General features: G+C 34.7%; 7 protein-coding genes, 1 long non-coding RNA gene and 1 pseudogene across 13 annotated transcripts in view; 3 read left to right on the plus strand and 6 right to left on the minus strand.

Annotated features, from left to right (window-relative positions):
* Window positions 1-6,551: 6,551 nt before the first annotated feature.
* On the minus strand, window positions 6,552-9,024 carry LOC110730086. Its single transcript, XR_002512997.1, has 2 exons — window positions 8,794-9,024; window positions 6,552-7,238 (listed from the first exon to the last, which is right to left on the minus strand). It is a non-coding gene; the product is annotated as an uncharacterized LOC110730086 (long non-coding RNA).
* A 437-nt stretch (window positions 9,025-9,461) lies between these two features.
* Window positions 9,462-13,259, minus strand: LOC110730087. 2 transcript variants are annotated; one of them, XM_021909856.1, is made up of 4 exons: window positions 12,929-13,259; window positions 12,428-12,531; window positions 12,242-12,326; window positions 9,462-9,818 (listed from the first exon to the last, which is right to left on the minus strand). In XM_021909856.1, exons 1-4 carry the CDS (start codon window positions 13,139-13,141, stop codon window positions 9,723-9,725), a joined length of 498 nt encoding a protein of 165 aa, XP_021765548.1. In that variant the 5' UTR covers window positions 13,142-13,259; the 3' UTR covers window positions 9,462-9,722. The 2 variants fall into 2 exon arrangements, with proteins under 2 accessions (XP_021765548.1, XP_021765547.1); XM_021909855.1 differs by having other exon boundaries at window positions 12,902-13,258.
* Window positions 13,260-15,871: 2,612 nt separating this feature from the next.
* Window positions 15,872-19,167, plus strand: LOC110730093 (annotated as a pseudogene).
* A 175-nt stretch (window positions 19,168-19,342) lies between these two features.
* Window positions 19,343-27,436, minus strand: LOC110730094 (tryptophan--tRNA ligase, chloroplastic/mitochondrial-like). Of its 2 annotated transcripts, none has more exons than XM_021909864.1 (15): window positions 27,013-27,436; window positions 26,808-26,918; window positions 24,717-24,807; window positions 24,509-24,550; window positions 23,680-23,769; window positions 23,466-23,588; window positions 23,011-23,082; window positions 22,393-22,505; window positions 22,260-22,281; window positions 22,103-22,168; window positions 21,337-21,393; window positions 20,944-20,990; window positions 20,739-20,820; window positions 19,784-19,873; window positions 19,343-19,656 (listed from the first exon to the last, which is right to left on the minus strand). In XM_021909864.1, exons 1-15 carry the CDS (start codon window positions 27,078-27,080, stop codon window positions 19,522-19,524), a joined length of 1,209 nt encoding a protein of 402 aa, XP_021765556.1. In that variant the 5' UTR covers window positions 27,081-27,436; the 3' UTR covers window positions 19,343-19,521. The 2 variants fall into 2 exon arrangements, with proteins under 2 accessions (XP_021765556.1, XP_021765557.1); XM_021909865.1 differs by having other exon boundaries at window positions 24,717-24,804; window positions 27,013-27,430.
* An 8,270-nt stretch (window positions 27,437-35,706) lies between these two features.
* Window positions 35,707-47,683, plus strand: LOC110730088 (DNA (cytosine-5)-methyltransferase CMT3-like). Its single transcript, XM_021909857.1, has 21 exons — window positions 35,707-37,796; window positions 39,695-39,729; window positions 39,874-39,976; window positions 40,934-41,038; window positions 41,132-41,251; window positions 41,995-42,088; window positions 42,790-42,995; window positions 43,144-43,209; window positions 43,298-43,546; window positions 43,908-43,966; window positions 44,052-44,118; window positions 44,213-44,542; window positions 44,706-44,774; window positions 44,851-44,940; window positions 45,053-45,140; window positions 45,417-45,526; window positions 45,615-45,719; window positions 46,074-46,117; window positions 46,224-46,293; window positions 46,362-46,465; window positions 47,232-47,683. The coding sequence occupies exons 1-21, from the start codon at window positions 36,633-36,635 to the stop codon at window positions 47,371-47,373; spliced, it is 3,420 nt and encodes a 1,139-aa protein (XP_021765549.1). The 5' UTR covers window positions 35,707-36,632; the 3' UTR covers window positions 47,374-47,683.
* Window positions 47,684-47,901: 218 nt separating this feature from the next.
* On the minus strand, window positions 47,902-56,930 carry LOC110730090 (extra-large guanine nucleotide-binding protein 3-like). 3 transcript variants are annotated; one of them, XM_021909858.1, is made up of 9 exons: window positions 56,570-56,930; window positions 54,687-56,104; window positions 54,451-54,588; window positions 52,941-53,045; window positions 52,674-52,853; window positions 51,485-51,662; window positions 50,369-50,622; window positions 49,520-49,689; window positions 48,113-48,710 (listed from the first exon to the last, which is right to left on the minus strand). In XM_021909858.1, the coding sequence occupies exons 2-9, from the start codon at window positions 55,674-55,676 to the stop codon at window positions 48,113-48,115; spliced, it is 2,613 nt and encodes an 870-aa protein (XP_021765550.1). In that variant the 5' UTR covers window positions 55,677-56,104; window positions 56,570-56,930. The 3 variants fall into 3 exon arrangements, with proteins under 3 accessions (XP_021765552.1, XP_021765550.1, XP_021765551.1); XM_021909859.1 differs by lacking the exon at window positions 56,570-56,930 and adding an exon at window positions 56,207-56,472; XM_021909860.1 differs by lacking the exon at window positions 56,570-56,930 and having other exon boundaries at window positions 47,902-48,710; window positions 54,687-55,676.
* Window positions 56,931-58,000: 1,070 nt separating this feature from the next.
* LOC110730091 (pentatricopeptide repeat-containing protein At1g31920-like) lies at window positions 58,001-60,452 on the plus strand. The gene has a single exon (XM_021909861.1). The coding sequence runs from the start codon at window positions 58,365-58,367 to the stop codon at window positions 60,180-60,182; it is 1,818 nt and encodes a 605-aa protein (XP_021765553.1). The 5' UTR covers window positions 58,001-58,364; the 3' UTR covers window positions 60,183-60,452.
* Window positions 60,453-60,540: 88 nt separating this feature from the next.
* Window positions 60,541-64,707, minus strand: LOC110730092. Its single transcript, XM_021909863.1, has 3 exons — window positions 64,390-64,707; window positions 61,487-62,779; window positions 60,541-61,113 (listed from the first exon to the last, which is right to left on the minus strand). The coding sequence occupies exons 1-3, from the start codon at window positions 64,570-64,572 to the stop codon at window positions 60,886-60,888; spliced, it is 1,704 nt and encodes a 567-aa protein (XP_021765555.1). The 5' UTR covers window positions 64,573-64,707; the 3' UTR covers window positions 60,541-60,885.
* Window positions 64,708-65,619: 912 nt separating this feature from the next.
* The window catches only part of LOC110730095 (phosphomevalonate kinase, peroxisomal-like), a 10,194-nt gene continuing 5,121 nt past the window's right edge, over window positions 65,620-70,692 (minus strand). For both annotated transcript variants that reach the window (XM_021909866.1, XM_021909867.1), the window contains exons 7-11: window positions 70,372-70,692; window positions 69,588-69,692; window positions 66,934-67,161; window positions 66,454-66,576; window positions 65,620-66,097 (exon numbers count right to left, since the gene is read on the minus strand). The exon at window positions 70,372-70,692 is cut by the window's right edge and continues 39 nt beyond it. In XM_021909866.1, the coding sequence (XP_021765558.1) occupies window positions 65,831-66,097; window positions 66,454-66,576; window positions 66,934-67,161; window positions 69,588-69,692; window positions 70,372-70,692 (1,044 nt within the window). In that variant the 3' untranslated portion in view covers window positions 65,620-65,830. The remainder of the gene's footprint in view (window positions 66,098-66,453; window positions 66,577-66,933; window positions 67,162-69,587; window positions 69,693-70,371) is intronic.

Here is a 70,692-nt window from a genome sequence, read left to right on the forward strand (position 1 = left end):
AGACACACCAGCAATGACACGTGTCATCTCCTAGTGTGCCCTTAATTATTATTTTTTTTAAATTTAATTGTAGTATAAAATCTTATACCACCTCCGATTTTTTTTAGTTGTAACTTTGGAATATTTTATATCTCTCTAATAATATCCCAAAGTTGCAACTAAAAAAAAAATCAGAGGTAGTACAAAATAATTTCGTATATAAGTTAATAACAAAGATAATTACTATAAATAAAAAAGATTTAATATATGTAATCCCCCGTATTTTTAAATATTTTATAAATGAAATTTTATTTTATTTATAATATTTATTTGTACTTTTCCGGAATTTAATTACAAAAGTTTCAAATTATTATTATTGGTCAAAAATTATTTTAGCACAAACTATTTTATGAACCTATGTTCTACAATTCATGATCATACAAACAAAGCCTAGTCCATTTCATTTACCTGATTGGCCCAATAATTTTATGAGGCCCAATATTCTTACTTACCCTACAACATTCTCTCCTATAAATACCCCATTAATCCCCAAAAATTTCCCACACAAAAAGGTTAGTCTATTTTCTCTCTCCTTTGTTTTATTAATTTGTATAATTATAACTATTGATTTATGGATTTTGATTTTATTGTTTGAAAGTAATTTAATTAGTATCAAGTTTTATTTTGACGACTAAACTTTATAATTTCAGATTTTATAAGTATCATAATTTTCAGATTTTGTAAATTTTATAACCTAGGGTTTTTAATTATTGAAAATCATGATTTTAGGGTTTTTATGAACAATTGATTTAGGGCTTTTATAGTAATGATGTTTTGAAATTTTGGTGATTATAACTAATGATTAGTTTAACTTAATTCCATATTATTTTGAACATGTAAATTCGTGTTTTAGTTTTTAGATTTTCGTTCGTTAATATTAATCCCGTTTTAATCCCGATCAGATTCTGAACTCATCCGATTTTGATGAAAAAGTAGTGTTTTCCATGTGGAAACAACGTTTTAAGAAAGACTCACTACCTTGAGTTTCTAAATATGATTTTCGGGCAGTTTTTGATTTTAACGATTTTTTTTTTTTACTTAAAATATTATCCTTGAGTTTGATTAATATAATTAATTATGTTTAAAGTTAATTAAACATAAATATATGTTTTTATTGAAATTTTAAGTGTTGGAAATAGTTTCTAAGTACTACTTTTAATGTTTTATAAAGAGGGTTTAATCACCCATTAAAAAGGGAGATTTTTAGGGGTTTTTATATAATTTTCAGATTTTTATTAGACTTTGAACTTGCTGTAATTTCATGTATAAGAGTGTATTTTAAGGTTTTTATGAAGAAAATTTAAAGAACTATATATAAGCCTTTAATTTTAACTAAAGGGAAGATTTTAAAGTGTTGTTTGATTTGGATTTTGAAGGTTTTAAAGTAAGTTAGTATTGCTGTAAATTTGATTGATTGTGTATTGATTGAGATGTTATTATTTGGCTTAGGAGAGGAGTTTATTGAAGGTGATTTCTAGTTAGTAAAGTGGCATACCAATTCGTTTTCTCAAGGTACGTACAAGTTACGAAACCTTTCTTTTAGGTGCATGTTTAAGGACGACGGATCGAGAACTTAGTATCATGTATAGGGATGACTGAGTTAAATTGTTTGGTTATACATTGTGAATTTCGTATGACGTGCACTATTTTATATTGCAAGTATTATTTGTGCTCTAATTATGCAAGGTGCGCTTAGAGGCAAAGGTATATGATTGGTGTAATGATTAATTTATTACTCATTCATGATTATGCAAGCAGGAAGAGTAAAGGAAGAATTTAAGTCTTCTAAGACGAGGTTAAGGTTTTGGGGTGCCTTATGCACTCAAGGTGTTTATACACCGAGGTAGTAAAGGAATAAATAATAAATGTTGCTTGCCACTAATAAATCAAGAATTGAAATTGAAAAGTTGTTTTACTTGATTGAATTGATATTGGATTGATTGTATTGTTATGCATATGAGTCATCACCAAGTCTAAACCTATAAATCACGTAAAGTGCAAGATGGATGAGCAATAAAACTCTGGATTGGTGCACTTCTGGAGTAATGACAATCAGGGGTTGGGGTACATGGGGTATTAGCCGTGTACTTTTCTCGAGGTCGTTGATCAGCGAGTCTCTTATTTCAAATATTTTTCAAAACTAGGAGTTAGGTGAGATCTCATACTAACTACGGTCACGGAGTCGCGCCCGTGGTCGTTGGATGTTTATTGATGTTTCCGAAAGGAGACATGGGGTTTTTCTTTATTGATGTTCCAAATGGGACATGGGTTGGACAACCTTGTGTATTGCTAAATCCAATGAAATAAATAAATGAGTCAGTTAACATTAATTAGTGAGGTCTTTATAAATTTGATAATCGAGTCGTGAATTGAGTTTGTATTTAATGATGCTTGTGCTTGAATATTAGTAGCATGTTAGGTATTTTCTTAATTTGTTTTCGCAGCTTGTATGTACTTAGCTTTGCTGACTGCGTGCTTTTGTGTGTGTCTTTCTTTGGACATGGCCTTCGCCTTTCAATGACCCTGTGACGATCCAATTTTTACACTTGTAATATTGGGGAGCAGAATTACCACAGGTTCTTACACATGCAGCATTCATCAGGGTTGTGGGATCTTGAGTATAGTGTTGGTTGTTTGCATTTTATTTCTTTTGCAAGTTTGAATTTATTTTAATTCGATTTTATTTGACACTAATTCTTTTGGGTTTGAATTTATTCGAACACTGGATTTAATCACTTACTACTTTTTATTGGGTTTTGAATAAGGGCCTTAATGGTTCCAAGTTGTATGACTTAATTTGGTTTTGAAACTTATTTATAACTGATTTAGTTTTTCCGCTGCTATTTTCTGATAAAGCCTTAACGTTTGAACACGTGGCGGTAACACGCCAGTAATTCTCTTGGGTTTTGTTCAGGGTATTTACAAGTTTTAAGAGAGAATTACTGGGGTGTTACAATATACCTCTCCACACAAACATTTATGATTATAGTAGAAAATATTAACATAATTTTCCTAAAAAAAATATTAATATAATTTGCAACATATTTTAATTTACTTCGACGGAATATTTATATTTTTTCCCTAATAAAAATAATTGTTCATTTATTGATTATAATTCACATCAAAATAGTGTGTATATTTATTAATTTTGTTAGATTTTTTTAAAAAAAATGTAAAATAACCAATTATAATTCAAAGTAGTCTCATGGATGCAAGTGTTGTTGTTTAAAGCATTACCATAACTTGCTTAGATAACAAAAATTACATGCATGACACTATGATGAAGGTGGAAGGAAGCGAAATGAAGCAGGCGAGTATATATGTCAGTATTTAGGGTCAAGACTGTTTTATTGATTTACAGCTGTTAAAAATCTATACTTAGTATTTAAAAACTCTAACAAAAAAAGACACATGTCTCTATCATATTACACTTCTTTATCTTCTTCTCCCTTCAACCCAAATGCCACATGTCTTCTTATGTATAACTAGCTTTTTGGCCCGTTCAATGCACGAGTTGTTACTTGGGTTAATTATTTTCATATGTAGGAAGATTGTTTCATTTCTAAAACTTAAAAGAAAAAAAAAAGTGAGGGTAGAACCATGAAAGAAGATAAAGGAATTTAGTTATTAGATATATGCACATGAAGATTGTAAGATATAAAATGACATTTATTTTAAATTATATTTAAAGTCTAGGTGTTGAAAAGACAATTTTTATTATAATTTATATGTTTATGTAACATGTATTAATTAAAACATTATTTTATTATGGTGGAAATGAAACACTTCATTTTCTTACTTGAATTTGCAAGTTGTATAATGCATCTTAAACATAAATATTAAGGGAAATGATATGTGGCATATGAGGTGATGAGTGACTTGTGAATTGTGATGCCATGTGTCATACGAAAAATTTGTGGTTTGTGTTTTTAAATACTAAGTATAGATATAGATTATTTTTTTATTACACTATTTTTCTTTAATTTTTTCATTAAATTTAAACTTCATCTTCCATGCACACTTCATCTTCCATGCACACTTTATCTTCATCTCCCCTCTTCAATTTACCCTTTTCCGTTTCTCTCTTTAATTTTAGCCCTCCACCTTCTTTATTTAACCCTCATTTTCAATCAAAGTTCCAAAAATTAAATTTCTTCAATCATGTTTTCGATTACACATTATAACTATAATGACTTATTGATATTTCCTCGTTCATCGTTCAATGCAATTTTTTTATGAATAACCCGTGCATTGCATGGGCCAGAAGGCTAGTAAAAATTAAAATGAAAATGAAAAACCTTGTTAATCAATATTAACTAGCATTTTGGCCCGTTCGATGCACGGGTTCATATTTAGGTTATTTCATATGTAGGTATGTTTTTCAGTAGTTGAAACTTGTGATATGAAATACGAACTAATTGTTTCATTGCTAAAACTTAAAAGGAAAAAAAGAATGAGGGTAGAACTGGGGAAAAAGATAAAAGAATTTAGTTACATATATATACATGAAGACTATAGGATATGAAATGACATATTGGTTTAAGTTATATTTTAAGTCTATTAGTTAAAAAGACAATTTTTATATAATTCAATTCATATGTTTATGTGATGTATATTAATTGGTTTAACTTTATTTTATTATGATGTAAATGAAACACTTCATTTTCTTAATTGAATTTGCAAGTTACAAAATGTATAAAGACTTAAACTAAAAGATTAAAAGGGGTGACATGTGTCATGTGTGGTAGTGAGTGACTTGTGATGACATGTGTCATATGAAAAATTATGGTTTGTGTTTTTAAATACTAAGTATAGATATAGATATCAACAAGACAATATCTATAATTTAAAATTTATAATATTATTAAAACAATTTAGGACGATATACTAATGCCACTACGCCAAGTGTCACACACGATTTGATTTGGCACCACATCATTACTATGTATCACCCTTACATGTCATTATTATAAAACTTTTCGTATGTGTAACCTTCTTACTTAAATTTTCCCTACAAAATGTAGCGCCCCCATACTTAATTAGTTAATTTTACTCTAAAATAATGTTACCTCTAAATAATTGCAAAATAAACTACAATTTAATTTGTTATAAATTAATTACATATTGATACTACAAAAAAAAAAAAAAAAAAAATAAAAAAATTGGGGAAAAAAATAGAATCCAAGGAAATGATTTTTATTTCCTTTCCTTTTTAGAACCTAGAGCTCTTGATACCATGTACAAGTGTTTGGGAAAATATGGCTTCCCCTCAATAAAGAGCCTTGACGATGTATATATAGATTTTTAATTATTACCGAGTATATCTGGATTCAGATACGACCCAAATCCACTTGGTCTAAATCAATCCCAGATAGATCTAGATATACTGGGTATATCGAGTCTCATATCTACCTAAAACGGGTCCAACTGGGGTTAATAGTATAACTAATTAACTATCCTACTACTTGTGTGACTATACATATCAATATACTATGTATTAAACAATCTTGCTCCATAGTTGCATATCAAAATAAACTTACATTAAAAAAAATATAATCCCTTACTCCTCACTTCCTCAGTTTGAGAATTCAATTCTCTCATGACTTTAGTAGTTTAGTGCACCGTCTTCAAAACCCAAGGAGAGTATCAATCCATACAAAGAGAGGGGAGATAAGCCAAAGAAGATAAATCAATTTGAAAAACAAAAAGCTCAAGACAGCAAACAAATTTCTCGGGTTTTCTGAGTTTTCTCTTGGAACTTTTTCGACTGCATTATGCAAGGTAATCTTTTAACTATGCTTAATATTCAGATCAACTACTATGAATGTTGTGCAACAGCCCAAAAACGGCAGAATAGGAATGAATTAGTAGTAAGAGAAAATAGGGCCCAAAGTGCATATGAGAAAGGATTTTACTTTTCAGATTCTCAATTTATTAACTGGAATATCATTCAGGAAAATCTAATTATTTAACAAGGCGATTGTTTTGGAACTGGTATGAATATATAGCATTACACAACTCAAGATTGCTCAGCAGGGAAGATGATGAACTCTTTGAACACAATGTATTGTTGCTAGAAAACTATATACTCGAGACTTGAAAGATAGCAATGACGTGCACGAACGAGCAAAAAAACTTGGTGTCCCCAATGTGAAGTTCACAATGTATTATAGGAGGAAGCACATAGATGTGATTCCGAGGTCTAATCAATCAGGTTACGAGAAAAGAAAGATCTAGGGTAAAAGGACATACGAGTTCAGAACTTCCCCACCCATTTGTTACTGAGCAACCAAACAATTGTTTACAATTGCTATGAAACATAGCTAGATAACTCCTACAAAATCTGTTCAGAAGCAGACTGCAGCATTTGGGAAACTATCAAGTACCAACCACTCGTTGTACACTAAGAACTACAAAGAACTCAATAACAGTTTGATTGATATATTTTGAATTCCTGCAAGATGCAGAACACAACCTCCAACTTCAAACTAAGATATCATGAACTGAAATCAAGCAATCGAGAAATTTCAAGCTAATAATGATGGTCCGGTCAAGCGTCAATATTACACTCATGACCCAATTACATACACAGTATCTGCTTTTGCAAGCTTGTAAGGTCTAACAGGCTGCATAATCAAACACCCACTCGTCGACTGACCAGCTACACAAGTACACAGTAATAGGAGTGAATTTATACATGAACTACATCCGAGACAATAGAGTAGCAACATTACTAGGGGGGAGGGGATTAATAACCAACATTGACATGAGCTGGCCATACTAAAGCTTAAGCTGATGGTTGAGGCTTAGGAATATGTTATATACTCTATCACTCCCCCTCACATGAAAGGCCCTTTGGGCTTGAAATGTGGATGCAGCACAGACCCTCTCATACCCGGCGCAAATTAATTCCACTTTAAAGGAGGGGTGGATGAGATTCGAACCCGTGACCTCTATGTCACGTTGGCTCTAATACCATGTTAGAGGACCAACTCAACCAAAAGCTTAAGCTGATGGTTGAGGCCCAGGGATATGTTATATACTCTATCATATTCTTTCCTTTGTAATGTAAGCATCTCTTTGGGATAGTTCTCGAGTATCCTTAGTAGAGCCAATTATCGTAAACTGCTGGCTATCAACTTTCAAGTGTCCCAACAAGAGCTTTCCGGTGGAAGTGACAGTGAAAATAATCTTCTTGCCTTCATCATGAAAATAAATCAATTTCTCCGAAGAACTCCAATCATCATGTTTACTCAACGTCCAAACATCAAGCATTTGACCAGAATAACAAAGCAATGACTTTCATTACAAAAAAAATTTGCAACATCATACTGATTCAACCAATCCATCAATGGAACTACTTTCAATTGCTCATTAGCTAAATCAAAACCAATAATGCGATCAGGTATCCCCGCATAGCAATATTTTTGAAAAGACCAATACAAAACATCATCAATAACCATTGTCGCGTTAACCAATCTACCATACACACGATAGGGATTCTCACCAAGACCATCAATAATTTTCCACTTCCCAATCCTCAAAGAAAACACATAATAACATTGACGATAGTCATAAAACCGATCATTGCAACTGTAAAAATTAAACGAAGCGACAATCCTGTAGTCGTCTATAGACGGTATGTAGCCAAACCAACATCAAAAACTTTTGCATGCCCCCGGTTTACAATAATTTACAATAATTTTATTGTACATCGAACATTTTCGCGAAACGTGACCCTTTTTCTTTACAAAAGTGACCCTTTTTCTTTACAATAGTGACCCATATTTTCACAAAAGTGACCCCTTTGTTTTTTAACAAAAGTGACCATATTTTCACAAAAGTGACCCCTTTTTTTCATAAAAGTGACTTTTTTTCATAAAAATTACCTTTTTTTTTTTCACAAAATGTTTTTTTTTTTTTTTTTTTTTCACAAAAACAGAGTATTAAATAAACACAAAATTAACAATAGTCATTGAAAAACAGTACAATCACTCAAACAAATCAAAATAATAAAGATCAACATCAGAAATCAACAAAAATGAATTGCATGTGCATGTTACTATGCTTGATAATGTTAATGTTGAAGAACCTGATGCATAAAAGCAAAATATTATGTTTAAGCTTTGATTCTTAAGCTCCGCCATTGATGACGGGAAGGTTAATTCATTACTCCTATTGTAGTAGAGTTGTGTGGGAGTTTGAGGTGGTGGTGGCAGTGGTGTGGCTGATTCGGCGGTGGTACGACTGATTTCGGTAGTGACTCCATTGCTTAGAGTTGAAGTAAGAGAGAGAAAATTAAAGTTGCCCAACCCGATTTACACTAATTCGGATGTTATTAAATATTTGTGAACCAACATTGACGCGAAAAGCCTTGTTGACAATCAGGATTATTAATCTCGCAATACTCTTTTGTAGCAGGATTACACACTGAAAATGAAGAACAGGCCTTTTCGTGTTCCTCGAGCATAACAAATTAACAAGGCCATTAGAACTACCCACAATATCAAAATCCCGCAAATTTCGACTAAAACATAGAGAAGAACCTAAATCTAAAGGGCTTTTCAGATTATTGAACTCATCGTAAGGCAATAACAATAATTTGAATGATTCACGATTAATTCTAATTAATAATATGAATTGACCGTAGGAAGATGATGAAGAAAAATTGAGATGAGATTCAGCAAATTGACGATTAGAAATTGTAGAAAGCCATAATTTGGAAACTGATTTGAAGCGAATTAGGGTTTTTACCGGAAGTCTTGGGAGAATATGATCAATTACGAGATGGTCTGGAAGAGTCACGGTGTTGGATGAATCAGATGCACTTTCAATCTTCTGCAATATTGACATAGCTAGTTTACTTGCTTGAGTTCAATTTTGGGGAAATTTTTCAAGGAATTTTGGAGGTAATTGGTATAATTTGGCATTAATAGTTTAGGGTTAATCTGAAATTAGGTCAAGTGATGTACGGAATCTACTTATGTAGGCCTACCTTTAACTTAGAGCTCACCAGAAGTTCGAGCTTGAGCTGTATTGTAAGTATTTCGTGTCCAAATCCACAAAAAAAGTAGTGGGCTTTCGGGCCCGTATTTAGGTTTATAGTGTTTTTAGCTATGCTGAAACCCGTCCTATTTTTAAGCCGAATTGGAGTTGATCACCTCTACTTTATCTTTGTAAGCTTGTACACTTGCAGAAGTTGCAAGAGTGGATAGTATCATATTGATACCTTTGAACACTTGCAATAACGGAAGATGATAGAAGTCATAATCGTACCCATTGCGCATACGGGTCATTTTCGAGCCAATTTATTATTTGATTCATGATATTTTCAGTCAGAGGATTAAGATGAGAGGGGAACCAAAGATATAAAACAATTTGAAAAAAGGAAAAAAAAAAAAAAAATCAAGACAACAAACAAATGTCTCGGAAAAAAGTGTTCTTATTAGGTAGGAATTGTAATTTGCAACAAGACATAAATACATTCCAAGATTCTATGTAGGTTTATAGTTCATGCATAAATCAATAGCAGCAAAGGTAAATGGTGTCTAACGGGACAAGAGCAACTAGGATCTTTGATATGGAAGAAATGCGTAAAATCCAATATTGAAGCCTGAAGGGGAACTTCATCACCAAAAAAGAAGGCAGTGGTTAACAAAAACTCTTTTTTTCGCTTGATTGATTCAGAAATTTGAACAAAAGTTCAGCTTCTTCATGACTTTTGCATAAGCTGCAGGCACAATCTCGGGTTTTCTGAGTCTTCTCTTGGACTTCTTTGACTGCATTAAGCAAGAAACTCATTTAAGTATGTTTTGTATTCAGATTATATAACTACTACATGCAACAGCTCAAAATTGCAGAATAGGTAATAGTGAATGACTACAAAGTGGATCATAAAATACAAACTATTTCAGAATTAGCATATTTTTTCTTACTCTTTAGCCTATCCATCCTAATAAATCTTGTTAGCTTTAAATACTAGGAAAAATGAAAGTGAACGGCAAGAGAAAAATTATTAGGACTTGTTAAAATTGTACTGCAAAAACAGTTGATGTGATTAAGAATGAAAATGTAGTAAGAAAAACTAGAGCCCAAAGTGCATATGGTGATGTGAGAAAGGATTTGCTTTTCTTTTTCTTTTCATTTTTTTTTCCAACTTATTAATCGACATTCCAGGTTAGAAAGATCGAGAGTAAAATGGCTAAAGTAAGAGCTCATAATATTACCACCATTTGCTACCAAGCAACCAAGCAGTAATACCCCAAGTTTAGCTGTCTAGGCTTAATCCATAACATAAGATAGACTTCTGTTTAGGATAGTGGACCAGCAAAATAATCTATCCTAGTAGTCAATTCGCAAAAAGAAACCTGGCCAGGAAATAGGCAAAATGTTTAGCTGATCTTTATGGTTGACAACCCTCATGAGAACCAAAGAAAGAAGTCATAAAAGCATTAGAGAAAGAAAATGCAATCAAACTATTGCAGTTATGACACTTCCCAGTTTTCTCCCAATTTATCGTATGACGATTGCCAAGACCAAGGCTTGATGAATCATTCTTCAAAAAGTAGAAACTTAATAACGATTCAGCTGCAAAAACTAAAACCTAATAGTCTAATCAAGAATCAGCTACTCTCAGTCGAATGATCCAGCTGAAAGCATATTGAAGCATTTTTATAATGTCAAGGCTTTCCCACTTAAAAGACTTTCTAAATAAAAGCATTAATTTAAGAGAAACAAAACCTTAGCAGAAAAAAGTCGAAAAAAATCAATTTCAAATCTCAAGAGAAGAGAGAGAGAGAGAGAGAGAGAGAGAGGGGGGGGATCTTACATGGACTTGCATGCTTGAACTGCATACATACAAATCTTAGTACCCAGCTAGAGTCTAGCTTAAAACATAGATGCACTATGCAGAGCTTGTTCAGGATTAAGATACAGGTTGTGCGCTACAGAGTAGATATCAAAATTCAAAATTGAGAATTTCACTCTCTGTCATCGACTAGAGGATAAAGAGAGTATATCATTATTTTCATACATAGTCTTCTATATATCTTTGAGACCCCTTTCATAGGCTAACCATGTTGGTTCAGTTATCTGATACTTGTAAATTAAATAATTGTGCAAACAGATGCTTTCCCTGTCAGTAAGTAGCAATTGAGCCATTGACAAAGTATTAACACAAAATCCCCTTTTAAAATCATTCCACTTCTCTTTCCTCCCTCACATATCCATACACTGCAACACATGTATCAAGCAGTGATATAATCTGTGCATGTTTTGGTTGACAAAAAATATAAATCAGAAAGTACAAGTTCCTAAGAAGTGGAAAACTCTAAGTTGGTTGACATAACACAAGAACTACCAGCTCTTAGAAGTTCTTGGGAAGGCCTTACTTTCTACAATCAACCAAACAGTTGTTACACTTGCTAGGAAATAGAACTTCGTTGAAATCATATTTTTCCTGCGAAGAGCATCTTACAGCAGGCAACAAGAGACCACTAAAATTGATCCTTTCAGCCATTTTTGGAAAAGTCAATCGTCCCCTGTCTATGCTTCTAGTACTTGTTCTTGGTATATAGCACTGGGACCAACTGATTTGTGTCCATTCGCAGATATATCAAGTTCATATGACAAGCTTAAACCCTAGATAGTAGGTACGAGGGCTGGCTTAAATAGTCTTGGATCACAACTCCCTACACAATCGCTAAAAAAAAAAAAAAAGAAAACATTGGCAAACCTATTCTGGCTTTAGAATACAGTCCATTTTGTGCAAGACATATCTAGAATCATCTATGAGCCTTACCTAAACTCAAGAAGTCTCTTCTTTATAAGGCTACAACAACTGTACTTCTAAATCCTCTATTCTTAAACACCATGTGTATTTCACTTCCAAGGATTCGAATCTAAACATTTACTATACCTATTCAATGGCTACAATTCTCTATAGTCTATCTTGTTCTCTATGGGGCCGGCTGACAATTCTATTCAATACATGAAAAAAGCCTAGCAACATCAGTTTTCAGCAACAATTGTCGAGCAATAAAAAAAATAGACGACAAATTTTTACGAATTGTGAACAACCCATAGTCAGGGAGGCATACATTAGATAGAGCTGCATCACACAATTATCAAGCTCATTTTCTTATGCATATAAGCTGAAGTTAATAGCTTAACCAAATAACCACCCATAAGGGTACAGCCATACCTTCAAATGTGCATTATGCCGCTTGCCTTCCCTCCATCGCCTTATTGTCCCGTCATTCAAAGTCTTGAATCTTCTCTTGAAAGATCTAATCAAATCAAGACCATTCATAAATCATCATTGCAATAATCTTAAACATATTATCCACAAAAGGAAAACAAGAAAGAACACTAGACAAGGTTAACCTACGAATAACCCTTAATCTTGATCTTCTTGACTCTTGAAGTAGCAGGTGTAAGCTTCTTCCACTTCTTCTCCTTGGATTTAGCCGAAAAACTCCTCACTTGCACATACTATATTCCACATAATATGACATACAAATAAAACTCAAATCAAATTCTTATCCATTAACAAGAAAGCATAATTAAAACTAGAAGATTCTCAAATGTAAAATTTAATATTCATAAACACAAACCAATTTAAAAGAAAACCCTCATCAAATTTCATGTGCTTTCCCTCAATTCACAATCAATCATCTCAAAAATTAGTCTTAGATCAAAATTGCAAAAACCCCACATAGGATTTCCTATCATTCCTCAACATAGATTAATAAATAAAACATTAAATAAAAACCCCAACATTTAAAAATCACAACTTCCCCAAAATCAACAAGCTAAATCACAAATTAACCCCAAAAAAAAAAAAAAAAAAAAAAAAACTTAATGGAGGAGGAGAGAGCAAAAAGGAAACCCCATTCGTAGGAATCGGCAGAGAAGCAGGAGCATTAAAATGGGAGTGTAATTGGGAAGAAATTGTTGAAAATGGTGAAAATGGGCGCTGAAAATTGGAGGAAGACTGGTAGTAAAAGCGATGAATTGAAAGAGAAGAAGAAGATGAAGAAGAAGCTCTAATTGTTGTTGGGAGATGAGCCAAAGTTCGAAGCTTGGAACACCATCTCTGCATTGTAATTGATCTTAGTTTGCCTACAGTATTTCAGCACACTTTCTCTCTCCTCACTGCTAAAACCTATCGATGGTTTGTGCTTGAATTTGCTGGTTATGGACTTATGGCTGTTTGGGTTTGTGTGTTCTTTCTGGGTTTTAAATGGGCCTGTATATTTTATGTAATATGGTGCTCTAACCCAAGTTCAATTAGCAAACTCTACCCGAGGAAGACCTTCAGGTGCAATGGCTCAGGGGTCGCCTCGAATCCTTGCGGGTGCGAGCCTGAGAGGTTCGAGCCTCTCTTCCCTTACCCCTAGGCATTGTCAGCCACGTGTCTAGTGATAGGAGCTTTCGGCAAGGCCCAATTAGCCTTATCATATTTTTTATTTAAAAAAATAGCAAACTTTACTTAGGGATGAGTTAAACTTACCTTTCAAATAAAAAATTAAGCTACGGAAAAGATTTAAGGTTCGGTGATATCCCTAGTATCTATATTTTCATGAATTATTCCTTCTTGCCCTATTTTGACCTACATTGGTATTTATACATAAGCAAAAATATAGTCATGTGAATACTTATAACAATCACTTCAAAATTCAATTTTCAAATATCAAATTTTTATACTTCATAATTTATACTCCCTCCGTCCCAAAAAGAACGATCCATTTGGGTTGATTACGCGGGTATTAAGGAAGTTAAGTAAAAAGAAGTAAAAGTATATTGGAAAAATAAATTTACATAGTATTTGTAAAAAAATAGAGAGAGAAAGTAATAAAATAACATGAAAAATCAAATTTTTATATGGGAAAGCTAATTTTGCACAAATATTGTTGCAAATCGGTGGTGTTTTAATGCAAATGGGTCATTCTTTTTGGGACAAAGTTTTGGCCAAATGGGTCGTTCTTTTTGGGACGGAGGGAGTACTTATTAGTCTGATTATTATAGTATTAATGATCAAAGTTTAGCATTGACAAATATGCTAGTCAAATTGAGGCATTTATTATGAAACATAGAGGGTATTATCTTTTGTTGTATGTTGTTGCTATACTCCTTGCAACTTTTAATAAGTGCGCTATTTCTCCCGAATACAGTGTACATACAATGATACAACAATGTTCTCATTAGCTTAAACTCATCTAATTAAACTAGTTTTGATAAGAAGAAAAATAAGTGAAATAGTTAAGCCATTCATTTCACCTTATTTTTGCTGAACTGAAATTATTTTTACTAAAACAAAATTATATTTGCTGAACTTAAATTATTTTTACTGAATTAGGATAGAATTTAGAATAATAACCAGATATAAAGAAAGTAGTCATATCTAAATCTCCGATTTAAAAAATAATAATAATAACTACTTTCCTTATTTCCTAATCCTACCTTTTGTTTTTATTTTTGAAACAATTTCCTAAAGTCTACGCTAACTCTCTCTCTATATATTTTTTTTATTTTTATTTTTTTGACAAAGCTTATTTTTTATTTTAGAATCACACATATTCTCCAAAAGTTTATTTGTTTTTAGTTTCCACGATCACGATCATGTCATACGGAGCAAAGCTTCTTGATTTAAGAGTGTTCTGAGTCCATCATATATCCCCTGATCTACCCTATGCATGCCGCGGATTGTTCATCGTAAGCTTGGGTTCATTAAATGTACAACCCTTGATTACGCCTTTTAAATTGTCTGCTATTTTTAAAGGCGCCTTTTATAATCTAGCTAAACGAGTAATACCACCATTTATACACTCCAAATTTAGAGATTTGCTTGCTCAACAGATCTCGGATTACTTCAACAGTTGTTTCTCCTTTTCTGTTATCGTTGCTGCGGATTTTCCTTATAGGCTGGTTTGAGGACAATGGCAATGATAATATTGACGATGGTGATGACAATGGCAATAATGAATCAGTGAATATGGATATGGATGACAACACCCCTGAATTAGCCGCCCTCGATATATATGACTTCGACGTCCTTGGGTCATATTATATGAATGCATCTCATCGAGGTAGCCCGGAATTCAAAGATATCGTACATCAGAGTTTTTTCAAGATTAAACCAACAATAGAGTCGATGCAACAAGGGGAGTTAGTCGAGTGGCTTTCAAGTCATAAAAATAATAATACATGTTCAATTTGCAACCATGTATTTCACACCGATTGCATCATGAAGTGGCTTCCAAACAAACAATCATGCCCCTATTTTCGAGCCTCTACTTCAACCTTAATACTTTGTTGAAAAAATAGCAAATTAAGCTATGGAGTAGATTTAAGGTTCGGTGATTCCCCTGGTAACTACGGAGTATATTTTCATCAAGTATATTCTCTCCCGCCCTATTTTGACCTACGTTAGTTGGTGTTTTATACATAACCTAAATATAGTCATGTAAATACTTGTTACAATCATTTCAAATGCACAATTTTTATACTTCGTAATTTATACTTATTACTTTGTGATAAAAGAATATTGTATCAATGATCAAAGTTCAGAAACTTCAAACAAATATGCTGATCAAATTGAGACATTTATTTTGAAACACAAAGAATACTTTTTGGTTCTTTTTGTTGATTACTCTTTGCGACTTTATTAAGTGTTTTATTTCTTCTGGACACATTGTACATACAATGATCACAACTGTGTTCTCATTAACTAATCTAATTAAACTAGTTTTAATAGGAAGAAGAAAAAAAAAAGGAAAAGTGAAATAGTTTCAAATATGAAGAAGAAGAAAGAAGAAATGCAAGTACTTAATTCATTGAACGAGTGTATTTGTTTCAAAGTTGCAATCTTGAATGTAGCATACTGATTCCCAATTTGACAATTTCCCATCACATTAAAAAATTGGGTGTTATTCCTCTGTTGCTAAATTCTTGCTTCATTTCCCCTAATTTTCTCTCTCCTAAATTCCAACTATTTTCCACTCTACCCAGATGGAATACAAGCACCAGCAACGTCAACATTACAAACCCAATTCTCATTTCAATGGAAAATTGCTCCTCCATGGCAGAACTCAAGCAAATTCAAGCTCAAATGATGCGCAAAGGTCTAATCTTTCATGTCTTTCCTGTAAGTAGAATCATAGCTTTTTGTGCTCTTTCTAATTATGGTGACATGAATTATGCTCGTTTGATTTTTGATCATATATCAAATCCAAATGTTTATATATGGAATACCATGATTAGGGGTTATTCTAGAGCTAAGAATCCTTTAATGGGTCTTTCAATTTTCCGCAAAATGGTTAGAGATGGGGTTGAAATGGATGGGAGAAGCTTTGTTTTCGCGCTTAAGGCTTTCGGACTGTTTTCGGGTTTTGAGAGGGTAGGGCAGTTCATTGTAGGATATGTAAAGTGGGTTTTGAATCAAGTGTGTTGGTGCAAAATGGGTTGCTTCATTTTTATGCTGATGGTGGGTTTTTGAGTTGTGCACGCCAAGTGTTTGATGATTGTCCTGTGAAAGATGTGGTGACTTGGACCGCGATGATTGATGGTTATGTGCAGAGAGATTCTCCTGATGAAGCTTTGAGGGTTTTTGATTTGATGGTGTGTGGTGGTGAGACAGTGCCTAATGAAGTTACTATGATCACACTGCTCTCGGCGTGTGCTCTTAAGGGGGATTTGGACTTGGGAAGGAGGATGCACTGTTATATAGAGAAATATGATGTGAAGTATACTTTGAATCTGATGAATGCCTTGTTAGATATGTATGTTAAGTGTGGTTGTTTAATGACTGCGAGAAGAATTTTTGAAGAGATGGAGTGTAGGGATGTATTCTCATGGACTAGTATGGTAAATGGTTTTGCAAAACAGGGTGAATTAGATATGGCTAGGAAGTATTTTGATGAGATGCCTGTGAAAAATGTGGTGTCTTGGAATGCAATGATTGCTGGTTATTCTCAGAATAATAAGCCGGAGGATGCCTTGGATTTGTTTCAAGGTATGGTGAAGGGAGGTTTGGTTCCCATTGAGGAAGCTACTTTGGTGCCTGTACTTTCTGCTTGTGCTCAATCAGGTTGCCTGGATTTGGGGCAATGGATTCATCACCATTATATACACCAGAAGCGAATTGAATTTGGTGTATCTGTGGGAAACGCGTTGATAGACATGTATGCGAAGTGTGGTAGGATTGATATGGCCGAGGAACTGTTTCATGAGATGCCAAAGAGAGACTTGGTATCATGGAACTCCTTGATTATTGGGTATGCAGATCATGGGAATGCTAACATGGCTCTAATGCTGTTTGAGAGAATGAAAGATCAGTGTATTAAGCCTGATCATATTACTTTTATCGGCATTCTATCAGCTTGTAGTCATGCTGGTTTAGTTGCCAAAGGGCGGGAGCACTTTGCTGGCATGCAGCACAAATTTGGATTGGAGCCTAAAGCAGAACACTATGCCTGCATGATTGATTTACTTGGCCGTGTTGGATTGATAGGAGAAGCGTATGACATGATCAGAAAAATGCCTATGGAACCCGATGAAGCCGCATGGGGTGCTTTGCTGAATGCATGTAGGATGCATGGATATGCTGATCTTGGAAAATTTGCAGCTGACAAGTTGATAGACCTAAATCCGGAAGATAGTGGTACTTATGTACTTTTAGCAAATCTATGCGCTACGGAGAAAAGATGGGGTGAGGTAAGGAATGTTAGAAGTATGATGAGAGGAAAAGGTATTAGAAAGACTCCGGGACATAGCTTCATAGAGGTGGACGGTGACTTCCATGAATTTTCAGCTGCAGATGATTCCCATCCTCGATCCAAGGAGATATACAAATTATTGAAGGATATATTTGTCATTACAAATCTGGAAGAAGATGTAGTATGCTCAAACCAGTCAATAGATTGTTTACAGAGAGAAGATTATTTGTTCCTTAACAATGGTTGAGTCTTACATGGAATAAGGAATATCTGCAAACCACTGTTTTGTTGTGTCTTCCAGAAACTTGAAGTACATGCCTACAGGGATTTGCCTTGCAAGAGGCTGTTCAAGATTAAGAAACAGGACAGTGAATAATAAACAGAAAGGAGCATCAATGCAAAGTTAGACAAGCAGAAGATTCTGAAACCTCTACCATGTTGACTTTTATGGGGGGTTTATGTACTCAATTTGTTCTCTTGAGAGCTCATTGCACTATGCATTTCCAGGATTATCTTGAGGATCTTGGGATATAAGAGGACAATGTTGGAACCTTTTGAGGATTAATAGGGTGGCATGTATGGGTTGCGTGGGCTGTGTGCAATACTTGCATGACATCCACAAATCACAATAACAAACTTGGAGTTTCTTTGCTTTAATTCCTTGGGTAGGGTAGTGATCATGTCTTCGATTGTCGAAGTATGTGTTCTGCCTCACGGTTGATCATTGTATGGACTGTGGTCTCAAATGGAAAACTTCAGCTTAGATAATTGGTGAGAGAAATATCAATTGAAGAGGCTCATCGCGATGACATGATAAATTCATGATTTCTGGTAAGACAGCCCTGAAGGTCTGAAGAAAGGTCTGAAGACCGCTGTGATAAACTGTGACATTTCACCTTTGCCTTCTATTACAGAAATCATTATGGAAAGCTAAAGTTTGCCAGCAGATGGGGCTATATGATGCAGAATGCTCAAGCTAGATATGCATCTTTGAACAGGATATTATTGAGAACCTAAACTATGAGTTGATTTCGTTGAACACAGTATGGAACTTGCAAGAGCAAGACTGATTAACTTGTTCTGATCTAGCATGTTTATATATCTAGTCAATGAAGAGAAGTCTAAGTTCATCCGTAAAACAAGAAAGTGTTCCCTCCATCAACAAAGTCTACATTCATGTACTCCAATTACTTTTCACCTTTCCTAAAATATTTTTTCTTTATGAATGATATTTGTATAAGCATTTGAATTACAGATACAGGAATAATAAAATTATTATAAAGGATATTCATAAATTCATGTCACGACATACATATGTCGTTTATCTTAGTTACAACTTACAAGACTTTAAGAAAATGTCACAACTGATTCTGAGAGTAGGGGAGTAGAATACAAGTCACTCCCTATGTGCTCTATAAGTTATACCACAAGCTATACTTACTCTTTCTCAGCATCATTAAAATTTAAACATACCAGTATTTTAAATCAGACGTACATTGCACGAGTCATGTCACTTCAAGCTGTATGTATAAATTATTAAAATTCTAAACTCTATAATGTTGTAAAAAGAATGAATGCGCCGGAGGTTGAATATGAGTCCAGTTCCTATTTTCTACCGAGTGCAATTTTTCCTTAGAAACTAATGGGGATAGCAAAAAATAAAAGCCTAATGAATGTTCCAAAACAAGTAGATTTGATTTACAATTAAACAGTATGTCATCTGAAAAGGCTGCATGGAAAAAATTGCATGCACCACCAATTAAGCTCATCTTCGAAGAAACCCCATCGCCTGGTAGACATTATTAAGAGTAGTATCTGCTATATCCGTAGCTTTAGCTGCACCCTCTGCTAGAACTCCATCCAAATAACTAGGCTCAGACATGATTTCCTCATAACGTGCCTGGAATGGTGACAAGCAAATGAGTCCTTATGATGAAGGCTTCATAAACACATACAGTCCAACACTCCAACAAGCTTGCCATATTGTCCAATTATTCTTACAAGGAAATAATTTAAACTACACTAACCTGAATGGGTTGTAAATGATCAATTACTGCGTCTGTAATAAGTGGTTTGAATGTTCCCCAGCTCATACTCTGACATTCTTGGGCAACCTCCTGCCAAATTAAAATAAACCAATTAGATTAGCTGGGCTGGTGTACTTCAGATAACATTGACATTGAATATATAGTATCACAAGACCTGTCTAACAAAAGCACACCAATGGAGACTGCTTAAAGTATGAATATATAACAAAGTTGCGACTAATGCTACCAGCTATTTCCTCCCCTTTTCTCCCCTCCCCTTCCCTATAACTGCTGCTGTTCAAACACAAACTTAAAGAAGTAACATTGCACCATCTGTGTCATATTAGAAAGTTGTGGACATAGCAGGTGTTTGGTTGGAGAAACCCTAGAATTTTCTAAAATAAAGCAACACTTACAACCCATGAATCTAATATGGAATGAAGTGTCCTAGAAATCACTTTAGGCATTGGGCAAAAAAGTCTTCATTAGAATTACTTTATTAATAGCCACTTACAACCAATATATCGAAATTTAAAAAAATATATGGCCAGGATCAAATGTGCCACTAAATTGTCCTTGACTTTTAATTTATAGAGTTGAGGATTTGCATTTAAATCACAGGTCTAATGAAAACTCCATACATCTAAAATCCCCTTACCCTGCCCTAGGTAGCAGTCTTTCATCCTCTTTTCTTTTTTGATGAGCATAACCAACAAAATAACTAGACATTATTAAATGACGATAAACTAGAGTTAGCCACAGGGCCCACAGTTACGATCATGTGCTGGTTGGATTTTTTTCCCGTTGCACCTTATGGATAGAACACCTGCCAAACCTCTGCCTAGACGACAAATATGGTCCATGGTACATTTTAGGCTGATGTCTGTAACCTAACTCCTCGTCCTCTTTATACGCTATTTTTGTATTTGTGATGGTCTATTGATTATTGTATTACCTCCTTTGTTTTGCCTGATACAAGTTGATAAATGCAGAGAAGGTTATTGCATTCAGGTCTGTCAGGGTTGTCAAATTCCAGCCTGCATTAGGAATGAAAAAAATTTACTTACAGAAGCCACTAAAATGCATTCATCTTCAACCCTTTTTTTTTTTTTTTTTTTTTTGGGGGGGGGGGGGGGGGATGGGTATGTGCAGAAACATACCATGTAAATGAATCAGTTTTGCAACGTTTGATCTTATTTGCAATAACCTGCATGTATGAACACGAGAGTTAAGTCAAATTGAGAATGAGAGGATAATTTCATATACTGGGGGAGAAGAAAAGCATAATTTTAAAAAAAAAATCAAGATAATATAATTTATTGTTTACATATATATTTTTATGTCACATGAAATAGCACAAAGATCAATGATAAACATTGCATTCCAACCTCCAATTGGAAGGACTGCTTTGAGACATCAAAATTTTAAATTACATGTGTATCACAGAGTAGGAACACGGAACATATTAACTCAGCAATTATCAACTACAATTGAGACAGTCATATTAAGAAACATGTAAACACAGAGTAGGCAAGATTATAAACAATACTCACATCCTTTGGGTCCAACAGATTAATTCGAGACTGATCAGAAGGAGCAGATTTAGACATCTACATAGCAAGAGAGACAATTCATTAGAACAATTAAGCTCCAGCATTCCAGTAAAGATAAGCAGCAGCAATAAGACAAATGACACATAAAAATCTCAAACATTAATGGATTGTACATCTTGTTGAGAATTAATAGTCCAAACATGTAATGAATAGCTTCAACAAGACAAGAGGAGGATCTTTCTTTAACAACAACGACTTTTCAGACTACTAAAATGTAGAAACTCTTAGCAGAAGAAATAAATTTGTAATAGTTCATGTATTACAACTACACAAGTACACTTTTAGAATCTATCTTATTAATTAAGAAGGTAATAGGAATCCTTGGAGGCTTCTGGGGAGCCTCTTAAAAACCCAATCAAGTAAATCATCTCAGAATAATTGTCTATGGAACAAGAAAACCTGAATCTTTGAGATGAATAAAGACAGAACAGAAAAAATATTGCTAATTTGCTAGTATATTACAAACAATATGGTATGGCTTTATTCTCTGCTAATTTGATCTATGCTATGAAAATTTGGAGATGTCATTACCTTATAAAAAGGAAGACAAGAGATAGAAAGGAACAGAGAGATGTTTAAGCTGGCAAGACATAAGCAATTGGCCACATCTCGCCCACAATCCCAATAACTTGTGATTAAATTTCAAAAAAATGCAATCAAGGATAGAGCTAGTCAGGAGGACTAATTGTAATCAAATAGCAATCACCTTTGAAAGACCATCTGTCAAAGACATCACCCGAGCTCCAGTTGGTGGAATAAGTGGTTCAGGTATCTGGTCAAAAAAATTATATGTCAACATGGCATGATAAACTACCAAAACATTCAAATGAAGTAAGAAGCTTTGAATTTAACCAAACATTCACCTTAAAGATTGAGCCCCCTCTCCTACATCCAAAATATATAAGATTTGTGAGACGTCAATGGACTAACCAACTCAATAGAGATGATTTACAAAACTTCACAGCAAGATGTTGTGATCATGAAAAAAATATTTACCCTCCCATTTTCTTCCATTTCCTTCCTCCGTACAAATTATTCACACGCTCAGCTAGCTGTCTTGTCAACTCAAGATGTTGCTTCTGGTCATCTCCAACTGGTACAAAATCTGACTGCAAAGGTAGGCTGCCATAGCATAAGAATTATGCCAGTTCAGGCTAATAGAACACACTAAAGTCCTAAGTAAAATAACAAGAACTTGAGAAAACTAACATAATATATCAGGTTCACAAATGCAATACTCAGCATAAAGCATAACTGAGGCAGTGGAGAAAATTCACTTATTGAGATCAAAGTTTCCTAAATCATATGAAATGTAGGCACACTACAACAAACTAGGATATAGTTAGCAGTATCACCCAAATCATTCACCCATGCCCTGGTGTGGTACCCTCCTGACTCCTCTATGTTCCCATAACAATTCCAAGAGCTAGTATATGCATGTTTAAGGAACAGGACTGTAGGAGGTTAAAGCTCCAAGCAGATCTAGCCCACTAGCGAGGAACTTGAAGGATGGATCTAATCACTTTCATTGGTTATGCCCAAAACACTCTTCATGAAGACAAACTATAATGAATTTCAACTTGACATATAAAAACAGAAATATAAAATCCTCACCTGATATAATAAAATATCAGCAGCCATGAGAACAGGATACGTCAAAAGTGCAACCCCAACATTTTCATCACCCTGCAGGGGAAAAAAAAAATCAAATAGATCACAGCAAGCAAACGTAGTAGTATCATTAAGAGAAACAGTTACCAGAGAAGACATGAAAAAATTGTTCTAGTTGCTTTTAAAATAGATACTTAAGAAACCATATTTGTGCAGCTGATATTGTATAAAACCTGAGTCATTATTATATGTAGATCAGTGGATTTTATACTTTCACAACTGTACAATAGGGTACTATATGGAGTATCAAAGTTTCAAAGTTCGTAACCTTAATGAATGTCAATACTATCCTAGTTCACAAGATTGTTTAACTACATAAGATGAGGGCTTAAGGATACAGCACCTTGCACTAGATGCCAATAAAGAGGAACAGAGAAAGTTTGGAAGAGAAAGTATACCGCTTTACGTGATTTCTCCTTAAATTGTATCATTCTATTAAGCCAGCCAATGGGTGTGGTAGAACTCAGCAACCACATAAGTTCTGCATGTGCTCGGACATGAGATTGTACAAAAACTGAAGCCTGTGTCCACAAGTTTGAGCAGCTGTTTCTTAACTTAATAAAAGATAGGGCACTAAATCAAAAGTTTTAGCGTCTAGAACTAGTTCTTCACCTTTGAAATGTCAACGCCACATGCCAAATAAATAGCTGCTGTATCCTTTGTTGCTTTGGATAAATCCTTAGTTTCATAGGGCAATGTTACCTGTAAGTTAAAGAAATCTAATCTCAAATAGAATCAATATTGGATGGATCAGTGTGTCTGCCCAATTTGTGTGAAAAAAATCACTTTTGAACAAATATCTAGGAGTCATATCAAAATGAATGATATTTCCAAAATACACTTCAACTAATCAGAGTAATATAGACCAAGTCACTAGTTTCAAAATGGATGATAACAGAACATAATTTTATTTTTTGTAACTAAATCACTTATCATAGAATGTAAAATTAATAAAATTTGTCGAGTTTTGGAGAGATGAAATTGAACACATTAGCAAGCTTAAAATGAGGAAACATGGCTCCAAGCATTTCCCTAAAACTATATATTATCAGCAAAAATAATGCTTCATCCCAATCAGGATCAACATAAACCTTAGAGAGAAGGGCAAACAGCATAAAGGAATGAAACATTCCAATCAGTAAATCCAAATTCATAACCAACACACAAATGATAAACCTTGAAAACTATATTTGTTTCAATTATGAACCAAGGATATCCATCAATAAAGAAAAGACAAGCTGAATTGCATAATCCAATTTGTATTTAGATCATTAACAGATGTATTAGGGAAATCTAATCAGGTAAATGCATGCTATCTATGGCTTATCAATGAAGAATGTGTTTCCCTACAAATAATGCTAAGCACAAGATATATACTACATCTTGAAATGCTAATGCTAATCATTTGCCCTTTCAATAAGGAAATGTACTGAAAATATACCGCATGAAGATCAACAATGAAGAAAAATGTTTCATAAGTGTCCTGCAAATAACAACAGGAAAGTGTCAGAAGAGTCGGACCACGTTGTTTTACTCTTGAGAACTAATGGCATACAATAATAAGAGCTTGCTAGCCCATAACAACAAACAAAGGATTAAAAAGAATAAAATAAATGTAGAGATAAATAAATGGAATCGACAAAACCCACCTGAAGTGAAATCCAATTTTTTATGGCACCAAGATAATTTCCTAGATGTAGAGCTCCGGTTGGCTGGACTCCAGAGACAACTCGCTTCCTGCTGTGCAACAAGTTCATTAGGTGAAGTATGAATTAATGTGAACTCAATCTAATATCCAATAGTCTATACACCAACCACATGAAGATTGAAGTCACAAGAGTAGTCCATAAACCTAGAAAGAGCAACACTAATAAACCATGTTGGACTTAATGATTTTGATGATGACACAACCTCACTTACTTACTAACTAATAAGTGCTTGATTGTTTAAGTGTGTACTCAGTTACAAAAACTAGGAGAATGAAGTGTCTTGTAAATATACCATGAGGAACAAGAAGGCCAGAAGCAGAGCTAACCATATAGAAGAGTTCCCTCACAGGAACTGGCGCTTCAGAAATGAAGACTGGAGAAGAGAAGGTTCCCCCAGGGAACAACAACAGAAGATTCAGAGAAGAAGCCTCATCAGAGAAGAGAAGTTCCTTCCAAGGAACAGAAGCCTCGGAGTAGAAGCTTCATCAGAGAAAACATGAAGACTAAATATATTTTTATATTTTAGGATTTATGTAAGTATAAGATATTAAATGGCACTCGAAAAAATCTGTGTGGAATTGGTCTAAAAAGATAAAATTGTGCATGCTAGTTTTTAGGAAAACGGTTGCTTTCTAAAACGTTTATCTTTTGAAAGGGATTTTATTCTGAATTCCGAAAATATCTTGTGCAAAAAGATTTTATTTTATTTTCTTATTTTCGAAAATATCTTCTGAAAAAATAAAATCACCATGTTTTCCAAAACTTACGGCTTACTCTCCCATGTTCTATGTCAGTCGTCATGGGTTTGCACATTGAGGAGTTCATGGTTCCTTAATTCTAGGAACATGATCTTCTTAGTGGGTATGAGTAGTGGCGTAATGGTGTTGCTGCACAAAGAGAATTTTCCAAAGCATTTGTTGATCTATAAATAACCATTGATTTCTGTTGGAAAAACTCACCCTTGCTCACATAAGTTTTCAAGCTTCAAATCGAGTCAAGTGTCAATTCCACACAAGTTCATTAGAGTGTTCTTAATGTTCTTATACTAGAGTTTGTTTTTCTTTCGAGTTGTAATTTGGGGAATGGGGAAGTTCGAGTGAACGTTTGTGTATGAGGAAGAGAAGTGAGGAAGAGAAGAGAAAGAGAAGAGAGAACAGAGAAGTGAGAAGAGAGAAAGAGAAGAGAAGAGTAACAAGTTGGGTGACTTGTTCCTCAGGGTCTCGAATTCGTAGAGGAACTTGAGTTTGAGTCTTTAGCTTGTAATAGGATAATTTGCCCTATTATAGTGAAGATTTTTTTTCCCAAAATCCCAAGTGGTCGTGGTTTTTCTCCTTGTTAGGGCCAAGGAGTTTTCCACGTAAAATCTCTCTTACATTCTTTAGTTCCTTTAGTTAATCTTTCAGTTCCTTTAGCTAACTTCATTTTAATTCCGCAAAAAGTTTGGCTAAATTCTCATACTACAATTTAACCCCCCCTTTTTGTAGTATTCTTTGGAACAACAAACCAAAATAAATTCCAATGTTCATCAACTATCGATTACAACAGACCAGCTCATATTTGAACAATATGTACTTGTTACAATTACAAAGTTATTTTTTGTGAATTTATAGATGGCCGTTTTATAATGGTTTAACAATTACTCGGTCAGGAGGAACTATTGCATTTTGTTTATATGGGGTATTGGGGGTGAAGTTGCCTAAATTTGATCCCTCTAGTACTAACATCGACATCGATATGGTCCTCAATATACACTAGATATAATCAAACAAAGAGTTAAACAAGTCCACCATAAACTACAACATCATCCTACTTAAATACCTTACTTACGATGATGGCACCAGCACAAGGAAAGTATGCTTTTATAACTACATTAGGGCCTGTTCTCTACGGCTTATTTTTAGTTGAGTTCAGCTCCAATAAGTTCAGTTCCGTTCTTAATTTCTTTTAATCATAAAATATTCAGCGCAGTTCAATTCGGCTCCAATAAATAAAATTCTAATGACAAATCGATAAAGGGAAGGCGGAGATTACTTGAGCGGAGGCGGCGAAGGCGACGAGGTTTGAGGCTGTGAAACGACGGCGCTACAGAAACAACGGAAGGTGCATTGAGAATTGCGCTTCAAACTAGGACCAGAATAAGAGCTGCCCCAACCAAAAAACAAAAACAAAAACAAATTAATTACAAAAATAAATCAAAATAGAAAGAATTTGAGAAAGAGGAGAGAGAATATTATACAGTGAAGAAGTGAAGCGAGGAGAGGAGTTGGGAAGTGCGAAGAGGTGAGAGAGGAGAGAACGGCTCATTGTCTCTCTTCTTCTTCCTTTCGACTTTCGACTTTCGACTTTCGAAATTGGATTGTGGGCGTGGATAGGCGTGGAGGATGCGTAGATGGCTCAAGTTGTAAGCGCCAACTAAATGTTTGTTGCGATCGTGTCTCCCAACTTGTGTTCCTTTATCCAATTATGAACTCAATTTTATGGCATAAATAAATAAATTACATATTTTTTGAGTTTGATTTTTTTTTTTTTAATTTAAGTTTTAAATTATAGTTTGAACTATGAAGATTTTAAACTCTATAGTTTGAACACATGTGTTGGCTTGTTTCGGATATTCACTTTACTATTTCTGAATTTTCGGCTTCCTAAATATGTAAGGTTTTTCGTGATTGGGTTGAAATTGCTCACTGGTTGGCGGTGAAAGCTCGTCAGTGGCGGTTTCTTTATATGCTCCTTTTAGCTTTTTGTTTGTTTCGTGTTTCTTTGATAGTTCGAAGTTTTGAACATACAAATACCGATTAAGGTTGATCATTAACATGTTTGGTCATTAACATGTGCAATTGTGCAAACATGCGTCCACATGGCCTCATATTTTTTAAATGGCTACAATTTGCAAAATACAAGTTTTAAATGGCTGCAATTTGCAAATATTCTTATTATTTCCTCACCTATTAAACAAACATGGGAAAATCTATGATTTCTATTCTACAGTTTTTCTTACTTTTCCTCGCCAATCACATTGTTAAAAAGTTACTCGCACTACATTTTTACAATTTCATTATACTAATACTAATTGATTTGAGTTGATTAAAATTGGAATTTGACCTGTACTTTATTTAAAATGAATTGGACCTATACTTTGTTTATTGTTCTTAGTTGAATTGGACCTTTATTCTAGAATTGATCGTTGTAGTTATTTCCTAATAGCATGGAACTATCATTCCTCTCAAAGATAAGTTTGAGTTTGAACAATTTACAAAAATCATTGTGGATAAACACATGAATTGAAGTAAGAGTGAGTAAAGAGTTTACACATGGAGTATGATTTATGAAACTTCAATTTAAAAGGTAAGCAGACTTTTTGTGAATTCTCAAGTCTTTACCCATTGTTAACTAAAGACCTTTTTTAAAAAAAAATGTAACTCACACTAATAGATTTCACAATGATCTATTATTTCAATTTTATCCAATTGTCATATGGCGTGATTACATTTCATTAATTTGTAGTATCAACTAGATGTAAAATGATAATAATAATAATATGTTGTGAAATAATGGGGAAAAAGATGAGAGATTGAGATAGAATTAATCTGTGTATATTATTCCATATGATAAGGTGTATATATACATACAATATATTAGGATTTAATTGGATAAGAATATAAACCCTAGATCTAGATTGTTCCGGAATAATGGATATCCACAAATATTTCATAACACTCCCCCTTGGATGTCCATTATCGAAGACTGTGTCTCATTAAAACCTTATTAGGAAAAACCCTGTGGGATAAAAACCTAATGAAGGAAAAAAGAGTACAACTTTTTTCGTAATACGCTCGAAATGCTGCCTCGTTAAAAACCTTACCAGGAAAAACCCAATATGGGACAAAAACCATGGTTAAGGGAAAAAGAGTGCAGCGCGTAATTTCTCCCCCTGATGAATACATAGCTTGAGGTCTTCTAATGCAATGAATCCAATATAGTTGAGTGTCCTCACACATGACGCAGAATAGTATCATTCCTTGATTTTAATTTCGAGTCTTCCAAATCTTCAAATTTTTTTACTTAAACAAGTGAGTCTTCATATCACCAAACCTATAACCATAATACATGTGTTTGTCCACATTTCATTCAAAATCTCTGTTCAAAGTTGCCTTAACTATTGTACTTATGCCTTCTTCCGGAGGTCGTGAATAATCGAAATTGATGATCATTATAATTTGATTAAACATTCCTTAATAATAATATGGTAACCTATGATATTATTAATGTTGATTTTTCAATCTTGTATGAAATAATTATATAGCACATGTAATTATATACATTGATCATGGTTCTTCTGGACCATGATAAAACAGTATCACGCATAAGTATTTTATTGATTCTTTAGAATATTTATAATTAACACAATAATTCTCTTTCATATACAAATAGTAATTCTCATTACTAACACTTATATGCTCAAGCTTCAGGTTGAGATGTCAATGATTTAGTCACATAGACTTTTCAAGGGATGGATATTTAAATTCGTCGTATATAAGTTCTTCAGGAACTCTTTTTACATGATTCATAACGTGCAATTAAATAAGTGTCATCAATAATTTCATTACAATTATAAGCCCATTGGAATATAAATATCTCTTTCTAATTTTTCATCAAAGTTGTAAATATGTCTTACTATACTTTGACGAACATTCATATACACCACAATCATTGTGAGAAATTAATCCATGCAATATGAGATATATAAAACATGATAACTATTAAACAAATTATACAATGAGTAATGCATATAACAACTTCGAACATATGCAATGAATAATCTAGTAACCTATGACTCACACATGCATATGAATATACATAGTACTCGAAATAATGTAAGACACTGTACAGTGTGGATTTAAAAATCCATATTTCATTGGACTTCGGGTCCATGATAAACTTATGACCATTATCATTATGTCGACATCAAAATGTACATATATTTCAGATCCCTTACTCATTAGTCCATTCCATTATGCGTATGCATATTATTCATCGGTTCCATTATGTACTGATAGGCCGTCGTCGAGCCTACCAAGGATAATAATTCCTATCTTGGCCTCACTAACAATAGTAAGGGTAAGAAAGGGTCGAACCCAAGAGAGGCGTTGAATCAACCACCGAGTACTACCGTTTAAATAAGCTAAACGAATTCTAAATTGGGTTGGTTTTTAGTAACTTCTTCTAACACAATTCAACTAAGCTAAGAGGAGGTTAACAATATTAAGAGGAATCTAGGGCTTGGGTTATACCACTCAACTTCATCACAAATCACAATTAGCATGCAACAATCAAGGTAAATTAATGGGATAAATTAGGGGAAGTCATCTAAAGCACCCAACTACTCTCTCAACCTAGAGGGATTACTTGAATCATGAATACGACCTACTCTCGTGGTTACATAGCATAAAACAAGTGTTAAAGCATAATCACGATGACATAAACATTCCCTTGACCGGTAATCCCTATTCTCATGGCATTTCGGGTCAATCAAGCATAAGGGAGCTAACTCAAGTTCATCTCTCGATCCTTCGTTGAGAAAGCTTGGATAAATAGTTCTAGCAATGGCCATATACAAGAACTAAGCAATTAAACCACTTAAGCTCAACTAATTAACATCCCACAACAACCAAATTAGCACATGCAACAAGTAATTAGTGACTACATTGAGGGTTTTGCCCAAACCCTAGAATTTAGACTACTCACAATCCATGGGGGTTAAAGCAATTAAAGATTTCAAGCAATTCATGAACAAATTCAAACTAAGGATTAAGCTAATTAACAATCCAAAACATGCAAGAACTAGCAAATAATTAACAACAAAGTAAAGAGAAGTAGAAAAGATGAGTAAGAAATGGTTACTATGAAGCTTCAAGGTGAGCAACAATGGTGGATTTTGTCTTCTACAATGATTGAATTTGAATAATTCCAAGCTAATAATTGAGAACTAACTAATGATTTGAGAATTTAATGTTCTAAGACTACAAACTAAGAGAAAAGCTCTCAAAAACTGCCTCCCCCCGTACAAATGAGCTCTAAAGGGGTATTTATATGACCCCCAAATAAAAAGGACGGAGAAAACAAGGAAGGAGTTCGACTGCAGGTCTGCACGGACGTGCCAGATTTGGCACGGACGTGCAAGGCTAAGCACGGCCGTGCCAAGTTTGGCACGGACGTGCAGAGGGGGCAGAATGGAGGCAGGAGCTTCTGCCAAGGTCTGCACGGACGTGCAGCTTTTGGCACGGACGTGCAGACTTGCACGGACGTGCTATCATCTTGCACGTCCGTGCAGGATGCCCTGCCTAGACTGCTTAACTTTGGGAAGCTGTAACTTCTACGTTTCTTGTCGGAAATGGACTTGTGACCAGTCGTTGGAAAGCTCTTGAGACGAACTTTAATCTCCAATTTGAATCGCTTCAAAAAGTTGATAAGATCAAAAGTTATGGTTGGTTGAAGTTGACGCTTACGCAAACGACCTTTCAAGGTTCTCCAAAAGCTTTTCATTTCCCTTTAAGGCATTCCTCCTTCTTCCTCCATGGCTCTATCAACCAAGCTTGCCCTTATCCTTTCTCACTCATGCTTGATCATTTCCATAGTGCTAAAAATAGCTACATTACATCAAAAACACAAACAACCGGTGAAGCATGCATGGTACAAAATTTGCATAAAAATAGGATAAAAAATGAACTTTGATGTCGATTAATAACGAAAACAAGGTTCAAAAGTACCCTAAAATCATGCCAAATAACAAGTTATCATGTACCGGTATCATAAAATTCCTTTAATTTACATTCCGCATGCTATTTTACTATGATATCTAAATACATTTCTCATTTGGTACCATCACAAATTTTCTTACATAATAGGCCATCTATTATAATAATTCAGATATTTATACCACTTTTAGGGTATTTCATACACTATGGTATATACTATTACACTATTAGTGTCAATTGCACTATTTTGCCAAATATCATATCTATTAAACATATCTTTATTTTGTTGGAACCGATCATATACAACCTACACTTCAGGTGTAGTGATTCAAGTACAATTGGCAAGAATTTATCTCAATGTATACACATAATTAATGTGACCAAAATGTATCTTCAACGCTATGCAACATGAGTCATAACTGAATACAAATCAAATCATAAATGTGCAGCATATCTTGATAGCATATGGATGAAAGTTGGCTAGAAAACATTTCAAATTACCATTATTTATATAGGGATCATCAGTTTTTTTTTTTTTTTTTTTTTTTTTTTTTTTTTTTTTTTTTTTGCCAACTTACTCCAATTCTCCCCCTAAGTTGGTAAAATATCTCATATGTAAGGGCATCACAGTTCTTCACCAACTTAGTATACAAAGTTCCAATAAAATTCATTTCATTAGGAGGATCACAATCAAAATTTATTTCTCAGAAGATTTGTATTCAACAAGTTTCATCTCTTCTGGAGAACAACTTCAATGAAGAATCATTTCTTCGTTAATTTTACATTACAGGTGTATTTATTATGTATTACCTTTTTCATAATATCTTCTGGAAAACAATGTCAACGGGGAGACATGTGTTGTGCAGTTGTACGTTTTCCATTATTTTTCAATTTCTTATGTGCTGACATATAATAGGCCCAATCAAAAGAATTGTTATACAAGCATAGATCACTTGCTTGTAATTCTACTAGGTGGTGATCTTCTGGATCTTTAAAGCCTTAAATAATGTATTTGGTGATCTTCTGGATCTTTAAAGCCTTAAATAATGTATTTGGTGAGCTTCTAGTTCTCTGATAGTTTACAATAATATATACGATATTTTGGTGAACTTCTGGTCACCTATTACTCTTTTATATAAAAAAAAAAATCAAAACTTATTAACCCTTGAAATTTTCATATATACAAATTAATATGAATCAGAATCCAAATATAGCTCAATCTCAATGTTATGTCTTATCATTCAATTCATTTCATATATTTGTCATTGAGAGAGCGTCATCACATTATCAAACAAAACTTTAGATTTCCATAACGGGTAATTCTTAAACCCTGATGGCCTAATTTAATTATCACATCCAATCACTTCTCTAAATTTGAACTCTGGTCAGTTTTCCAACACTAGTGATCATTTTATCAAATTTGCTTCATGCATGACTATGAATGTGATGTAATATTAGAACATCAACATGTGTTTCTTTATACAATTAGCAAGACAATCAACTAATCTCACATATTGATTTTACTAAAAATAATTTTATTCTAGAAATGTAATGGGATTTATCTTTTCCTCAAATTGTCATTGTCAATAGTTGCTCCATTCCTTTTCTGAAGGTTCGTATTTATTTATTTATTTATTTATTTATTTATTTATTTATTTTTAATCTATTGGACTACAATGCTTCAGACGCGCTTTAGGTTTCATTATTAACAGATGTTGTCCTTCTGGGACAATAATTTTAATTGGAGCATTTACAACCAGTAATGATCAATGACATTCATTTATTTACATCCATCTTCAGGATGGTATGGTCGCTTTTATTAAATAAATTATTGACATTAATATTAAAGCAAATGTATGCAATACTGACCATCAATATATCATACAATTCATGTGCAAGGATTATATATAATAACGAAATGAATAATATCTCCCCCTAATCGTTGCATATGGGGGTATGAAATAAATCTTAATTATCCAACAACCTTGAAATCCCTTGCACTCAAACCATAAATCCTTTTGCTAATGTCATGTATCAAGCAAAGAAAAATATTCTTATAAAACTCTTACTTGTTTCTCCTGCCCAATTATATTCATCTTTATGTTGAAAATTCGGTAAACTATGGGCATAAAACATTCTTCAAGTAATTTGCTCAAAATAGCATGTTTAATTAATTTCTTGAACTCATAACACTATTCTTTGCTCAAATAATTATGAACTTTACCATGAATTTTATATATATATAAAAAATATATACTTGTTAATTCTTCAATAATCAAGAGATTTCATGACATATATAGGAACACATTAGTTTTGTGAACGGAGAATAATCCAGTCAACATACTTTCAAAACCATTAGACATTTCTAGATTGTTCCATAAGGTTTCTAACCCATATGTGTGTAGTTATTATTAGATCTATTTTTCATAATTTGTTCTCTTCAGCAGATCAATAACTCAACATCAATGGGGAGACATATAGTTGATGCAGTTAAATAAGTATTAGAAGAATCAAAGGAACTGTAAATCAACAAGTACCACAAACAAATAAGCTATCATAGAACACACTCACCAAGGTGAGTTACTAACTTTTAATTATAATCATACGGTCAAACCCATAATCAAATTATCAAACCCCACATAACATAACAAAACAATACGGAGTACGTCATAAATATATACGAAGTAACATGTATTAAAAGGCCATAATAAGTACTTGTATATTTTGTGAAAATAAATTCAATATAATAAATGAAATAAGGAACTTCCCTATTAAACATAATGACTTCATGATACCTCCTGTCAAAACTCAACCAACACCGCTAATACACTAATCGCATACTAGATTTTAATCGGCTTTTCTTAGCTTAATTTTTACAGTAATTTGATTGGTGCTTAGAGCTTTGGTGATCCATAATTAATAAACAATTCATTACAAAATCATATAATACTTAAAAAGATTCATGCTATTGAAATATTTTGCAAATCAAATCAAACGATATATAACTTCACATAATTGTATCCATGATGCTAAACATGTGATAATAGTATAATACTCATTTAAAACGGACCTGATTCTCATAGTAGATTAACACAATTCAATCGGGTACATAAAAGAAATTTATGAAATCACTTAGATTATATGTTCAAGAATAATTTTATTCTAATCGGAAATAATTTGTCGTGGTGCAATTAACGAGGAAAATCAAACAAGTACTTTACTCTATCAAAAAATATATATAATATTCCCTTCATAAATTATGAATGAAGTCTTAACCAAAACCACCATTATTAGGGGATAATAGAGTGATGAGAATTTGTCTTATAAGCACTATAGATTATACTCTACAACATACTACATATATATAACAAGTCAAACAATATTAAACCAATTAGTGTCATGCCAGACTTGTTTCATTGATATGGGTATATTATTCGACAGTTTATGTGGCAAGCATTTAGGAGTACTAATTTAATTTCGACATTGCAAAACAAAACAACGAATAAAATACGAAACTTTCGTAACATAATTAACATATACAGTATATACAATATGGTTACGAAAATAATAAGTAGAGGAAAAACTTTCCTGATACGGATCTCGTTGTAGCAATTGAGGATTCTCTATTCTTAATATGTTCACTTTCTAGATTAGTCACATCTCACATACGCCACGAGGAGACCGCAACCCACTTAATTCCATTAAAGGAATATGGTCCAACACAGATCATGTAATTCCAACAAGAATATGGTCCAACCATTAATCTTGTTGTGAATTTTGAAATTAAACAAAACTATAATTCAAGTAACATAATTGCACGCAAGATGCAAATCACAAAATTTGGATTTATATTCCATTCAATTTGTCACTTTGAGAGAGATCTATGGTGCTGATAACGTGTTGTGAAATAATGGGGAAAAAGATGAGAGATTGAGAGAGAATTAATCTGTGTATATTATTCCATATGATAAGGTCTATATATACATACAATATATTAGGGTTTAATTGGATAAGAATATAAACCCTAGATCTAGATTGTTCTGGAATAATGGATATCCACAAATATTTCATAACATAATAATAATAATAATAATAATAATAATAATAGTAATAATAATAATAATAATAATAATAATAATAATAATAATATCAGATTTGTTGTACTTATGCAACATGTTTGCTTAGAGGAATAAAAGGAGAGAGATAAGGATTATACTACAAATTACATATTGAGCATAGAAGCACTAAAGTTAATGCAACCACATACTACAAGAAAACAGGAGAATGTAATCATAGAAACAACAAACAAGTATAGAGCGGGATGAAAAAAAAAAAAAAAAACCAATCTGTCAAATTCTATACCTAGAGGGGAAGGATAGAAACTATAATTGAAACAACATATCAAGACCTTAATGAAAAAAAGAATAGTTATTAAGGGTATATTAGTTATCTTGTTAGTTATCCTACACCTAATTTTATCCTTATCTCATTCAATAAAATTCTCTATCCTTATTTTTATTTTTTTATTTTTTTTTTATCTCTATCCTTCAAACCAAATGTTTCAATGTAATACACTCTAATATAGAGATGATCAACATCAGCCTGACCCAAAAATAGGGCGGGTTTGGACAAATCTAGAAACACATTATTAGTATAAAACCCGAATCTGACTCCAAAAGGCACCTTTGGCCCAACAAGCCCGTTTTTTTTTTTTTTTTTTTTTTTTGTGACTTTAGAGTTTAGACACAAAATAATGAAATATGATAATTTTTGGTCACCTCTACGGCTCTAGTCTAATAGCTCATCATCTTTTGTCTAAGATACACCTTGCAATATCTTGGAAACAAGAAAGCTCAACTCAACTCCCATGCCTTAGTTCTTGCTCAGTGGCAGACAAAATCTCTGCACTCATCACTCTCTTTCACCTAAACCATTTACCAATTACCAATTACCAATTACCAGTTACCAGTTACCAGTTACCAGTATCAGTGTATCACCCATTTCAAATTTCCAACCTCCCCCCTTAAACCCCACTCTCTCTCCTCCATCTCCATCTCCATCTTCTTCCTTCCTCCAAATCTTCCCCAGAAAAAACTTCAAAATGCATGAATCTCTCAGAAGAAGATCTCCCAGACTTTTTCTCTCTCCTCCCAAATCCCATCAACTAGCTCTCACATTGCATGATAATTCTAGATCAGACCCTGTTCTTGAATCACTCGACAATGACTCACATTATACTCCTCAACCTCTCAAAGTTCATCACCCTAAAACTACTAAGCTTCTCTTGCTGAAATCTCCGTCTTCTTCGCCTGTAAGACGGTCACCGAGGTTCAATGGTGTTGTTCAATCTGGGAATTGTAATGGTTCTGCTTCTACATTGTCGTCAAAATCCAATGGAAAGACGATGAGAAGTCCGGAATCGAGGAAGTTAGCTTTGAGTTTGAGCTCTGATTCAGCTGTTAATGGTGGTAAGAGGAAGCGTGAGTTGGTTGATCGAGAGTCTGTGAGACGGTCGCCGAGGTTTTCGGCTTCAAAATCGGAGATGAGCGTTAAAATTGATGTGAAATTAGGGAAAAAGTCGCCATTGAAGCTGATTGAATCTCCGAGATTGTTGCTACTGCCGGGAAATTTGGGGGAAATTGAGGAAGATAAAGTGTTGAGACGATCACCTAGGGTTTCAGCTTCGAATTCGGAGGAAGTCGTCGAAATTGGAGGTAAATCAGGGAAGAAAGCGGCATTAAAGCTAGTGAAATCAGTATTAAGTGACAGAAAATCGGAGGTGAAATCTCCAAGCGTGGAAAAATTGGGGAAAATTAAGGACGATCAGGTGATGAGACGATCACCTAGGTTTTTGGGTTCAGAATCGGAGATAATCGTTGGAATTGAAGTGAAATTGGGGAAAAAGACGCCATTGAAGCTGATAAAATCGGTGGAATGTGAGGAAAATGAAGGAGAGTTAGGGACGGATTCTCCGAGCTTAGTATCGCCGGAGAATTTGGGGAAAATGGAGGAAGATAGGGTTTTGAGACGTTCGCCGAGAGGATTGCCGTCCTCTTTGGCGGTAGATGATGAACGTGATGAATTTGAATTTGGGTTTTCTTTAAAGAAGGCAAAGAAAAAGAAGAACAAAGCACCAAAAGTAGAGCCGAAGGCGAGTCAAGTTAAAGTTAAAGTGTGTGGAAGAAGGGAGGATTGCTTCTTCGTCGGGGAGCCGGTTTCTGAGGAGGAGGCTCTTGAGAAATGGGGCTGGCGTTACAAATTGAAGGTCATCTTCACTCATTATGTACTCTCTATTTCTCTTGCCTTTTCTACTTGCATGATTCTAATGACTTTCTTTAAGAATCTTTTGAGTTTAACATGGACCAAAGTTATATGTATACTTATGGGGCGTTTGGTTCGCAAACTGGTATGGGGTTGGAATCAGGAATGAAAACATAAGGTATGGGTTTAAACCATTCTAAACCCATACCTTATACCTTAATTATGTGAACCAAACACCCCCTTAGTATATGTAGAATATTTTCCTGTATCTCTTGACTTTACCATAGATTTCCTGCTAATGGGATATTAGTCCTACAACATTAGAAGAAAGAGAATATTCTATGTACACTAACTCACTAAGTGTTTATGCATCGTGGTCCAACTAAACAATAACCAATTTCCTATAATTGGGATGCATCAATGCCATTTGTAGTTCTCTAAACCCTCAAAGGAAAGTAAAAAACCCTTTAATGTTTAGAGTTGGATTTAGTCATCCAACCTTTAATTGGTATATTTTGGTTCAATTTACATGTCAAATTTTGTTTCTTTATCAAAATTCAACTCATATTTTACCATAATACCCCTAATTTTTGATGACTTTTTTGACTGAAATAGTATATCCATTTCTTCAAAGTATAGCTAAACGAGATGGGGTGCAAATTATACCTAGTCTTCAAGATTATAGCCTTATAGGTATATGAGTTAGGTTATAAGTTATATACCTCCTCCGTTTTTTAATTATTGCAACAATTGAAGTTTCACGCTTACCAACACACAACTCTAACTTTTAACATGTTCAATCATCTAAGCACAACTCCAACTTTTAACATGTTCAATTATCCAAGTAAAAATCATAAAACGTTAATAATCTGAAAATATACATCAACATGAATCTAACAACACCTTACATGACTACATTTTTCTTGGCGTTAAAAGCACAATTGATTGTCAAATGGTATTGTGTGAGTAGTGTAAAAATCAATTGTTGCAATAATTAAAGAATGGAGGAAGTAAATTCTATTCCAATAATTTTATAAATATATAGTATTATTTTAATTTGGATCATGGATTGTATTAGTTTAAAATCATTAAAAATCCAAAACTTTACTCCAACCCTATTCTAGTAATTGAATTTGGATTGGTGATTAATGGGAGCGGATCCTTTACTTTGCATCGTATCATGCTGTGTATATCTTTGTTAGAGGAGAATAAGGCTCATAAAGTTTAGCTCCACTCCTTTTCCCAGAATGCCAACATGGTGCTGTGCAGAGCATGTGATCATGGCTTGGTGACCAGTTGGTTCACTAAAAGTAAAGGTTGAAGATAGACCTATATAATTTAACCGTGTTAATACCAAGTTGACTTTTTAGCTTAACACACAATCCGATATTAAATATATAAATTATAAACCAGTGAATAGGTTGCCCTTTCTCTGGTGCAATAACTCTGTGGCAGGGTTTGCATGCAGTTGAAGTGTTCACTCCTCGTTCCACTTGTTGCTATATTTCTCCCTTTCACCTTTCTATTTCTTTTGGTTTGGGTGAGCAGGGTTATTAGCTTAGCAATGTGTTCCTAGAGTAAGAATTCTGATTATTAACTGGGGGGCTAAGTACCTTGACACAATGGAGATTCTTGTCATTCTATCATCAGTTTGCTTCTTAAAAGTAAAGATACCTCGTTTTTGATAAGTTTGTGAGAATCCTTCTTCTATCTTAGCTTATTATGACAAAGTATACAACCTCTCTACTTGTCTAGAGTAAACCTCTAATTGTTTAATTCAGTGATAAAATTAAGTTGTGCAATTGTGCATAATCCAAGTAGATGCTTTATTTGCTTTTCATGTTTATTCATATTTAGCATTTGCACCCAGTTCTAAAATTTGGATGCTTTGAAGCTATGCAGAATAGAAGAATTAACAGCCGAAGTTTTACAGGAAAGTGCGTGACTATTTATACTTGTTTCTGTGATTACAGTCTCCTGTTTTCTTGTAGTCTGTGGTTGCATTAACTTTTGTGCTTCTATGCTCAATATGTAATGATCTTTTTGATGATGATATCCTCTAATTTTGTTGATCCCTGCAGCGATACGGAAGAGGATGAACCAATGCTAGAAGTGAAATGTCATTATACCCAAGCACAAATAAAAGGGTGCATATTTCAACTAGGAGATTGTGCTTTAATAAGGGTGAGCTTCTGGCTAATATGTTTTCTTTTTTTTCTCTTCTATTCCTGCTCTTTTGAACACAGGCTATTCTACCAGAGGTCAGAGGGTATTTCACAGATGCAATCAATAAATAAAAAATTGACTGTTTGCACAACAGAAATTTTTTATGCTTAAACTTAATTAGATCATTCACTTTGACTGTTCACCTTTCTTCTGTGGCTGAAAACGTGCAAGATCAAGCTGAAAACCACCTTCAATTTGGATAAATTTATTCCAAACTGCATGTTTTTTAGAATTAGTCCTAGCACTCCTAGGCAAAATTTTGTTAATCCAATTGCCACACCCCTAGGAGTTGATTAAACAGTTACCAACGTCATCCCTTAAATAAATGTTACGTAGAGAAATGATGTGGAGATTGCAGTAGTTGAGAGAAATTAGTTGGTGGGTGTGGTGTCCAACTATAGAGAAAATTTAGAGAGGAATACCACTTAATATGGGACATCTCAAATGGGTATTATGACTTATGTAATAGCACCCCCTCTTGAATGAACTTAAATGATTTCACCCTTAGGTGGGAGTGAGACTGCCATCTTTGCATTGTTGCATATATAATGAATGAGGAGTGTGGGTGTTGTAAAACTCAATTGTTTGTTTTTAGCAAACCAAACTAATCTATAGGAGTTATGAGACAAAAGGGTCCTTAGAATAGGAAAGTTCAATAATCTTGAATTGCAATTTCCACAATTATGCTTTTTGTCAGATTATTGTGCACTAAGACATCGAAACTTGCAATCTAAATTTGGATATACATTGTGCAAAAAGTAAGGTTAACATTTATTTATTTTAGGAAATCTGTGCAAATCATCGTACTCTGTGTGAGCAATCAGAATTTTCTGAGGAAGGAAACAAGTTTCTGGTAATTCATGTAATTATGTCATGTGGTATCGATAAATTGTGTACATGTTGGACCTTTTTCAGGGTGAGGGAACACAAAAACATATTGGAAGGATTGTGGAATTATTTCAAACAACAGAAGGAGAAGAATATTTCAGGGCCCAGTGGTTCTACAAACCTGAGGATACGGTGGATATTACAATCATTTTGGTGTTCATATTTTTTATAAGTATTTTTTTTTGGTGTAAAGTACAAACCATCTAATCTCGGTATCTGTTCCAGGTGATGAATGAAGCCGCTAAATTCCATGACAAGAAGCGCATATTTTATTCATGTATTATGAATGACAATGTGTTAGCTTGTATAATCTCTAAATTGAAAGTGATACAAGTGTCATCTCAGGTTATCATCATCTCCTTTTTTATTTACTTACTTATACTTAATAAAGTACTCCGTATTTTACTACCTTTATTTTTATTTAACTCACTGTTCGTTTTGGCACTATTTACACACCCCTTCGTCCTTCGACTTTCTTTTGTGATTATTGTAGTCGTATGGGATCTTATTAGAGTTTATATATATTACTTTCAGAGAATCAACTATTTATAATATTTTTATAATAGATAATTAAATTATTTTATGGTCAAAGTTGTGTGTTAGCCATTGTGAAAGTCAAACTGAACAAACTGGAAAAAACTAAAGGATTATTGTACTCCCTCTGTCCCATAATATAATTCTTATTTGTGTTTTTTGACGCTACATAAGAAATAGAAGAAGAAGAAGGTGGATAAAGTACATTAATAAAAGTGAAAAGTACAATCATAGACAAAAGTTAGAGAGAGAAAGTGGAAAAAAGTACAGACATGTGCAAAATTCAAGGGTAAATTAGGAAGTACAATGAATAAAGTTAAAAAGGTGAGGGTATAATAGTCTTTACATACTATTCAAAAATGGAAACAGGAACAACATTGTGGTTCTCCAAAATAGGAAAAGAGGAACTATATTATGGGACGCAGGGAATCGTATTTAATTATCGGTAGAGTTTCATTTGCCAATATAATTGTTCCTCAACACAAGTTTCTCGTGTTTTTACTTCTCAATGTTAAATCTTACATTTACCCCTTTACTTTTCTATGGCTTTGTAGTTAAACTTGAATTCAAGTTCTGTTGAACCATCGGACTTCTATTATGATATGGAATACTGTTTGGAGTACTCAACTTTCCGCAACTTGCCTAGAGGTAAGATACTCTTTGTGGTCATATTTCTTAATTAAAGTTTCTATCACAACTTATACCAGGTTAATTATTAATAGCTGATTTCTTCTTTCCATATTGTACCGAATGCCCAATGCCTCTTTGTGTCTCTCAGGTCATAACTAGGGCTGGTGATTGTAGAAAGTTGTATTCTTGGCTTATCTGTTTTTTCTTTTTACTTTGGGGGAACAGTGTTCTAATGGATTCTATTTATTGATTTATATGATTCTTTAACTCTAAATTGCAGTTTCTGTCTGATGTGAACATGTGATTACCATAGTTCAGTTTTGTGCTCACCGTAACAATTTTTTTTCTGAGTTGTATATACCTAATTACCTATATCAATTAATAAACTAGAACCAAGAAGTTATGACCTTTACTTTGACAATGTTTAAAAACTCAGTTTGTTAAGAGGAATATCTACAACGCATCAAGACTCCAGAAACCTTATGGATCTCTCTCTCTCTCTCCAAAAAAAAAAAAAAAAAAAAAAAAAAAAAAAAAAAAAAAAGAAACCGAGTTCTGATTGTCACTTTGCACATACCTTATTTTGCTGGTAACTTATTTTCTTTGTCCTATAGTCGTATTCCTGAAGTTATAGCTATTGATCATTGCTAGAATCTGTTGGAATGCCATTTGGTTCAAATGACACTGAGTTGCTGATCAGTTATATTGTGTTGTTTCAGAAAATTCTATTGAGGGCTGTGTATTACAGCCCCTTGGCTGCAATGAATCCGCCCTCTCCCTTACCAGCTCCCCTGTAGTGGAGAATACGTCTATTTGTGAAACATACAGTGGTGAATTATCTATGTTAGATCTTTATGCTGGTTGTGGGGCAATGTCGACTGGGCTATGCATTGGCGCTGGACTTTCTGGTGTTAATCTCGTAACGGTAATTAATCAGCATATTTAAGAAAGAGAGTAATTTTTTTAATGAAGAATAAATAGGGAAAAACACTTTAGTATGAAAGGTTGAAAATGACTAAATATTTATTCCTTACTTAGGCATTGATATTGCTGAACTTTGTGTTTTGAATCAGAGATGGGCGATTGATGCTGACAGCCTAGCCTGCGAAAGCTTGAAATTAAATCATTCTAATGTACAAGTAAGCAGATTGTGATTCCACTGCCAGAAATATAGCTGCTAAAGTGCCTACGTGATGTAGTTATTGACATGTTTCTTCTTGTAAATAGGTTAAGAATGAAACAGCTGATGACTTTCTGGAGTTGTTAAAGCACTGGGAGAGCCTGTGCAAAAAGTTTGTCATTGAAGGGACACAAAAATCATTTCCTTCTACACAAGAGGTTTCAGAATTAGCTGAAGTCCATTTGGATGCTCAACCAGACAGTGACAATGCAGCTGATGAATTGGAGGTTTTAAGCTTGGTTGATATTAGTTATGGCGATGCTGATGGATCAGGAAAGCAGGGGCTGAAATTTAAGGTTAATGATAATGATATTAAGGCTTTTAAATACTCATCATGGTATATTAAATATTTAAATAAGAAGAATTGAGGCTGTACCAAGGTTTCCGCTATTCAAGCATTTAGAAACATCATTTTGTGAGAGAAAGTTACTGAACGATGAGTCAGCTCTAGAATCTAATTTAATTAGACATTGCTATTAAATATCATTGTTTTATCTTTTGCTTGAAATTTATATGCAAGATGGCTTGGAGAATTTTTAAATCATTAGATGAATGAGCCTAAAAGAGTTCCCTGTACAGTCCACAGATTAACCTGACAAGCTTTTATTTATAGCTATACATTTTTTTAAAATGGTGTTTTTCCTTTTATTATTCTAGGTGCGTTGGAAAGGTTTTGGTCCAAGTGATGATACATGGGAACCAATTGAGGGATTGAGGTATCTTCATGACCATGTTTGAGTTTGAAAGTTGTTTGGGTATGACTTTGAGATGCACACGACTTATTTATGTATATTTCTTCAGTAATTGTCAGGAGTTAATACAAGAATTTGTCATAAACGGGTTCAAAAATAAAATATTGCCTCTCCCAGTAAGTTGTTTATCTAAGCATGTTGTTCCTTCACCCATTTTTTTGGAAAGTTTTACTCTTATATCCTAATTTTTTATGTCATAATGTGTGCCAGGGTGATGTAGATGTCATATGTGGAGGGCCTCCATGTCAAGGTATTAGTGGGTATAATCGATTCAGAAGTGTCGATGCCCCATTAACTGATGAGAGAAATCGTCAACTAGTTGTTTTTATGGACATAGTTGAATATCTTAAGCCTAAGTTTGTTCTTATGGAAAATGTGATGGATATCTTAAGATTTGACAAAGGTTCACTTGGACGATACGCATTAAGTCGTTTGGTGCATATGAATTATCAAGCTAGAGTTGGCATTATTGCTGCGGGTAGTTATGGTCTTCCTCAATTTCGCTTGCGTGTCTTCTTTTGGGGTGCTCTTCCTAGTGAGGTAAACTATTTAAGCATTATAACATCGATCTTCATGGAATCTTTTTTTAAAAGAGAATCTGATTTGCTCTACCAGATGTTTTCTACTACTTAATCAGTGCTATAGAAATGCGATAACAGCAGATTGGTTTGGTCCTGTCCTGAAAAAGCTTTTCTTTTTGCAGGAACTTCCGCAGTTTCCACTCCCTACGCATGATGTTGTTGTCAGATATTGGCCTCCATTAGAATTTGAGGTATCATTATTTCACTTAGCTTGGACTATTATTGTTGGAGTGCATAAGGTTTTAAATCTTAAAAAATACATTGCAGCGGAATGTTGTAGCTTATGATGAGGGTGCCCAACCTCCTGAACTAGAAGATGCTGTTTTCCTGGGTGATGCCATCTCAGATCTTCCTACAGTAAGTAATTCATTTCATTTCTGTATTTTTTATATTATTCTCGTAGTTTATATCTTGGATTTTGATGATAGCTTCAATACCGAATAATGATTGCCACAATTGGATATTGCAGGTTACAAACTATGAATCTTCAGATGAAATGCCATATAGTAGGCCTCCAGAGACCGAGTTTCAGAAGTATATAAGGTCAACAAAATATGGTAACATTCTGCTTATTTTGAATCTCTCAGACTATGTTTTACCTTCACTGACACTCAGTTTTCTGTTTTTTCATAAAGAGATACTCCGTATGTAGTTTGTATTGAGTTTCTTTGTGAGGACACCTTGTCCTTGTTCTGTATAACCTTTTTGGAGTTTCAATATTGTGTGTATACATATATTTATATATATATATATAAAGTATGTGCTTAGCTTTTGGAAAAAAGGTTTTCCCTAAAATAGTTTTCTTTTTTTCTTGGTACTTTTTTTTGGTTTAGATATGATTTGTTCTGCATCAAAAGCAGAAGAAGCTTTACTTTATGATCATCGACCCCATCAGTTATTTGAGGATGACTATATACGAGTATGCCATATTCCACAAAGAAAGGTTTGATCTTATTTACTTTTAGCTTTAAACCATATTAAGATTGTCATGATCTGTAATGCTTCTAGTTTCTAACAATCATCTTCATTAGGGAGCAAATTTTAGGGATCTCCCTGGCGTAATTGTGGAAGATGACAATGTGGTTCGGCGAGATCCAATGCTAGAAACTGTGATGTTGCCTTCAGGAAGGCCAATGGTAGATAAACTGTTTTCTTCGTTTATGATAAGTGCTCATCTAGTTTAGGCTTGTTCATTTGACCATAAAAGTAACAGTAATGAGGGTTACCAAGTTTTTTTCACAATAGATTAAAGAGATTAATGGAAAATATTAAAGTTTAAATATATTCTGATAATGTAGATATGGCATAAAAAAAAAGAAAAAAAAAGAAATATGTATCTGATAAATTTGCAAGAAGATACTGAGCTATAACTGAGATATTATCTGATAAATTTGCAAGAAGATACTGAGCTATAACTGATATATTTGTATATCTGATAAATTTGCTAGAAGACACTGAGCTATAAGTTTGATTCTTTTGTACTGTTCTAGGTTCCAGAGTATGCATTCACATTTGAGCAAGGAAAATCTAAAAGGTGAGATATGTCTCTTGTGGACGTGTTTGGCTCGTCTACTCTTATATATCTTGTTGTAAATATGAATTTGTGTAGCACCTCAAAAACTGTTTGGCTGTATCTGCAGACCATTTGCGAGACTTTGGTGGGATGAGACAATGCCAACTATAGTCACTTACCCCAATTGCCACAGCCAGGTACCTTCTTCTCCCCTGTTCTTACATGCTATATCATTGTGGCATTCTTGTGACAAATAAAATTACAGGCAGTACTACATCCCGAGCAAGATAGAGTGCTTACAGTACGTGAGTGTGCAAGGCTGCAAGGTTTTCCTGATAATTATCGCTTCTGTGGTACTGTCAAGAAAAGGTGAGATTGCTGTGTAATACGGAGTAATTTATTTGATAAAAATGCTTAAATAATCATCATCATGTTTAAGCCAATTCCTCAATTGGATTTTATTCTCTCGACCAAGATGTGTGGATTTTACTGATAAATAAACACAAGTTGTGTACCAGGTGATAGTATATCTACAAGTAACGAGTTAAATATATGGAAAACCTGTATATGATTTTGTTGTGTGGGGATTGGGGAGGGAGGGGGGTTTAGGCTACACCTGGGCCCTTTGGGGTCCCCTATCTATGATACGATCTTGCAAGCTCAATGTTCTCTCTAATTCCCCCACCTCCCCAAATTTCCTTGGAAGACTCGGAACTCGTGAGTGTGAGGTTTGCAGTTGTCAGGTGGTTTTGATAATCATAATATCATTAACCCCCACCCAATCCACATGTGCTTAATTCTAAGTTCCTAATTAATGTGCTCAACTTGATAGTTTCCTTTTTTTCCCCCCCGAAATTTTCACTGATTTTCATCATTTTGGATGTGTCCTTGTCTGCCTGGTGAACAATTGGACTATTCTTTTATTAGCTACTTCTTTAATTCCCTCTGTGTCTTCCCACCCTTTTTTGGGGGTTGAGGGTGTGACCGCGTGAGGAGGTTAGGAATGTAGGATAGATCATTTTGGCCCTATGATAAATTATCCCCTTCTGTCATGCATATAAACTTCTGTAGAGCGATTTAGTAGAGAATATTTCAAGTAATTATGTTTTTAACCAATATTCTATGTTTCCAACAGGTACCGGCAAGTGGGAAATGCAGTAGCTATTCCAGTTGCTAAGGCCTTAGGTTATGCTTTAGGGATGGCATCCCAGAAGCTTACTGACAAAGAACCTCTTCTAACCCTCCCACCCAAATTTGCCTATTCAAGCCATCTCTGACTGTCATGTTGATAAAATCAGTGAAGCACTCAGAATTTGGCATGAGATTTGTTGCATCATATGTTTCCGCTATTTGATCCTAGTGTTCCTTTGTAACAATGTAACATATTTGCCCGGGCAGCCTTTTCTTTGGCAGGTAATGGTAACGTATGCAGTGCCTTAAAGATTAGTTATATCGTGTAATTTAGCTCACTAGCTGCATCCCTTTGTAACATATTGCCCGGACAGCTTTTTCTGTAACGGAGTAATAATAATAATAATAATAATAATAATAATAATAATGTATGCATTGCCCATTAGGGTTGGTTCACCCATTAGGGCATTAGGGTAGGCTCTTTGTAATTCATAAGCTGGCAATTTACTTGCTTTATTTCAATATATTGAAGCATTTAAAGAATTAAGATCACCCATTAGGGTAGGTTCTTGAGTCTACTTGTCGAAATGATTTTTTTCATTCCCCACACCTACTATGTGTGTTCTCTCATGATTGAAGAGTTTGTAACTACTCACTAATCATGACAGTAAAACTTGAAAATTTAGTGTAGCTAACCAAGCCTTCCTACATGAAACTCAACAAATATCAACAAGCCTTTACAAATGAGAAGTTAAAATACAAAAAGAACTGATTTAATCGACATCGATAAGCAGTAACCAAATCAGCCTTTAGCCTATTAAGCTTTCTGGGCTTCGCATACCTCACAGACAGACATACATTTACACAATGCTACATACACATGATTCATTCTTGCCTAACAACATAAGGAGAAGAACTCATGTCAGTGCTATAAAAGGAATCTTCAGCCCCGCCAAAATAGTTCTCATCCTTTTCTTCATCCCACCTCAGAATCTCCCTTACATATTTAAAGGCCTCATCCACGTTCACACGATCCCTTGCCTTTGATTGCCATACAAAAAGCTTCCGACCAGTAACTGATGCATAAAGGTCCTTGAACTTCATTGCCACGTAAAAGTAAGCCTGGTTGGCTAACGACTGGTTAGAATGGCTAGTTCGAACAGGGCAGAAGTCATTAAACCATTCACATGTACGCAAGGGCACCCTGCCAATCTTATCCTCAAAGAGGTCATATTTGTTCAATACCAGAATAAAAGGGGTATCCCTGAAGCATGGGTGTATAATCATCTTCTCAAAGAGCTCTTTGCTTTGTATTATTTTATTTTGAAGGAGAGTTCCACTGCCAGTAGCATCTGGAGCAATCCATGTTTGGTCATAGTCACTCAAAGCCACACAGAAGACCACTGCACGCACATCTTCAAACATTTCCACCCATTTGCATCCCTCGCTCATCCCTTTAGCATTCAACCTGATCAACTGATACCTGTATGTAGCATGATTAGAATCGTATTTCACCTCACAGTAATTACATGACTAAAAGAAGACAATGAGGGTAAAGACTTAGATAAGACAATCATCGTTTTTTACAAGCTCAATAAGACAATCCAAAATTTATAAAAACAACACTTGTAATGCAAAGGTAGTAATGAACAAATTATATGAGAAAGACGTCAGCATCATGTTTTGCAGGAATTCTGTATGATGAGACACAGAAGTAAGCATTTGCTCATTGCACCACGCACACAAATGTGAGAGTGCAAAAGATAAAACACTTGCATTCTGTGATAAATCTTTACCCACTCCTAAAATAAGCTAGAACACACTGTAATAGCTAACCAAGCGTGAGCTTTAACCAAACTTTGACATAGCCACGCTCAAGTAGCTCACAAATCATATGTAGAGTAGGATAGGCTTATCAGGCTTAGTCATAGAATAGGCTATGCATTTTCAAACTTAATTTATTAACCATAAATGAAGGAGATAAAATTTATAGTTGAGCGCTTTTTTATCATGCTCATAAAATGATAACTATACATGAAATTGCTCCAATTGTAGCATTTGTAGGAAATTTGAAAAGGTAGAGTCAGAGGAAATCATTCTCCTTCATTTCAAATACAAAACCTTCTTATCTGTATCATGAAACTGATGCAGAATGTTCTTATGCTCAACAAAACTGAGGCTCAATAACTAGCTGCCAGAATTCAAGTAGGATTCATCCCAAAAGCTATTGCAAATAAGGCTAACCAATCATAGTCATAAACTGAAATCAGAATTCTAGGTTAGAGCATTTACTTGGTCAAAGGCGGAGGTGCATCCAGATTCTCTGTATAAGACTCAGACATTGGGCTACGGTCATCAAGGGAGAATTCAAGAAAAGCCAAACCATTTCCTTGAGTCACACCTTCTGCATACAAAATGTCTCTCTCTGAAGGTTCGTATTCATTGCTTGACACCTCAACAGCCTGAAAGGTTGATCACATGAGCTAGATGCAACACCAAACAATACAAAGATTACAACCAATACCACAGAATTTTCTAAAAAGAGGCCATGTCTCATGTCACAATCATGGTCCAACAATGAGCAATAAATTAAATACAAACATGTAAGAGTAAGACCAACAACTATGTATGAGTCTTGACAATTGAGTTTCAAATTAGCTTAAAATTCCAATGAGGGAACACAGGAAATCTATAACCTAATATATATAAGTACGTAGACAAAAGATATGTTCTTTGCAAAATCTACAAAAAAGGGATTGAAACTTTCATCTATACATACAAACATGTAAGAAAATCAGTGATCTATCTTTCATCTATACAAAAAACATCTAACTTTCTCCCTTTTCAATTGTTTTCTTTTACAGCTCAAAGCTATAACAAGTGTTTTCTTTTACAGCTCAGAGCTATATCAAAAGGAAACAGCATCTGAATTGATATAGCTGCGGATAATTAGAACCCCACCATAACCCACCAGACAAGGCACTAGTGCTCATAAAGTCATAGAGTGTTCATAGTTTCGTACTATATAGTGAATTCTCATATATTTCAAATCCTCTGGAGCATGAAAGAGACAGAAAGGAAGTCTTAGTACAATCACATTTCCAGTTGTATAAAGATAGACAGAAAATTTTAGATTTGTACCCGGCTTAAGAAGTAATCAGCAACATCCGGAAGAAAGTGGAGCCCATCCTTTCTTTTATATGTTTCTTGAATAGCAGAATCCTTCCAAACTTCTTCAACTAAAGGAGCATACTCCCGTGTTGCAGCAGGGAAAAACGCATCCAAATCACCAGTTGCAATGATGTCCAATAGCCAGTCAGAAAAATGCTTGATTTTAGGGTTGATAGAATAGATGCTTTGACTAGTCCCAGTGGAATCTAATTCTGAAGTCCCACCTGAAAACATAAGCAGAACATATCACTACATGAAGAGCTACTCTATAATAAACTCACCCTTGTTCCTAATTTCAAGCTACAAAAGTGTTAGTAGTGTTAATGGGCTTATCAGCTGGCACTACCGCCTCCATTAACATAGGAATTTAGGCGATAGTGCCAGGCAACTGAGATATTACCTGCCTACATTAACATTAATATTTTTTTTTTTAAAAAAAATCAATACATTGACATAAAGGAATCTGTTTAGAGCTATATATAGCTTCAGAAAAGAGAAAAATGCAAGGCAAAAGAGCTGCAGTAGCATTGCCTACAAGACTTGCTCTCTGAACTAGAATCTAAAAGCAAAAACAAGTAAATCACAAAACCATTAAAAAAATAAAAAAAAAAAATCTAGGTGGCAAAATGCCATCATCTTGATCAAAGGGAAATTTAGCTAGGATTCACTATACTCTCTTCAGATTATTAGAAGAAAAACAAACTCCAATCTTGGAGATTCCCCGCCTATAATTGTTAGATGTTGAAGAAGAGGTGCAAAAGAAATTCTGCCTTTTGGAGATCTTCAGGCCTTGTGGCTAACTATCTGAAACAAATCTGCTGAGCACTCTAGAGCTTTCTGGCTGGTTTCCTAATCTGATAGGTATTAAGCTTAAATCACTAGTTATGGTTTAAAAGTTTTTTTTTTTCTTATCATTATTGGCATTGATATAGAACATTTTCGTTTAAAAAATTACAAAATTCATAGAAATATTTCGAAGAACATGATTTGAATAAAAAGTGAAAAAAAGTTATATATTTCATCCATACTTCACAAGATAACGGAAGGAAGCAAACAGCTAATTGTTACTCCGTATTAGGGTATTACCTGCTTCATTATTTTTGTCATGTGCCCCTTGTGTCTGCATCTTTGCTATGTCTTCTTCCTCAAACCGCTCTCTTGCATCAAGCAATATACTTAGATATTTATACATATTGCTCTGAATCATCAATTTGATATCTTGCAGTTCTTCTGCAGTGAATGTGTTCCCATACAAAAACTTGGCCTGTCATGCAGAGTAACATGAGCTCAGCAGACATAGACAACCAACAGACATAGACAAATTGCAAAATTATCTTAATAAGCCTACATGTTTCATCCATATATATAAAAATTTTACTTCAGCAAGTCATCCATCATAGCAATATAGCATAAGCGGTGAAGTATTAGTACTAATATATTACAGATAACAGCAAAATAGAAGATATATCATAATAAATTAGCCCTACAACCACTACTTTTTTCCAACCAAAACAGCCATAAAGAAAAAGCTCTTCTTGACTCACGAGTTTCATAGTGGTGGTTGGGGGGGGGGGGGGAGTGAAGGCCAATGTCTACAAGAGGCTATAGAAAGCCTTGGAAGGTTATATTGTCAGGATTGAAGGTGAAAGCACAGGTAGGAGTGTGGGAAGGAGGGGGAGCATAAGTAGCAGTAGAAAATGAAGGGGCAGAGGCAAGGTGAAGGGAAAAAAAAAACTTGCACCCCAAAATCTCTTCTCTCTGTTCTTTTTTACTTGACCTGTTTCTTTTATCACGTTTGCCAATGCAAAACTTTAACAATCAATAACTTAAATTCTCCAAAAGTAAAAATTATAAAAGTTATATATTATGATAGTACTTATTGAGACGAATCCAAAAAGATCATACATGAATATATTTTTCCTTGCATGTTATTCACAAAATACGGTCAAAAGAGGGGTGGTGAATAGTGTAAAAGTCAAAGCGGGTCAAGTAATAAAGAACAGAGGAAGTATATATATATATATATATATATATATATATATATATATAATAAAAAGAAGAAAAGAAAAAAAATAAATAAAAGGAAAGTCAGTTTATGCCAAACTCATGCAAATGCTACAATTAAGGCAATAACTCAAACAAATTGCAACAAAACACATGTGAAGCACTGATATATCAATAGTCCACAAAATCAAAAGACTAAATTTACAGGTGTCACGTGCAACCAAACAGAAAAACTTCGTCCGGATAAAGAGAACGAATCACTCGTAAATACCTGCTTGAAGATTGTGCTAGTTCCAGAACCCTCAAGTCCGAGAAGAAGAAGCTTCTGCACTCTTTTCTGTTCAAAATAAGTTGGCACAACAGTAGCATAATTGCTTGCCTCATCCCTCACTCCAGATTGACCTTGGGGAAATGGCAAAGAGAACAATGCACAGACAAAGCGAGTTGATGCCTGTATCAGAATGAATTAGTAAATAAACTTTTGTTTTGAGATTTGATATTGTATGGACCAAGAAAAAAGACAAATGACGATCCATACCTTCTCCCAAATATTTCCCCTGATATTGTTTTGACCTTCCTCCTCATAGCGACCATCATCATATACCCAAAAATGAGTTTCACGGGGGCACTGGACATTGGCCAACTGTGTTGATAACGTTAAGAAACTTCTGTCAGATTCAAGGCATAGTGATTTTACAAGGAAAAGCAAATAAAAGGTGAAAACTCTTTGCACTAATCAAGAAAAATTAAATAATACATTCGCCAGATACAATGCGAATGCAACACTTACTAACACAAAGCAACAAAACATAATAGTAAACAGAACAGATGCAAACAAGTTCGAAAGGCCTTTAGCACCATAGGGAATATAGGAAGAAAGTTATGATCACGTTAGAGGAAGGGGTAAAAGAATCTAAGAGAGAAGTTAGCAAGAACCAGCCATCACCAAAAGAACATAAGTCTCTATATGGGCACTTCTTTTTTGCATGCCAAGGCTCACACACTAAGTTTTCTTCCTTTACTCAGGATTCTAGATTAACTTCACTCATAGACATCCCCCAATTTATTAGATAATCAAATTCATATGAATATCCTCTAATCCTCTTTAAAATCTCTCCAGATTTAGTCCATCTTATTAAGTGCATTCCATCTAAACAACGTGGAAATCCTGATCCAACTATTTCCAGTCCCTCTTTTAAGCTCTATGTTTCTCACACATGAACCAATACTAACCAACTTACAAAACACCTCAAAAACAGATATCTGCTGAGTCCAAGGAGCCATATATAATAATTCTGCAAAGTGCAAACTAAATGAGGATTAAACAAACCTAAAATCTGAGAAATCACCCAATCCCAATTTATGCAGCCAACACGCACAAAGATTAAATGTTTCTCCTAGCTTGATCTAGAGTATATTCAAGCTATTTTCTAACAAAGACTTTGCAGTTATACCCATTGCACCACCAAGGCACTAGCCATCATTTTGTCCATTCAACTGGTAGAGATCACCTCTACTCCATCCGTTCATTTTTTGGCAGTGTGTGTTTTCGGTTTTCAATATAAGGCTAACCCATCTGTCACTCTTAACTGTACAATCCATACCCCTGTTATTTTCTTTCTGAGGTATCCTAGTATCAGCATTGCGTTCATTGTGGCAAAATTTAATCCAAATAGATAGTCTCAAATTCGGAAGAAGACACTGATTTTTCATGATATACTAAAAGTCTATGATGAAGTGAACAGTGAGAACATTCACTTTCTCTGCAAACTAATCATAAAAGAGAAAATTGAGGCAGTTACTAATCTTACTATACGTGCCCATTTAGTCTCAGTAACAATATATTGGTAGACGATCAGAGTGGTACAAAAACAGCCAGCAAGTTCAATATCAAGAGCATTATAGGGTTTTCTTACATGTTTCGTTCCAAGAGTATATTATGGTGTTTCATGTTTTCTCAAAAAGAGCAAGATTCCAGAGACTAAATCACACAACGCACTAAACAATCAGATTGACATTAAAAGTTTAAATTAGCTTCAATGCCTCACCTTTAGCACTCTTAGCTCAAGCTTTGTAATCTCACGGCCATTTATGTAAACTCCGGTGTTTCCTCTGCTTGCATCAGGACTCAATTTTCCACTGAAACTCAAGTTTGAACTTATGATTCTGTCAGGCTTCTCTCCCTCCTGTTGCATGATAAAAGCATGCTCAGTGAAATTACAATATTGCTATGGTGCGTGTAATAATGTAAACATCTCCAAGAAAAAAAAAAAAAAAAACTGACCTTTCCCCAGAGGCCAGACTCTTTGTCATACCAATATTTCCCAGGCTTCAACTTTTGAGGTGGCAATGGACAGCCAAGTAGCTCAGACATTTCATCTGGCTTCAAAGGATATCCATTGACAACCAGCTGCTCTGGTCGTAGCTGATTGGCGGAACATTCCCTCTCAGCTATCATTATCTGCTTAACTTCCAAAGGACTCAATAACCGAGAAAGTACCCTAGAATTCTTTCCAAGTTTTGGCCGCTTCCATTCATCAATTGGCTTACCAATGCAAGTAACACATTTACGCCCCTCAGGCATAGAGCCCATAGCTCGAAGCACACAGTTACTACAAAACTTGGCATCACACACCAAACAAGCCTCTTTTGTTTCCCACTTCCCCTTTCCACATCGATAACAAACCTTTACATTTTGCTTTTTCTTCTTTTCTGTAGAAAATCCAACATACTCGGGATAAACGGGAGGTTCAGCATCAAGGTCTTTACTTTCAGATCTATCAACAGTATTAAAGGTGACCACGGGGACCCTTCTCCCTTCATTAGCTGTCTGATAACTCTGATTCACATTATTACTTTCAGCGTTATGAGCTGAGCTAGGAGAACGAGAAGGAGAAGCTGAAGAATAATCAGGATTCTGTAGGACAGACACAACCGATTCTGAGCTTAATGATACTCTAGGACTTTCAGGGAGTGAATCCACAGCCCTTGCAATACGAGACACGGGTAAAGGGATTGGCTCAATGACCGGAGGATCGGAATCAAAGAGTTGTCTCTGTGACTCCGAAAGTGGTTCTGCAATGGACGCAGTTGGAATTAACCGTGCACTTACATCCAAAGGTTCAACTCTAGGAACTTCTTGAGAAACTGCTGGACCTTTATACTCTATAGCTATTGAATAATCTGGATTATCTACTCCCTGAGGCAATGATGCACCCGGCGGAAGCATCTTCCTAAGCATCTGCTTCCAATCATCTCCATTGTTATCCCCCATCCTCTCCACCAACCAATTCCTAGATCAAATTTACTTCAATAATCCACAATATGTCCTTATATTACTCATAAGTTCTTTAACATCAATTTAAGACTAAAACCAATGTCATATTCCAATAGGATAGGATATTCACCATCAACCAAAAGAAGACTTTTCCAAATGTCTACCCCTATGAAAGTAAAGTCCACACCAATATTTCTCTAGTTGACAACCACAAACAATCCACAAATAATGAACACAAAAGTACCAAATTATCCTTCAAAATCAACAAACTGAGGAGAAAATTTTGACCACTAACTGAAAACCTAGATCAGATGATGAGTGCTGAGCAAATGCAATCAGAAATTACTTCACCTAGCCGCCGCCGTGTCGAAATAGGATCATCACCATTGTTCTGTCCACACCTTAGCAAGCTTCATCTTTCCAAACTACACACAAAGCAACATTTTAGCAATCTAATTCAATCCAATTCAAATTGTGAGGCAAAAAATTCAAAGTTGACCAATTCTTCTTATACACAATTACCCCACCTCAAACCCAATTAAAGAAACTGAATTAAAGGTCAAACCCAGAAATTCAAATCAACTATGAACACCTCCTGAAAACAAAAACTGCTAATATTTTAACAATTAAATGCTGGAAATAGAAAAAGGGACTTCTGGGTAGTTGGAATTTTGCTGGGTCAAATAAGAACACAACAAATAAAAAAAGGGGGAAATTCCAATCCAACCAATTTATTTTCCAGAAATTTAACTACACAGCAGCAAAAGTGGGTTCAGTGCAAAAAAAAAAAAAAAAAAAAAAGAATAAAACGAAATTTCCTTTTAGGTAAAAATCCGCAAACCCCCCTTTTGTAGAGAGAGAAAGTAGAGAGAGAAAGAGAGTCAAAATACCTAGTGAAAGGGACATATTTGTGTTGATATTGTTCACAAAACGAATCTAATTTAATCAGACTTTGAGAATTAGAAAGTTTCATGCTTTTTCATCTTACCAACTCAAAGATTAAATTTTTTTATGAACCCAAAAAACATCAAATCTTTTTAACATGAAGATGAAGAAAAAGACAAGAAGATGAATGGGTATATAATACAGTATGCTGAAAACAAAGCAAATGCAGAAATATGGAGTTTTTTTTTTTTTCTTTTATCTTTTTGTGGAAATTAACTGTTAAGAAAAAAAAAAGGAGATAATTATGTGGGCCCACAAAACCCACGAGAAGAAAGAGAGAGAAAGAAGGTGATGGGTTGGGTTTGGGTTGGTAGCTGATAGAAGGAGCATGATGATGATGATTAATTAAGACAATGACTGTTATTAGTAGTAATTGGTGGGAGTTTGACTTTCTACTCCATTAACAAACTACTCACTTTGGATTTCTTATGTTGTTACTTGTTAGTGATAATCACTTTGGATACTTAGTCATTTTCAATTTTAATTTTTTCACCAAAAAGAAAGAAATATAATTTCATGTAATTGTGTACCTCATTTGTGTTAGATTTTTTAGGAAAGACTTTTGTTTGTAAGATTTTTTTTTTTTTTTTGAAAGTGTATATGTAATTCAAGATGTGAATAAATACGGGTTTAGGAGTGTAATACAAAGTGTGGTATGTTTTATAGTTTATAGTGGATTAGCTAGTGGATTTGAGACTTAGGGCCTGTTCTCATAGACTGAACTCAGCTGAACTGAACTGAATATTTTATAAGAGAAGGAAATAAGGAACTGAACTGAATTGAGGTGAAGTGAACTGAACTGAAAATAAACGTATGAGAACAGACCCTTACTACCAAGACTAGACCACAAGCCCACAAAGCTAAGTTCAACTCAACATTTTGGTGAGTTTGATGGTTTGAGTTGTTCATATTATCAAGATTATGGACAATTGTGTTTAGAGTTGGAATTAAATTAATGAGCTAAACACTTAATATATAGGCTATTTCTGAAGTAAATATTTCTAAGTACTACATCTTCATTTTGAGTTTGATAGGTAGAACTTGACTCAATAACAAACGATAATATAAATTATAACACCTCATTAGTCCAATTGGAGTGGGATTATATTTTTCCATGGGCTCTTATCATTGTATTGAATAATAAAATCAACATCATTAATTATGCTTCATTGTTTTTATCGTTAAATCATACTTATTGTCGGCTTAAACTCGATATATAATTTTACACTCTTGTGTTATTTTTCACTCTATTTGTTTTAAAAAATGAGAATATACGATATTATAATTATACACTCGGATGTACTTTATACGTTGGATAACAATACCGTATAATGACCAAAGCATCATAAAATTATACAGCAGCCCATATGTGGGCATGGGCTGTGGGAAACCAACTTGAAAAGGGTATGTAAACCCAAAACCAAACCTAGAAAACATTATCCTATCTAATTTTACACATGTCCTGTTAATTGACATCATTTCTCTGGCTCAAATTCTCCCTCCTAATTCTTATGGATCACATTCAATCTTCATTTTCCAACCTTTTTTCATGGAGAATTTTTTTCTTGTACCCCCTTTTTTTTTTTTTTTGAAAAATTAAATTCACTTGAAACTTGAAAGTGATTTTAGTCAACTTCTTCTCCATTCATTTATAAATTATTGGCTTTTTGCTTAGAAAAAATTCAGTCTTTGCTACATAAGCAATTTGTTCTTGCTTCAAAATGTGATTAAAAAATAAGGATGATTAAGCTACCAATTCTTCATCAACCCCACATGTTATTGCCATTAGAAGATTGCCCACAAATTTCAGATTGCAATTTAAAGAGGAGAGTGAAAGAATGTGTTTCCTTGTTGAAGAAATGCAGAGCCATGGAAGATTTGAAGCAAATTCATGGGCAAATGTACAAATTGGGATTGTATTGTGATTCATTTTGTGTTAGTAATCTGCTTGCTACTTGTGCTATCTCAAATTGGGGAAATATGGATTATGCTTCATTAGTTTTTAGCCAAATTGATGATCCAGGTACATTTGAATTCAACACCATGATTAGAGGGCATTCTAAAGATAGTGATTTTGAAAGTGCACTTAAACTGTATGATGAAATGCTTGAAAGAGGGAATTCACCTGATAATTTTACTTACCCCTTTGTGTTTAAGGCATGTGCTGGTTTGGGTTTGATGAAGTTAGGAAGAAGCATTCATGGGCAAGTTTGTAAATTTGGGTTTTCTGATGATTTGTTTGTGCAGAACAGTCTGATCAATATGTATGGGAAATGTGGGAATATAGTGGACTCTTGTGCTGTGTTTAAGGGAATGGAGCAGAAAAGCGTTGCGACTTGGAGTGCTCTTGTTGCAGCTCATGCTAATTTGGGTATGTGGTGGGAGTGTCTAGAGATTTTTGGGGATATGATGGAGATGGGAAGTTGGAGAGCAGAAGAGAGCATTTTGGTTGGTGTGATTTCTGCTTGTACTCATCTGGGTGCCCTCGATTTGGGAACATCGATACATGGGTACTTGATGAGAAACTTGAGTGGCCTAAATGTTGTAGTTGAAACATCTTTGATTGACATGTACATAAAATGTGGCTCTATGCAGAAAGGGCTTGGCCTTTTCGATAAGATGAAGGCAAAGAACCGATTGTCTTACAGTGTGATGATTTCAGGCCTAGCGATGCATGGGCATGGTCATGAGGCACTTCTGCTGTTCTCGGAAATGCTTGATCAAGGGATTGAGCCAGATGATGTTGTGTATTTAGGTGTGTTAAGTGCTTGTAGGCATGCTGGCCTTGCAGAAGAGGGTCTAGAATTATTCGAGAAATTGAGACATGAGAATAAAATACAGCCAACCGTTCAACATTATGGTTGCATCTTGGATCTCTTAGGCCGAGCTGCCATGTTTGATGAAGCTTTTGACCTGATTGAGAAAATGTCAATGCCGCCTAATGAAGTAGTGTGGCGAAGTCTCTTAAGTGCTGCTAGAATTCATTGTAACCTGGAAGTAGGAGACAAGGTAGCAAAAATTCTGATGCAACTAGGCTCAGACAACGCTGGAGATTATGTAATGATGTCAAATTTGTATGCTCGAGCTCAGAAATGGACAGATGCAGCTTCTGTTCGAAGTATGGTGTCAAACAGGGGATTGGATCAAGCTGCTGGATTGAGTTTGGTCGAGGTAAAAAGAAAGATGTACAGATTTGTATCACAGGACAGATCGCGAAGCAATTGGGAAGAAATCTATGAGATGATCCGCCAAATGGAATGGCAATTGAAATTCGAAGGGTATGTGGCAGATACTTCAGAAGTTCTTCACAATGTAGATGAAGAAGAGAAGAAACAAAGGTTGAGATATCATAGTCAAAAGTTGGCCCTTGCTTTTGCACTTCTACTTACACCTGAACATACAACTATCAGAATAGTAAGAAATGTAAGGATGTGTAGAGATACTCACACATACACAAAGTTCGTCTCTGTTGTCTATAACCGCAAAATAATTGTAAGGGATAGAAATCGTTTCCACCATTTTAAAGATGGAAATTGCTCTTGTAGAGATTACTGGTAAATAAATCTTCATTTCTTCTCAATTTTTTCTTCTTCTATGAGCTTTAATTTCCAATGATGTGAAATAAACAAAAGAGACAATGGAATGGAATGCATCAATCTTTGAAAGTTAGGATCAACAGTAGCTCAAAAGACGGAAGATAGACTAATAGAGGAAATGTAAAATCTAAATTTTTTGGCTAATTGGGCAGTAGAGTGTTTCATTAAGAACTAAACAGTCGGATGGATTTTAGGGGTAAAAAAATTGAGTAAAAAGAAGAAACGATAAAACTTGGATATTAGGGGCATTATGCAGTTTCCACTCCTCCTAAAGCTGTATATGGCGGAAAAAAAAAGGGGGCTCAAATGACCGCCAAAGCTTTTCAAAATACAAGTACTATATTTTCAATTCAAAAGTATGAAGGAAATATGAATCCTGGAACACTTACAAATTCAGGCCTTCCAATTCAAGAACTTAAATGCTATAACCAATCGAGTTTCAGTGCCCACAACAAAAGATGCAAATACACTGATTTTCGCCAGCATTGTAATGCTACTGTTTACACATATACTGATATACATATCCAGGATTACTGCATTGGCCCGTGGTCTGCTAAAGCAGCCAATTTTCAGCATCTACAATATGAAGTTGGACCAGAATAGAAACGCACATTGTTATTAAAAAAAAAAATTAAGAATAGACCACGCACGTGAGGAAGCAGGTATTAATTATTTGGGTGAACAGCAACTTGGTGAATGTCCATCTCTTTCAGCATAACTGAACGCCCACAGGAATCACATGGAGCAGTTCTAGAACCACAAACACTCTCATGCTCTGTAAGTCCTCTAAACCTATCTCGCATATCCATAGGGGAACTCCCAGCTTGAACAATGTCTCCGCAGAACCGACAAGTAATCATCCGCATAGGACAGTCTGAGGATTGATGTTGAACCTGCACAAAAAGATCAATCACAGGTGCAGCGAATCAGAAACACGCACACAAGTGAACCACCCAGTAGAGTGTTCAATACTCAACCTCAAATAATATTAGTTTATGCTAGCGTTACATAAATAATAGGAAGTAGTACTGAAAAAGCTATGGTCAATATATCCATATGTATGGAATATGGAATTAATGTTTCAATTACATGTAAAACATTTGAGATAGAAGATAATATTTCGATACTAGGCATTTTAAAAGTTTATACTCAGGGATATCAGAAGTTTACTTCTGAAGTAGTGGTTTAATAATACTGCCATAATCTGTCGAATTCACTGGTAAATTTACTAATATAGTAATATCTGCATTTTGAAATTTTACTCACCATTTCTTCCTTTTCAAGAATTACGCCGCATGAACAATGAAGGGGCTCATGGAACACGATCATGTGCTTCTCCATCTCTGCTTGTTGAAAAGCCTTTCCACATCTATTGCAATGCACGTGGTTCTTAGCATCCTCCAATCTTAGAATGACACCGCAGCCTGCATACTGGCACGCAACATTGTGTCTACGGCAATAAGCTTCATGCAAAGCTATACTTCTACTAGGTATATAGTGCTTGCAATTTCCACATTCTACAGAGTCCACATCAATAGATGACGTGGACAACCCAGCTTGCTGACCACGGTTAATATTATCCTGAATATTCACCAAAACCTTGTACTTTGTTGTTCCCTTGAAGCCATAAATACCAACACTATAAGTACCCAACCCGAGATTCTGATCCTGAGAGTTAAGAATCAAAGTCTTGGAACCCAGATCATGGGAAGACCAGTGGTGCTGATGGTGTGTGGGAAACATCAGCGGATGTTTGGATATGTAAAGATCAGTATCCCCAGAGTCTGTATCTGCCTCCAACTTTACTTCTATTCTGGCATTGCCAGATGCAATTGTGCTCCACATATCATTGTCAAGCGAGAATTTGTAATACATATATACCCCTTCCTCAACAACTCCAGATTCTGGTGCTCCAAAAGTGAGTGGTATCAGGACCTTTTGGTTACTCTTCTCAGAGCCTGCGTCAGGATTGACAATGTCAACCTCAATATCTGTCTCCAAGACAGAAACACTTGGGGAGGGCTTTAATTCAAGGACACGTAGCTTGAATGTAAGCTCTCCATGTCTAACTGTAATCACCTCATCTTGAGAAAGGGTAGCATGCTGGCGTAGGCTTGTTTCAAGGACAGCCTTGTGATTTGGTATGTCCAAAAAGCTAATATCCTCTGGTTGAAGTTTTGCATATGATCCTTTTGACAACCTAACATACTGGATCTCAATCAATGGGTGATCTGGTGCTTCTGAGGGAAATAAATTACTCCATACATGTGGAGGAAGAGCAACAAACCCTTCTTCTGCTGTAAATTCCAACACACCTGAATGTGTCACTCCATGACTATCGCTATTAGCAGAGGTTTCAGAGGAACTCTCTTGACCAGCAATGGACAACCGGAAGTATACAGTCCCTTTGTCAAAAGCGCCTTGATCAGACAGTCCAGTGAAGCAGGATGGAGGCAGCTTAATCTTATCTCCAACACCTGGATAAAGAATGGCTTCTAAGATGCGATGAAACATGATTCCTCCTCCAGACAATAAATTTTCAGCTATTTGCTCATCTGCCTACAATACATAATTAGATAGAGTTTGATATAAAGATCTTCATGTCAATCAAACACTAAAAAGAGAAGAAAGGACTGAGTAGAATCACTGCAGAGTAGCCAGTAGACGAAGTGAAAGGTTTGCTTCATAGTGAAAGCTTGTAATCACATCGGTTAAATTAACTTTTGATAATTAATTCATCAGCAAACATTAACACATATCATCTATTCATCTTTATAAGTCTTAATTACAAATAATCCACTTTTCCAAACAAGGTTCTGAAGCATTTTGATGCCCGAGCTTCTACTTTCTCTGTCCCGCTAAGATTGCCTCATACTCTTCAGTTTGCTTTTTTAAAAGTTTGCCCAATTGAAAGCATGTAGATTTCCTTTTTCCTATCTTTTTGTGGTTGCACATGAGTTAAGGAGTAAAATATACTATTAAAGCAATGCGGCAAACTCATTGGGACATCCACATGTGGTATATGAAAAAAATCATTGTGGAATAGAGGGAGTTTACTGTATATATTTCTCAACTTCAAGGTCTTCAACCCAAAAATCCCCTAGTCCAGGTTTAAAATTCAGAGAGGATAGTTTAATGCAATTATGACTAATTGAGAGTTTATAATGTGATCTGCATCATCTAAATCACCATACAATCAATGCATAGTAGGATACTGAAATGCTGGACCTTTATATTGGTTGTTTCACAATTCATCTATTTTCTTGATTATCAATACAAAGTAAACTTTCAATCATCATGCATAGTTGAAGACTTGTTTGTAAAAAAATGTGGAGCAACATAACATATTGGGATGGATGGATAAAAAGTCTAAACAGCAAAATTTAGCCCAAAGAATATGTGAAGCACAGTTTTCATAGACCGAGTAGCAATGATTCAACAGTTTTACGGAAACACATGATTTTCGAATATTTCCGACTTCGTACCAGTACACTAGAATATTGAATAGCATCATTAGCAATGTATAGGCACAACAATGAGCAATGGCAATTAATAACATCCCATCCACAAAATCAAAACTTGTAACTAGAAAAGGTTCAAATGCTGGGGATACAAACCCCTAGATTGACAAACTGATGGCAAATTCCACAGTATCTTCAAACCTTGAAACCTGACTAAAATTTAATGGAGGCGGTGTTTGAGATTATAAGCTAACCAACCCCTACATTGATAAACATATGGAAAATTCTACGGTATCTTCACAGCCTAAAACCTAATCAAAAATCCGAGGAGGCGGCACACGAGATTACAAGCTAACTAATCCCTAGATTGACAAACGAATGACGAAATTCAATGGTATCCTTCTCAAATAGCATTCTTCGTCAAAGCTGATGGCATCAACACAAGCAAGGAAACACTCTAGAAACATCCAGCTTCATATACTACACCATTCACAGATTTCTCACACCTAAAACACAAATCATTTCTACTCATTGATAAAAATGCCTGAATTGATTCCTTTCGTTCTTTTATAACAAAATTCCATACCTAACAAACACATTCTCAATTTTTCCTTTAAACTAATAATCAATTAAACTTGAATTCAATTGATACAAACAATCCACAATTTCTTCAATCCGAATAAAAATGAAATTAGGGAAAACACAAACCTTAATTTGAGCTTCAGCAGCATCAAGACGACGAGCTCGCTGAACTTCTTCAATGGCTTGACGCTGTCTAGAAGCTTCTTCTTTAGCCTTCCTTTCTCTTTGAAGCTTCAATTTCGCCATCTCTTTCCTCTCATTTTGCTCTTTCTGCAACTTTTGTCTTGCTCTTCGAAGCTCATAATCCATTTTTGAGTTTTTTCTGGGTTGATTTTCGATGAAGAAGAAATGAATGGATTAGATCGCAAGAAATGAAGCTTGGAGAGAAAGAAAATAGAGAAAGAATTGTATTGTTAATGATGTTTTGGTGGGAGAAATTTAGAAGATTCTACAACTATTTGTATTTTCCTCCTTGATAGGTGAAGGTAGATTTAATTGAGTTTGCCAATTCATTGCTTACGTCACTTGGAATTTATACCCTTATTATACTCCCTCTGTCTCAAAATAATTGACACAGTCAACCTTTGCATATATTATGATACACTTATATTACTGTAACTTAATTACTCCTATATAAATTACGGAGTAAAAAAGAAGTTACTACTCCGTAATATTTTGAAACTTTGCATTAATATTATCTAACAATACGAGGGATTTTAGTTACTTTGAAAATTTTATGTTTTGCCATGCTTAAAGACGAGTGAATAGTGCTGCTTATGCTATGGCTTACCTTAACCCTCTCGAATTCTCGATAAGAGTTTGGGTTTGTCCAAGTATAGTGAAAGATTTAGTTGCTTTCGACCTTTATTTGAGTATGAAAAAAAAATATATAGATTTAATACATTATCAAAAATTTATGATTAAAACTAATACTCATGAATGAATAAAAATCAAATATATTAAATTTTGGGACAGAGAGAATAGTATAGTTCCAAAATTTATATGGGTATGGAGTAAATCATTATGTTAATTTGAGAGTAGAGGGGAAGAGATAAGGAATCCTCCTACCCTCAAGCATTTTGTAACTAGTGGAGCTGAAACTCGTGACCTCAAGATCACAACGTGAGTTCCCACCAACGCCACACTCTACAAAACACACTCTTAGACAATTCAAAACACACTTAGGCCCTGACGCCCTGTTCACATATTCTGTATTCACAAACATCATCCCAACAAATATAACTTCAAGTTTATGGAATTGCACCCTGCACCTCACTCTTTTATGGGAAAATTTGCGGTTAGATCTGAAGTGCTTAAGATTATACTATATGATCCCTATTCATAAAACAACTAATATATCACTAAATTAATACCACTGCATATTTATTTTGAAATTTAAAAACAATAATGTATTATTCATTCTAGCAATATTCTACTCCGTACTCTTTATTTGTGGTATTATAAGCAATCAAATTTAATACACAGAGCATCACAAGTAGCGAAATTCGAGTACATAAGAACGGATTTCACCATCGAGCACAAACCCAAATTCTGTTCATGTTAAGATTTAGTTGATATTTGCTGAAGAAATTCTTGATGTGATCTCCTGCAACCGTGGATCACCATTTTCCAAACTCACGCCATGAGGATCTTCTCTAATTGGAAGAGCCAAAACATTGAGTGAGCTCCATGCATTTGCAACTTTGCTGCTTATATCACTTAATGTTACTGCAAAAACTGCATCAAATCCACCTGCTCCAGGAATTCCAGCCAACAAGACACCCTCCATATCCATGGTAGTATCCAAAAGCCGAGTTTGTGAATCTGGTTCAATCTGTAATAAGAAGAATTATATAAATAGGTGTACTATATAACCAATATGACTGAAATTTTATATGTTTCTTTCATTGAGTGGCTTTGTATGCAACCGGAACAACATTTAAAGAGAATTTTAAGGGAATGAGAGCCCTTTGTCCATCTAACTCGATTTACCCCGAGGGACATGGGGCTTATCATTTAGCAATCAAGGCGATATATAATGTACTGAAGGCATGTCAATAAAAGACTAAAAGTAAACATAAGATCATGATAGTCAATTAACACTTATTGGTTCACTTACACATCTGAGAGGCAGAGCAAGGAGGGAAAAATGCTACACATAAAAAATGAATAACTAGATAAAATCCTCACCGGAACACCAGCAGCTTCTCCCATCTGACGCATATGACCTCTAATGTCCAGCATAGCATTCCTAGCTCCTAGTAGTGCTTCAACGACTGCTTGCTCACTTGGGGCAACTGATTGTTCCATCCACTGTGTTCAGAAACTGTTAGATTCTTTTCTTTTTGGGTAGAAAGCAAACTCAATGGAAAATTCACAGTATTGAAGCAAAAAAGGTTTGATAAGCAAAGATAAGAGAGATGCAGAAAACAACATAATAGATAACAACTCCATATTCTGTGCACTATTAATTCCTATACAACCAATCTTATAGAAGCATGTCTAACCAATTGATTCACGGAAAAAACCTATGACTATGAGAAGAAGTACTCCATAAGGCTCATAACCATGAACAACAGATATCCACTACGAAAAGTCTCTATTGGAACTAATGTGAACCCATGGACTTCTGCACCACTCAGCAATCATTAAATATTCACCAGGGGTTACCTTTTCTGATTTATGCTGGCAACATCTATCAATGATGCTGTCATATGCCATACGTTCTTCCTCTGCTAGTTTCTTCAACTTATTTAATTGTTTCTCAAGCATTGAATTTGCTTCTGACAATTTTGTGAATGTGTGAAGAGATTTTTCAGGTTCAGATTTCTGCCACCTCTTAACAGCACCAACCATTGATGGTGTGGAAGATCCGCCACTTCCTGGCTCTCCAAGCAACTGCAAATGACAATAATAATCAAGAAGAGAACAACATAAAGCTTAATATTGTATAGTATGCCTCCAGCTGTCCAGAGTCTCCACACAATTCCTCTTCCATTAGAGCTTTTGGCTAACTAAATATAGGTTTAGGTTTAATGAAGATGAGGTTGAAGTCACCTGTGAGAGCTTTAGATGCAAGAGTTTGTGTGGAGCACGGAAATCACTTGGTACAGATTGGCTGGTGACACATGGAAAAATGCAAGCCAAGGCCAGTCAACAGCCACTAAGAACGCCCGGCGATAATTGAGGAAGCAAGTCCATAAATTTCTCAGTTAAGGCAAGAGACTGCAGGCCTCCATAAACAAATTGACAGAGACACTCTTCATATCAAATGTTTTTCATGATTTATTTTATCGAATATGAAGTCTAAATGGATATCAGTTTCTTCAAGCCCTTATTCATGTAGTCCTTCTTTAAACTGATGTTATTTACTTATTTTATACTAGTATGAGAGGATTGAGCTGATGTTATCGAGCATCTCACAAGGAAAATGGCAATGGATAGGTCTCCAGTAAAATACAACATATCACAGGTGCAAAATAAATCTATCATCTGATCCCGTTTGAAGACAAGATCCAGTAGTAGCTTATAAACAGATAAAAGAGTTGAGCTACCCAATTAGCAATGGGGACCAGCCTTCACTAGAAAGAAGTTTAATAGAGAAACCGGAGGGTTTGCACGCTCATAAGGGTTGGAAGGGGAAATCAAAATAATGGAAGAAGCTACTTGTTCAGCACTTCAGCCCATATTAGGAACAAAAAAAAGAAGCAAAGCACATCAACCCTTAGTTAGTATGTTTAGGGTGTCATTGTCTAATCACAACCTAAAAAATGACTAAATAGTACAAAAGCAGAAACACTAATGTATAGGGGTGAACATGGTCTGGTTTGGTGCGGTTTGAGTATAAACCAAACCAAACCGCAAAATACGGTTTGGTTTGGTTTGGTCAATTTTCCAAACCAAACCAAACCATATTAATATTGAAACCAAACCACACCAAACCGTAATAATGCGGTTTGGTGCGGTTTGGTTTGCGGTTTATGATGAGACGACATTTTTTCCTAAAAATTGTCAAATATTAATAAATTGATAATAAAGTTCAAATAATTAGCCCAAACGGATTAAATTATACTACAAAGTTTTAATAAAAATAACAACCAATTTTTTTTTTTTTTTTTGAATAGAATAGACAACCAACTAATCAAGTGCTAACACAATAACACATAATAAAAATAATACATAACAAATTAACAGTGGAAAAAAACATAATACATTTGTCCAAAGAAAAAAAATTCATACTACATTATAGTTTTTAATAATTGGCAGCAACTTGACAACATCAGGGGCTGCATTATGCGATATCAATGATTGCCGGAGCTAAACTGATTTTGGAGTATAGTATTATACTGAATTACTGACCGTCTTCTAATGATTTTTCATGTTTTTTATTATTTTTTTTTCTTTTTTAAAATATATAATAACTATTTTAATTTTTATAAATATTATATAAATATTAAAATGCGGTTTAGTGGTTTACGGTTTGGTTTGGTTTATAATTTTTGAAAAACCAAACCAAACCGCAAACCGTACTTCCCAAAAAATCGAAACCAAACCGTATTTTTCCAAGCAGTAAACCAAACCAAACCGCTAAAATGCGGTTTGGTCTGGTTTGGTTACGGTCCAAACCAAACTCTGTACAGCCCTACTAATGTATAGTTAAAGCACATTTAATTTAGAACTCATTTAATGCTTAATAGCTGGGGTGGGGGAACAGAGATTAAGGAGGGTAAAAAAGCAGGGATAAAAAAGTGGGAGGATGTGTATGGGTCTAAGGAGGAAAAAGTTAGAGCAGAAAAACATTTGGAAGACAGAAAAGCGTTAAATATGAGTTTAAACATTCTCTTTTGGTATATGTCAACCTTGAGCTTACAAAAGAAAAAGGATTAGAAAGTACGAAGTATATAATAAGTGCGGGTAGACTAGGCCAAAGACAGCCACTAGTAAGAAAAGTACTTCCCCTACACACCCAAAGGGAGACCACACAATAGCATAACATCTATCTATATACAGATCAAAATAATACAATGTGCTATATGACCATTGGTTTCCTACCAAAACAAAAACTAGGGACAGTAATTGCCGTATATGCATAAAATCATGTATCTTGAGGAATCAAAACTAGCTATTAGTTCACAATGTACAGGAACCTGATAAAAAAATCAAATGTCTCAAAGAGGTGGAATGAATGCGATAATGGGTGAATCAATTTATTAATGGTAAAATCTACAACATGATAGTGAAAAGAAATGAAACAGAAAATGACGTTTTTGCTTAAAGTTTTAATCAACAAATCTGCCATGCTAAGAGATGAAGTCTCTACTTACAAGAGTCATTCTTGGCGGCAAAGCAAACCTAGTCATCTCATGATCCCACTTTCCTTCCATGACATCAACAATGACTTCATGAAGTAGTGCTCCTATCCCTGCAACCTAAAGATTCATGCAGACACTGTCATTTCTCCATTTTCCCTTTTATCTAGGATCAAAATACCTATGACACAGGTGGATCAAGATATATAATTCCATTAGAGAAAAAGATTGCATGCATATAGAACCTCAGCACATTTATTTACAAATGAGCACTCGATTTATATTTTGCTACTCCAAACCGATAAGATACTTTTACCTACTACATACAAGAATCTATGGAGAACATAAAATATCAAACTCACATTCTTATGATCTGCCCATTAATAGTCCCTGTTTTAAGGGGCGTTTGGAAGAGCTAATCTTGAAATTCTCACTTGCCAAACAGAAATATGTCACTTTAAATTGCTAATGACAACCTGCCTTAGTACAAGCGTTCGCTATGAGTCTAGTAATCTAGTATAGTTCAAAGAGGCAGTCATATTGTATACAGCTAATTCATGCAAGGAATAGCACATACACTCAATGAATGTCTATTAAGAAAAGTTCAAGCCATATCTGTCCAAAACAGAATACACTTTCATCAACAAATTTGTCCTCTAGAAGTCTCAATAATCAACATACATCTCAGGTTCTCAACCAATAGCAAATCCTATCTACCAATTACTAACATCTAATAATTATCAAAGGAATTAATAACTACTAATCCAAGAAAGGAGAGTATGAGAGAGCAAAAAGGGACCTGAGCAGATGATAGAACTTCTGGTGAAAAGCGGACATAACGTTGACTGCCATAAACTGCACAGCTAACATCAAACCCACTGCCAACTTTCCCTTGGGCAATGCAATGAGAAGTTTGAGCTATCATGTGCACTAGATCAAGATCAGCATTATTACTTTCCTGAAGATGACATACACCAAGATAATGAAGGAGAGCAGCAACCACTGCAGTCGTCATTGCTGCAGATGAACCCAATCCAGTTTTAGCAACTTCAGGTTTGCAATGTGCACCATTTGCATCGTTTGCATTGAAAGTAATTGAAGAAAAAGGAGGTAGTACAGA

This window comes from Chenopodium quinoa, unplaced genomic scaffold (genome assembly GCF_001683475.1).
Source record: "Chenopodium quinoa cultivar QQ74 unplaced genomic scaffold, ASM168347v1, whole genome shotgun sequence".
NCBI classification, from domain to species: Eukaryota; Viridiplantae; Streptophyta; class Magnoliopsida; order Caryophyllales; family Amaranthaceae; genus Chenopodium; species Chenopodium quinoa.

Coding starts and splice junctions, on each gene's coding strand:
- LOC110730087 (XM_021909855.1), bottom strand. CDS start 13,141: ATGCAGAGATGGTGTTCCAAGCTTCGAACTTTGGCTCATCTCCCAACA. Junction 12,532..12,901: donor TTTTGCTCTCTCCTCCTCCA/TTAAGTTTTTTT, acceptor TGTGGAATATAG/TATGTGCAAGTGAGGAGTTT. Junction 12,327..12,427: donor ATCAAGATTAAGGGTTATTC/GTAGGTTAACCT, acceptor TGATTTGATTAG/ATCTTTCAAGAGAAGATTCA.
- LOC110730094 (XM_021909864.1), bottom strand. CDS start 27,080: ATGAGCCGTTCTCTCCTCTCTCACCTCTTCGCACTTCCCAACTCCTCT. Junction 26,919..27,012: donor CCTCGCTTCACTTCTTCACT/GTATAATATTCT, acceptor TGGTTGGGGCAG/CTCTTATTCTGGTCCTAGTT. Junction 24,551..24,716: donor AAAATTGGATTTCACTTCAG/GTGGGTTTTGTC, acceptor TGTTATTTGCAG/GACACTTATGAAACATTTTT.
- LOC110730088 (XM_021909857.1), top strand. CDS start 36,633: ATGCATGAATCTCTCAGAAGAAGATCTCCCAGACTTTTTCTCTCTCCT. Junction 45,720..46,073: donor TGCCTTCAGGAAGGCCAATG/GTAGATAAACTG, acceptor GTACTGTTCTAG/GTTCCAGAGTATGCATTCAC. Junction 46,118..46,223: donor GAGCAAGGAAAATCTAAAAG/GTGAGATATGTC, acceptor CTGTATCTGCAG/ACCATTTGCGAGACTTTGGT.
- LOC110730090 (XM_021909860.1), bottom strand. CDS start 55,676: ATGGGGGATAACAATGGAGATGATTGGAAGCAGATGCTTAGGAAGATG. Junction 53,046..54,450: donor TTGAGCTAAGAGTGCTAAAG/GTGAGGCATTGA, acceptor TTATCAACACAG/TTGGCCAATGTCCAGTGCCC. Junction 52,854..52,940: donor GGGGAAATATTTGGGAGAAG/GTATGGATCGTC, acceptor ATTCTGATACAG/GCATCAACTCGCTTTGTCTG.
- LOC110730091 (XM_021909861.1), top strand. CDS start 58,365: ATGATTAAGCTACCAATTCTTCATCAACCCCACATGTTATTGCCATTA.
- LOC110730092 (XM_021909863.1), bottom strand. CDS start 64,572: ATGGATTATGAGCTTCGAAGAGCAAGACAAAAGTTGCAGAAAGAGCAA. Junction 62,780..64,389: donor CTGCTGAAGCTCAAATTAAG/GTTTGTGTTTTC, acceptor TATGTATTGTAG/GCAGATGAGCAAATAGCTGA. Junction 61,114..61,486: donor TTCTTGAAAAGGAAGAAATG/GTGAGTAAAATT, acceptor CTTTTTGTGCAG/GTTCAACATCAATCCTCAGA.